At 48.6% G+C, this 72,089-nt stretch overlaps 1 protein-coding gene across 1 annotated transcript; it reads right to left on the bottom strand.

The window, feature by feature from the left end:
* Positions 1-40,333: 40,333 nt before the first annotated feature.
* Positions 40,334-46,471, bottom strand: LOC147866145 (linoleate 9S-lipoxygenase-like). Its single transcript, XM_087316510.1, has 9 exons — positions 46,255-46,471; positions 45,355-45,644; positions 44,488-44,728; positions 43,690-43,977; positions 43,506-43,591; positions 42,921-43,028; positions 42,536-42,840; positions 42,103-42,366; positions 40,334-41,437 (listed from the first exon to the last, which is right to left on the bottom strand). The coding sequence occupies exons 1-9, from the start codon at positions 46,403-46,405 to the stop codon at positions 40,678-40,680; spliced, it is 2,493 nt and encodes an 830-aa protein (XP_087172636.1). The 5' UTR covers positions 46,406-46,471; the 3' UTR covers positions 40,334-40,677.
* Between the last annotated feature and the right edge of the window lie 25,618 nt (positions 46,472-72,089).

The raw sequence follows: 72,089 nt of genomic DNA, 5'->3' as shown, positions 1-72,089 counted from the left end.
TGTGTATAGACCTGAAGGACATTAGGAATCTGACCTTTATGGTCTGCAGCTTTAGCTTTGTTGTCGTGCTCTTTCCGTTGGAGCTTTCGACATTGATCTTTTGTATGACCCTTCTTTTTGCAGAATACACAAAAAGGATGTTGTCGCTTACAATCGCGATCCAGGAATTCGTTGGGTGTCTTGCGTTTCCCAACAAATTGCGACTGCTTAGTCCCGGGCGCTTCGTTGGGTTTGTTATGGTCCTTCTTCGAAGTGCGTTGATAGCGAAGAACTATTTCAACGGCCTCTTCGAAGGATTTTGGATCCTTATCGTGCACTATCCAGTGATAGTCCGAATTGGGGATGCCATTGACAAAACAAGCTATCAACCAATTGTCCCCTTCTAGACCCGATTTTTGGATTTGGGTTCTAGCATGGTGAACATAGTCTTCTAGCGAGGAAAATTTCCTGCTAGAGAGGTTCATTAAAGCTTGTGCTGCCTCGGTTCGAGAGGGAGGTTGCAGAAATTGGCCCTTAAAAACCGTGACAAAATCTGTCCAGGTATCGGGCAATTTCCCCATAGTACGGAGGCCACGCCACCAGGCGGCGGCCTTACCCCCGAGTTCTCGGCCGACATATGCAATCTTCGTACTATCTGGCGTGGGATAGAGCTCAAAATGAGACTCCCATCGTCCCAGCCATGTGCAGATTGCTTCTTTGGTTCTTTCCTTTTTGTCTCCGGTAAATGGCTTAACGACAAATGATGGTTCACCTTGTTGCTCATCAGGTCTATTAGTCTCACGTTGTAGACTAATGACTCGTGCCTCAAGAGCACTCTGAGATTGCCGAAGTTCGGTCATCTGTTGAGTGGTGAAACTAAGGTATTGGGTTATTTGTGCCAAATACATCTCAGTGGACATTTGTCCAGGAGGATTCCCTTGAGTTCCTTCCGCTTGAGCGGATGACATCGGGTCGTTAATTTGAGCCATTAAAGATTATTTCTGGAAAAGAAATAGGATAAGGTCAGAGATATAGTCATAACATCATGTCGTGATGTAAACATATCATGGGCGAGCATTAATCGATATCATTATCTCACGTCAATACCCCTCTAGACGTATGAGATGAGGTTCAAGATCAGGTTACTATGGTAACACAAAGGTGTTTTAAAAACCATGGGGGTGACACATAAATGTCTTTCCCTGATCTCTATATCGATTTTTTTATGGTGGCTCCCCGAGGCTCAACCATGTATGTTCGCGTCATGAATTGTTTATACACGAAAAAAATGTTAATAATAAACTATGTTTTGGTGCCCACATATGTGGTTTCGGCTCTTTAAGTCCTATTACGAGGACCCCGAGGTGCACTTAGACCTTAAGTCTAAACATGTGTTATAGTCATATGTATCAAGGATGTTGTATGGTCTTGGTCATATTTGAACTCGAGACCTCGAGAACAAATACATTAAACACTTGAGCCAACCAAGTAAGCTGCTCTTCTCGAATGCTTAATGTTTGATGCGTATAAGAGATATGCGAGGCAATTGATCATATATGTTTTTTTAAAAGAACATATATGTCAAGGGTCCTTATTTCGCCCTCATTTACCAAAACTATGTTGGTACGTTACCTAACCTCAAGTCTCGTAATTACGATGGCATACGCCGAAGTGCAACCTAATGGTCAAGCCAAATGAGCCCTCGTTTTGTAGTAGGCTCACGTGGGCCATCACATGGTCACGTCATTACGAATGCCTCTCGTAAGAATGAGCTCATGGTGGCATCATATCCATGTAACGAGGGAGGGATGTTGGATACGTGCGTCATTGGAGCGACCTCACTTGAAGTGGGTCAAGCCCTACGTACTCAACATCATTTTGGCTATTGGCGTTTTTTTACGTAACGAAATCGAGGTCGTCAACGGGGTTATCAACAATAAAAAAATGTTGAAAAAGGGATGGTGACATAGCCATTCTCACAAAAATGTGAGGACGGCCACCAACATCCTTTTCCCGACAAGGACAACTTTCGATATAATCACGTAATAACGAATATACACATATGTTTACTTATCACATATATACGATCAAATACGTATATATGTGACCACATATGCCTATATTAAACATATCATTATATTAAATAGCCACAAATGATGTGATCGAGATACGTAATCGAGGTATATACCTCTACGCACATGAAACATCCACAAATAAGAGATCATCGTAATACGCAATGGAGGTATTGACCTCTTACGCATACGAGACCAAACGCATATCGTTTACAACAAATCAAGGTATTAAACTCATACGCAAACGTAACATATGTTCGTGAACGTAATACGTAATTGAGGTATTAACCTCGTACGCATACGACACTCATCACATATTATTAATATGTCAAACGAGGTATTGACCTCGTGCACATATGTAAACGTTTTAGATAATCAATTAAAGACCACTACAACATCATTGACTTAATGAAAAAAATTACATATAAACTAAACACATGATTAGATGGGAGAAGAGAGAATAGAAAGAAAAATTATGGAAAGAGTTACCGAAGTTCTTTGTTGATCGTTGTCTGGATCAAGGCCAACCGCACAACGATTGATCAGCATCAATCAAAAGACAAATGAAAAACAAAGAAACATTAGTACAAAGCTCTGATACCAAATATTATAGATCTAGGTACTAAAGTAAGCTTAAGATAAGGATAAAGAAATGAAAGATAGAAAGGAGAAAGAGAAAGATGGGTGCCGATCCACCCGACCACCCCCGAGCGAAGGGATCGAGACGGACTCGAGCCTCGATCGGCGTCCCATACCACCGCCGTAGCGTCGAGTCGTACCTGGTGCTGGCGCGCTCGCTTCAAGAGTTGACCCACCACACGAGCAGAGTCTCGATGTAGTCAAAAGATGATCAAATGAGGGTAGCTAGGCCTCTTATTTATAGCGATACCCAAGGCCCCCAGGCAAGTTCACACTTGACCTAATGGGTTGTCTCAATCCCGAGGATTAAAAGTAATCCTCCCCTTCTTTACACTCTCGTTTAACCCTCACACTTATCCACGTGTATAGAATACTACGGTAAATTCTCACCACGGGATATTATATGGTCATGTCCGTAACACACCGTCAATATCTTGGTCTTACGTCGACCGCGTTGCCGACTGCCGAAGTCTCTAGAACCGGTGTGAAGGATCCTCCTTGGGTGTCCGATTTGTCTTCCTAACCCTGTCTCGGGTCGTCCTTTTCCGCATGCCGAGAAGGCGTTTTGTTCCGCACCCTCTCCCGTGGTACCGACGTACCGTCTCTTCGGCCTCTCCGTAGGCCTGCTCTCTTCCTCCCTCCCGGAATGGTCATCCGTGAGTCCGCTCCGCCCGGTTCTCGTCCGGGTCCGTTCGTCCTTCTTCATATTGCCGGGTCCCGTTCTCCTATCGCCACCGATCTCTCCTATAGGACTCACGCCGGCACTCGGGCCGACAGCCGGATTGGTGTAAGGGTCTCTATAGGGCCGGTCTTCGTTCTCCTCTTCATCCCTTGTACTTCTCCCTAACTCGTCGTTTGCTCTCCTTGTTGCCTTCCTGTCTCCATCTTCCATCTCTTTCGGTCTGACGTTGCCCCGTCGGCTGAACAGCCGAAATCTCCAGATAAGATGTGGCGTAACTGATTTCGCAACATCTTTCCACAACTCGTCCGGGCCACCGCCCCTTTTAGTGGTGTCGGTGGATAGTATCCGCTCTGTGATCAATCAAGCCTCGCCTGAGCTTGATTCTCCAATGTCCAGAGTTTCGGTTCCGATGCTGATCTTGCCAGACTCATTCCGAACCTTTGATCACCTTCCTTTCCAATTCCCGACCTTCGCCTGGTCGGTCTTTCTCCCCATGTAAAAGAGGGCGGCGCGTCCCGCACCCTCTCCCGTATCGGCACCTTCATGCCGATTCTGGCCCCGATTGAACAATCCACGATCGGATTACTCTCCATCCGAATCGGAATGCCGATCTTCTCGTACCGCTTCCATCCTCGGCCTCCTCGCAAGTCGTTCCCCATCCATCTTCGCTGGCATCGTGCCAGGACTCCCCGGTGCTGCCATCCATCTCCTCGGTCTTACATGGGCTTACGGGCCCGAATGCCGAGTTCTCCGGAATCGGGTCCGTGCGCTTTCGTCCACTCCTTCCCCGTATCGTCTCGCTGGTGACTCTTGGTCTTTCGCCACCGCCTTCCTCCGCTTGGGACTCACGTCGGCACTCGGGCCCGACTGTCATCGTCTCGGGAGCAAGTATGGGAAGACACAAAGAATCGCCCGTCCCTTCTACGCCCTTGTCCATAGCCACCGACTCTTCGTGGTCGACGGTCGTCTTCTTACCGATCGCGCAAGCCCCGCCTAGGCTTGCTTCTCCGATATCCGGGGTTTCGGGCTAACACGCCCGAAACCGCCGGTCCTAACTATCCAGTTCCGCGATCCGTATCTTGGCCTCGTCCTTGGCCGTTCTATCTCCGCAATTTGAAAGGGGGTTTTGTTCCGCACCCTCTCCCGTGGTACCGTCATACCGATCTTCCGCCGTCGTGTGGGGCAAGTCCGTCTCCTCAGTCCCGGCTTGCGGCCTCGATCTTTCCTCTTCCTCGAGCATCGCCTCGAGAGCTGCGTACGCCTCCGCAATCCGGGCCTCCACGCCGACCCTTGCCAACTCCCTTTGTCGTTCGGCCTCTTCCCGCTGTGATGGCACGCCGTTGCGTGCCTTCCTCTTAGCCTTCTAGGCTCGCTCATCGTCTAGCCGTTGGCACACCCTTCCGACCTTCGACCAGTCCTCCGTAAGCCCATTCGCTCCGTCATCGTCTTCGAGCTCAATCCCAATGGCCTCCCGTTCCGCTCGGTCGATCAACTTGACGAACAATAGGACCTTGTCCGCCCCCACCAAACCTTGTTCCCGCACTGGGAGCCGAGCAAGCCATCACTCGAACTCTCGGAACGCCTTCGTCGCGCCCCGGTGGGTCTTTGCCGATGCTACCTACTGGTCAAAGTCGTGTCGTCCCCGGCTCTTTTGCCATCCTCCGTATGCCTTCAGGAGCGCCTCTCCGAAGGCCTCCCACGAACTATGAGCCCCACGGAGCTCCTTTATGTTGAGAGACAAGCTCAACATCGGCCGGATCGGCTGAAGAAGCCGAGGACCGGATCGGTTGGGACCGATCGGTTAGGCCGAGTACATAAACTGGGAGGTCGTTAGGAAAGATATTCCGTGAGGAATATATTTGGGAGTTAGTGTAGGGGCTCTTGATGAGCATTGAAGTACTGTCAGTACTTCGGTCAGTCCTTCTAGGACTTGTATAAAAGTGCTCACTGAGCACGTCTTATATACAGACTGAGCACTATTATTGAATATAGTATTTTGTGTTTCTCTCTTTGTCTCTCCTGTGTACACCGTGTAAGCCCAAGCTCTCCATTAAACCTGAGTTTCCTCCCTTCTGTTTGGTCTTCATACTTACTTCCGCACGTTTCTTTTTACATGGTATCAGAGCGCGAGGGTTGAGAACCTCTCTGCAGCCGACACAGCTTGACGAAGAAGAACAAGAAGAACGATGGATAGAGGCATGGCGAGCTCGCTTCCAACAGAGAAGCTCGATAGAACCAACTACGCGTCTTGGTCCTACAAGATGTACCAGTACCTACTCGGGCACGGCTACTGGAGTTATGTCGAAGGAGCTAATGACGCGGCACCCGAATCGACACACAGAGACTTCCCGTTGTGGGAGCAATCGGCGAGTAGGGTACTATACTGTTTCGCTTCGTGTGTGGGCGAACAACTATTTAGCTATGTTCGGGATGCAAAGACGCCGAAGGGTGCGTGGGAAAATCTGAAGAAGATTTTCGCCGCGAGCACCACAGCAAGGAAGCTTCAGCTCTGACAGGAGTTGAGCAACCTACGACAACGCGACTTGTCGATGGCGGACTATACCTCGAAGATCAAGGATATCTGCGACTCCCTCGCCTCCATAGAGGTGATCATCGAGGAGAGCGAGATGGTCCAGATTTGTCTCGGAGGTTTGGCGTCGAAGTTCGGAGTGTTCCGAACGACTGTGTGTACCCGGGAGAATACGTTGTCCTTTTTCGACTTACAGTCGATGCTCCTGGTAGAGGAGAACCACGCAGGTGCGTCTACAAGCGCGCACACCGACAACAGAATGTTGTACACGGAGGGAGATAGGCCCCGTGGACGTGGAGGACGAGGCGAGTTGGCACGCAATGGAGGCGGCAAGGGAAGTCCATCGCGGAGTGCTGGTACTGTGGCAAGAAAGGCCACAGGGAAAGTGAGTGCTGGAAGAAGCGTGCCGATTCAGAGAGAACTGGTTCCGGGAACGGCTCCAGACATACCAACAAGGGAAATCGGCAGTGATCGCACTACGCCAAAGACTCCGGGAGAGCCGGAGAAGGGTCTGTCTTCGTGACGAGACACGAAGCAAACTCAATGAAACAAAGCACCCCGAGATCGGACGAGGTGTGGTACGTAGACTCCGGCGCGTCAAACCACATGACGAGCCATAAGGAGTGGTTCTCGTACCTTGAAAAACCAATACAACCGGGAGTAGTCGCAACAGGAGACGACACTCCGCATCCGATCGCGAATGTCGAAGAAGTTCCCCTTAGCCATGTCGGGCAGAAAGGGAAACTCAAGAACGTGCTGCACGTTCCGACAATCACGAAGAACTTGGTCTCGGTCGGACAGATCGTCGAGCAAGGGATGGAGGTTCAGTTTACACACCTCGGGTGCTTCATTGAGGAAGAAGGCCGTGTGATTGCGCAAGGGCGCAGAGACGGGAGGATGTTCATCCTCGACTCCACTGACGGCGGCACCGCAATGTTCGCGAAGGGACAAAAGACTGAGTCGAACATCAACTTATGGCACAAGCGGATAGGCCACGTCAACTACCAGCGGCTTCAAGATCTGCAAACGAAACAGGTAGTGTTCGGATTGCCCAAATTTAGTGGCCGAAAGGCACAAATTTGTGAAGCCTGCCAGCTCGGGAAGCAACACCGACTTCCCTTCCACAACGAGCGAAACCGGATCCGGAACAAGCTCGACCTTATACACTCCGATGTATGGGGGCCGGCACAAAACGTTAGTCTTGGCGGGAGCCGATACTTCGTCTCCTTCATCGACGACCACACGCGGCACACGTGGATCTACCTCATTGAGAGGAAGAGCGAAGTCTTCGACTGTTTCCGGGACCTCAAAGGGTTCCTGGAAGCCGAAACGGGACGAAAGATCAAGTGCCTGTGGTCGGATGGCAGGAAAGAGTACTTTTACGGTCAATTCAACGTTTACCTACAACAAATGGGAATTTGCCGCGAATTCAGTCGTAGATACACGCCGGAGCAGAACGGCGTGGCCGAGAGAAAGAATCGGTCGATTGTGGAAGTGGCACGGGCAATGCTGGAGGAGAAGAGCTTGCCCAAGTTCTACTGGGCCGAGGCAGTAAGGACCGCAGTATACATCCAGAACCGGATCGGAGACAAAGTATCGGTGCACGAGCTATATTTCGGAACGAAGCCGAACTTGCGACACTTGAGGGTGTTCGGTAGCATTGCGTATGTGCATGTACCGAAGGAGAAAAGGAGGAAGTTGGACGCAAAGGCCGAGAAATGCATCTTGGTCGGTTACTCGGACGAGCAGAAGGGTTATAAGTGCTATAACCCTCGCACCAAACAAGCGCGTGTCAGCCGCGACGTTGTGTTTGACGAGTCCGCGTCCTGGTACCTGCCCCCGACTACGAACCTCAACTCCAATCCGAGCTCTGACGATGAGGTCAGCGAGGCCGAGATGCCTCCGGATGAGCCCGAAATCGAGACCCGCGAAGAGAGTCCGATTTCACTCCGGTTAAGTGGACCGATTGGACGACTGAGTCGGTACGACCAGTCCAATGAAGAGCCGGCGAGTAGTGGAGACTCGTCCGTGCATTTCCCGCGCAGGAAGCCGAGGAGACGGCTTACGCGCAAAGAGAAAGGGAAGAAGAAGGTGTCGGATTCCGGCACGGAAAGGAACGAGTCAGACCGACGCAAGTCCGACTCTGAGGAAACCGGTGACGGGTCTTTAAAGGTGAAGACCGCGTCGACCGAGAAGGCCTCGACATCGGCTAATGTGAGATTACGCCGATCTACCCGCCAAAAGAACCCAGTTGTGCGGTTTGGATACAACGAGTACATGGCGCATCATTATGCGTACATGACCCGTGTAGCGGAAGTGTGTGAGCCGGAGAGCTACGCAGAAGCGGCGAAGGACACGAATTGGCGTGCCGCGATGGAGGAAGAGATGCACGCATTTGCGGAGAACGAGACCTGGGACCTGGTTGAAGCACCGAAGGGTGTGAAGCCGATCGGGTGTAGGTGGGTGTACAAGGTCAAGTACAACACCGATGGCTCAGTCAACCGGTACAAGGCTCGGTTAATGGCAAAGGGCTACGCGCAGAAACACGGCATCGACTACGATGAGACGTTTGCGCCAGTCGCAAAAATGACGACCGTCTGTGTTTTGCTCGCAGTAGCTGCGGCCAAGGGGTGGCACTTACATCAGATGGATATAAAGAATGTGTTCCTGCAAGGTGACCTTGAGGAACAAGTGTACATGGTACAGCCCCCCGGATTTCACTCCAGAACGAACTCCTCGGCAATATGCCGACTGAAGAAGTCCCTTTACGGACTGAAGCAAGCCCCGCGTGCCTGGAACGCAAAGATCATGCAACAACTGTGTCGGATGGGCTTCGTCACGTCAAAATCAGACTCTTCCCTGTTCATCCGGAAAGGTCGACTCAGACCGGTTAGTATTTTACTATATGTTGATGACTTGGTCATCACCGGCGCCGACCTAGGTGAAATCGACCGCGTGAAGCTCCAGCTTACGGCATCGTTCGACATGAAGGATCTGGGGGACCTTCATTACTTCCTCGGGATCGAAGTGATCCGTACCCTCGAAGGCATATTGATCAGCCAACGTCACTACGTGCTGAGTATGCTCTTCAAATTCGGGATTGCCGATTGTAAGACCGTCTCGACTCCTCTGGACAGAACCGTCAAGCTTCGTCCCGATACGGGAAAGGTATGCGACCCGACGAGGTTTCGCCAAATTTTCGGAAGCCTCATATACTTGACCATCACCCGACCCGACCTCAGTTATCCGGTCGGGGTGATCAGTCAGTTCATGGCGCAACCTACCGAGGAGCACCTTCAGTGTGTGCAACGCGTACTTCGGTACGTAAGCGGCACTAAGGACCGAGGACTGCTATATCGGACCGGTGCAACCGTGTAGTTAGCTAGCTACACCGATGCTGATTGGGCTGGCAACGCCGCCGATCACCGATCCACGACTGGATACACGTTCTCCCTCTGGAGTGCCGCGATCGCGTGGAGCAGTAAGAAGCAGCCGACAGTTGCACTGTCGAGCACCAAAGCGGAGTACCAAGGAGCGGCTATCGCGACATGCGAAGCCATATGGTTGAAGCGGCTACTTAAGGACCTGCAAGAGGAGGTGTCAGATCCGACGACGATCTACTACGACAACCTCAGCAGCATCCAACTCGTGAAGAACCCCGTTTTCCACGCATGGACCAAGCACATTGAGGTGCACTACCATTTCGTCCGTGAGTGTGTCCTTTTCGGTGAAGTCGCACTTCAGTACGTGCCGACGGATCGACAGACTGCCGACATCTTCACAAAGCCTCTTGGTCTGGACAAGTTGCGGCAATTCTCAGGTGCGCTCGGATTGCGTCACCTCGATGTGCCGAACTTGAGGGGGAGAACAGTCTCGAACGACCAAGCAAGGCAGTAGGAAACGAGCGGAGATCGCGACACCGAGTCGGTTGACAAGTTCGACATCGGATCGGCTGAAGAAGCCGTTGGCGGACCCGCGGAAAAGTTCGGAAGCAGACAAAAGGGGTGCAACCGAAGGAGAGAGCCAAAGCCAACCACGCATGGGGGAGATAACGCAATCGAGGACGAGAAGACCGAAGACGAGTTAGAGACAGCCAACTCGGACGAGAGCAAAAACCGATCGGAGGTAGTCGAGTCGGTTCGGATGTTTGATTCGGACACGCTGAATCAACCGAGGCCCAAGTGGAAGAAAAGGCAGCAGGAGAAGCGTCAACACCGCAACATCAGAAAAGCTGATAAGGGCCGCATGAGCAAACAAGCCTACCGGAAGGGTCGAAGCGCGCGGAGTCGAACAGGTCGAGGAGCGCGAGCGAGGCGAGAAGCCAGGAGGAACCGGTGTTGTGAAGACCCCGAAGAGCCTCAAGTTGAGCTTGAGGGGGAGTGTTGAGAGACAAGCTCAACATCGGCCGGATCGGCTGAAGAAGCTGAGGACCGGATCGGTTGAGACCGATAGGTTAGGCCGAGTACATAAACCGGGAGGTCGTTAGGAAAGATATTCCGTGAGGAATATATTTGGCAATTAGTGTAGGGGCTCTTGATGAGCATTGAAGTACTGTCAGTACTTCGATCAGTCCTTCTAGGACTTGTATAAAAGTGCTCACTGAGCACGTCTTATGTACAGACTGAGCACTATTATTGAATATAGTATTTTGTGTTTCTCTCTCTGTCTCTCCTGTGTACACCGTGTAAGCCCAAGCTCTCCATTAAACCTGAGTTTCCTCTCTTCTGTTCGGTCTTCATACTTACTTCCGCACGTTTCTTTTTACACTTTACTTCCGCATGCATCCGGACAGCTACGACCCGACAGAAGAACTCCAGCCTCAACGACTCGTCTACGCCACGCTCCTCCATTTCCGCATTGTAGGCTTCCAAGTAAGATGGGACTTTGTCCCTGTTGAAACGACCGACTCTTTCGACCACTCGCTCAACCGCTTGTTGCGCCGCTTCTCGCCTCATCACCACTCGTGCCGACTCCAACACCACTTCGGCCACCATCACCGCGAGGTCTTCGTCTTCCGACTCCATCCTCCCTTGCCGCCTTTCACATCGGGTTCGCCAAATATGTCGCGTTGTTACGTGCGTGCATGGAGAAAGGCGGGACCACGGGGGTCTTGGACTAGGGAGTGACGGAGCGTAAGAAGTCGTACTTCACCATTTTCGGGGCACCCAAAAAGCACACCGGAAGCAACCAAAGGGAGAGAGAGAAAGAGAGGGAGTGTGCGCTTGACACCGACTCATGCACACGCACGCGCACACACACACACACACACACACACACAGGCCGACCCGACTCACGCCCTTATGTACAGGAAACGCAGGAAAGGGGAAGCACCCGACGCCAACAGAGATGCGAATATACACAGACCGACGCAACTGTATATATATATATATATAAAGAAGAATACATTCCCGGCTTCGAGCCGTTCCAAGGTAGGTTACAGTAGTCGTCAGCTGTCAAGCCGCCGGTCGGGGAGCTCACGGGCTTGTCGCGCCGAGCGGGGTCTTACGCAGGAGACGAGCTGAAGCAAACCCTAAGCGAACACGAAGGGGGAGAAGAAGAAGAAGAAATGTAACTAACCCTAAATCTAACGGTATACCCTCTAATGCAAAAATGGGCAACCCCTTTCACAAAGGCCGCTCCCTCCCTTTTATAGAACAAGGAGAGGGATGTGTTACAATGTGGGATAAATCCCGACTTACATGCGATCGTCTGTCCCGACTTGACTACTCTTTGACGCCATAAAGGCGCCCTTGTTATTCATACTGAATGTACAAGGGTGAGCACACAGGCTACACCCCGCCGATGTAGCCAATGTTTCCCGGTTTCCGCCTCTGGCCCAAATTCTTCACGACATCCGCGCTTCGGTTATCGAAGCCAGACTTCATGGAGTGGGTGGAACCCCCGGGAAGGGGAGGAATGCGTCGGCGCTCCTCTGGGAGTTCGAAGAACGCTTTGCATGGCTCTCAACGTTGGACAGGATCGTGCTAGACACGAGTCATGTCCTGTTGTTTGTCAAATCGGTGGACGTGCGGGATAGGGGCTAGGTGGGTCTCTTGCTGGAGGCAGATGATGGGCTGACGACTGACTGGGCCGTGGTCAAAGGGGTTTGTATCCGCTTCGATAAACGGGGAGAGTGGGGCGACGAGAAGTCATCGGCAACCGGACCCATGCTAGCAAGGAAGTTCGACGGGCCTTCGCCGGCACGAAGGGAGGAAACCCGGGATTGGATTGAAACTGATCCAGCGTCGACCAGAACGGTCAAGGGCCCATTCGGGGAGCGGCTCTTGAGGAGCTAACACAAATGGTGCGTGACCTGTAGATCGTGCAGGCCTGGAGAGACAGTGGAGGGCAACCACGCGACCGAAGGCTACCGGCTGGACAACGGTGTATGTGGTCGGGCACAGGCGGCGAGACCCTCAAGGGTAATTTGGTGTACCTATGGAACAGACGGGTGCACATTGGTGATACTCGAAGAGCCGTGGAGACAAATTTGGGGCGTGGCGGGATGAAGCGGCTAATGGAAGAAGCGGAGGCGCGCCATGCAGAGGCGGTCCATTATTCGGCATCGGCCGGAATCCGGGTGGGGGGTGACGAAGACCGGAAAACGAAGGACTCTGGCTTCTGGCCCTCAGTGCTAGAAGGCCTCTCCGGCGCACGACTGAAGGAGGAAGCGAGTCGCGCAGAGTAGCGGGTCCGGGAGGTCACTAGATGGAATGATCCGGTTGAGGAGAAGACCGGTCTCGTGGAAGCCACGTGCCAGAAGTACGAGGTTCTAGTAGAAGACAAGCGTGCGGGAAAGGCCGGAGGTGCCGGGCCCTCACAATGGTATGAGACCTGGTTCGGGCAGAAGCAAAACGATGCCGGTAACCTCGGCACACCGGACAAACGAAGCGTTCCAGTTACTGGCTGAGCACGGAGATCGAGAGGTCAACGAACCTGTGGAAGGTCCTCGAAGAACAGATCCTCGACAGCAAGGTGGAGTTGTTGCTGAGGGAGGTTCTTGGGATCGCCAAGAAGGAGTTCCACGATTCCATCGTGGACTTGGTGAAGTAGAAACGGCTCTCGACGGAGCCGGAACCAGAGAAGCTGGTGGAGGTGCGAACCACGCACCTGGAGGACATTGCCCTAGAAGACGAGTTGGCCGAAAGCCACTATTCAAGGTCGCACTAGGCTAGGGCGATTACGGAGAACCCTGTTCGTATCAGGGACGTCCAAGAGCCTGTGGTGGCATTGATAGACCATGGCTCGGAGATCAACCTGATGTCCATGTACTTCTATAGAAAGGGGAAGTGGCCGATCAACACCAAGCACGGCTGGAAAATACGCACAGCGACCCGCGCTACGGAGGAGCTGCACGGGGCATGCCCGAATGTACGCATCAAGATCGGCGACGTCGAGATCAATCAACACTTTTTCGTGCAGGAGACGTCCTCGCACCCAGTGATACTTGACGATCCATACATTACGACAGTGTGTATGAAGAGAAGGGTGCTGGATAACGGTTCAGCATACGCGCGCGTAAAGAGCCAAGATGGATGACACTCCGTCCAATTCCTGATCGTACGACCGAACCATGAGAGGAACCGCGAAACCCTCGACAGCGGCGAACAAGGGGATTTTTAGAGAGGACTATCAAGGCATGGGGCTACGATAATCCGGACACCCCAGAGGATCCCCACACCTATACCATAGGTAGGAAATTTTGGTTCTCCGATAACGGAGGTTGTATTATAGCCGGCATCAACGGCCGGGAGAAGAAGCGGGTAGAGGAACGACTCAGGACATGCGGAGTCCTCGACCCCAATGAGGAAATTAGTGGCGCTGTGGAGGTGGTCTCTTTCGACGACACCCTCGGGGAAATCGGGAAGGTGATCGAGGAAGGCCTCAGTGAAGAGCGGATGATTCCGGTTAACTCGGTGGGAATGTACTAAGTCATTGCCAACTTCGGGGAAAAGGTCAGGTCGGATCGAACGGCCTGCATGGATACAAGGTACAAGGCTGTGGACCGGAAGGTGAGGCCAGTCGCGACACCCTTGCCGGAGGTCAGCGAGGAACAAATAAAGGGGGTCGCGTGGGACCCAAGTTTCCGGAATCCGGCCGGCATAGGACACCGGTTCACCAACATAACGCTACGAGAGCTCAAGGTCGGTGGGGGTGGCTTCCTACTACCAACGGAGGAGGAGAGGTTTCAGGGAATGTTCGGAAGGCACGGGAAGGCCTTCGCGTTCGCGAAGGGGGAGATTGGGTGCGTGGACCCGACAATCGTGGAACCAATGGTGATCTTCACGGTACCGCATGTGCCGTGGAATCTCAAGCCAATTCCGGTACCTAGAGCTCACATCCCGGAGTTGGTGAAGCTGCTGAAACAGAAGGTGGAAATGGGCATCCTCGATCAGGGATCTATACTCGGGGTACAACTAGTTCCAACTAGCCGTGGAGAGCAGGGATATTACGACGATGCGGACTCCTCTCGGCCTAGTGCGGATGTGTACCTTGCCGCAAGGAGGGACCAACTCGGTGGCGCACATGGTGAGCATTATGAACAAAGTGGAAAGGGACTGCATCCTATACATCACCATGCCGTTTTTGGACAACATACCGATAAAGGGATGTCCGGTGGAAGAGAAGGATGAGTTGGTTGCACCAGACGGTTGCTGGAGGTTTGTTGCGAACCACATCAAAGACTGCGAGAAGCTGCTACAAAGGCTTGAGAACACGAGGCTCACCTTCTCCGGAGAAAAGTCAACTTTTGGGCAGTCGGAGATCCTGGTAGTCGGGCACTTGTGCGGGCCTTACGGCCGGAAACCGTCTCCGACGAAGGTCTGAAGGTTCTTGGGGGCGAGCGCGTTCTATCACATCTGGGTTCCGCACTATGCACACTTCGTAGAACCACTCTACGGGCTGCTAAAAAAGGGGCGTAACTTCGAATGGGGCGAGGAGCATACTGAGTCGATCCGGAGACTGAAGGAGGCGCTTATTGTGGCATCGGCTCTCCGGAAAGCGGTTTACGGCAAGGAGGTCCCAATCTACGTAACCGTAGATATGAGCCCGACTAGGATAGGATAGGTAGTCAATCAGGAGGACGCGAGTGGCACACGATTCCCGATCCGGTTGGGGCGAAGGATCTCAGTGAGCGACAACGAGGATACGCCCAAGTTAAGCGCGAACTGTGGGGTATCGTTTCGGCAGTCAAGGCCGACAAGGACTATCTAATCGGGACGGAAGTAATAATCGAGACAGACTGCCAACCAATTCTCGGTAAGGTTTCCGGATGCGTGACTCCGGACCTGGCAATGCTCAAGTGGATTTCGTACATCAAGTCTCTAAATCCGGAGATACGACACATCTCCTGTAAAGACAACACCATGGCCGATATGCTTTCAAGAGCACGGTTCGACGACGAAGACAACATGGTTTCAGAGAATGAAGAGATTGGCAAGGACTTCTTCGAGTCGGCTCGCATAGCGGCGAGGGCTGGGAGCACTCCGGTGCTTAACGAGTTCGACAAGAGCAAGTACGAAGGGGAGTGGCTCCAGATCAGTGGGTTCCTAAAGACGATGATGACAGGAGCGGCGTGGACAAGGGAAGAGGCTAACCGAATCAGGAAGAAAGCGTACCGATTCTTCCTGCGAGACGGAAGCATATGGAAGCACCCGAAGTAGCGAAACGGAGTCCCACTCCGGGTGGTGGCAAGGAAGGAGGAGCAGGAAGCATTGCTAATGGCGTACCACGAGAGTCCTTGGGCCGGGCACTGAGGGACATGGGCCACGTTCGAGAAGCTGAAGGAGAAGTACTGGTGGCCGAGACTATACCGGGGCGTGCATCGGTGGAGTAGGTTGGAGGTGCTGCCGGAAGCACTCGGGCATTCCTCAGAGCAGCGTGAGCCTCCCGAAACCTGCACAGCAGGAAGCTATGGCGTTTGCAAACCAGAGAGAGAGAGAGAGAGAGAGAGAGAGAGAGAGAAGCCTTCGCATGCAAACCGACAGCACTTCGTCCTCGACTCTCCGCAATCCCCCTACCCTCCTCGTCTCCCTCCTTTTTATAGGCAAGGAAGGAGCCGTTTTCCCTTTACTCCCTACCTACCGAATCCACCTAGGATCTCCTATGTACAACTTAAGGCGCACGTGCATGAAGAGTCGGCTTCTATGCTCCGGTGCACGGATTCCGCTCGTGGACGGTTTTCTTCACGACATCTGCCCCCACCTAACCGCGCATCCACCGGCATGCGCCAAATTGTTTTGGGACGGAGAAAACCGATCCAGCCTTCATTCCCCGCCCGTCGGTTCTTCCTCGGGTTCGGATCGTTCGTCGTCCCGATCCAGGTTAACCGGATCCGGCTCGTTGTTGTGACGCTTCTTGAACGCTTTGATCCGCTTCCCAGCTACCGGTATCGCTATTCTTGTGTCGTCGAGTTCCGCCAGATGGTACGTCCCGTTGTCGTTGGCGCTTTGTACCACGTAAGGCCCGAACCACCTTCTTGCGAACTTCCGTGTCACTCGGTGCTGGTTGTCGAGGCTGCTGTCGTAGACTAGCACCCAATCGCCTTCCTCGATCCTCTTCGGTCGGAGCCGGTGCGTTCGATCGAACCGGGCTTTGTTCCTCGTCCTTGCCACTCGAAGCTTTCCCGCGGCCTGCTCCACGTCCTCCGGTCTTCGCTCGAGCAGTCGTATGCGCGCCGCCAACAGTTCCTCCCAGCTCATCTCGTCTCTCCAGTCCACGCTTGCCCATGAGGAGATCGTACATTCCATCGGCATGATCGGCTTCTGCCCAAACATCAGCTCTGCCGGCATGAATCCGGTTACCGAACTGTGCGTAGTTCGGTCCGCCCACAACGCGTAAGGCAACAGTCGCGGCCAGTTCCCGACTTGACCTCCGCATGCCCTAACCAACGCCTTGACGATCAGTCCGTGTCCATGCTCCACCTTCCCATTCGCCTCCGGATTGTATGCAGTGGTAAGCGAGAGCTTGACTCCTAGCCGGTCGAACAGCTCCTCGGCCTCTTCGGCGTCCAACTCCCCGCGATCAGCCACGATCTTCCCGACGCACCTGTACCGGCATATCACGTCCTCTATCAGGAACCGACACACGGCCGCGGTCGATTTGTTCTGAAGGGCTCAGCCTTCTACCTGGTTCGTCAGATCTTCCCGAGCCAGGGCCAGATACCGCATCTGTCCTACTCCCATCGGCATCGTCACCAGATCTATCATCCATTTGAAGTGGATGGTCGGAGGGTACGTAGGGTGAAGCTCGTCCCGATGTCGGACTATGGAGTGCATCTGACAGCTCTCGCAAGTTGTCACGAACCGATGCACGTCCCGGTACAGTCCCGGCCACCAGTACTTCCACTTTATCTTCTCGAACGTGGCCCACGTTCCGCGGTGTCCAGCCCAAGGGCGCTCGTGGTAGGCCGTCAGCAGCTCTTCCTGTTCTTCCTTCATCGCCACCACCCGGAGCGGGACGCCGTTCCTCTTCTTCGGGTGCTTCCATAAGTATTCATCCTGGAGAAAGAATCGATATGCTTTCTTCCGGATCCGGTTGGCCTCGTCCTTCGTCCATGACGCATTCGGCGTCATTGTCCTCAAAAATCCACCGATCTGGAGCCACTCGACGTCGTACTTGCTCTCGTCGAAGTCGTTAAGTGCTGGAGTGCTCGTCCCATCGGCCGTTACGTATGCTGCCTCGAAGAAGTCCACGCCGACTTCTTCGTCCTCCGAAACCATGCCGCCCTCGTCATCAAACCTTGCCCTCGAAAGCATGTCGGCCATGGCGTTGTCCTTTCCGGAAATGTGCCGTATTTCCGGGTCCAGGGACTTGATGTACGCTATCCACCTGAGCATCGCCAGGTCCGGTGTCGCGCATCCGGAAACCATGCCGAGAATCGGCAAGCAATCCGTCTCGATAACCACTTCTGTCCCGATCAAGTAGTCTTTGTCGGCCTTTACTGCCGAAACGATACCCCAGAGTTTGCGTTTAACCTGGGCGTACCCTCGCTGTCGTTCACTGAGAACCTTCGCGCCAAATCGGATCGGGAACCGAATGTCGTCCTCGTCTTCTTGGTTGACGACCCACCCGATCCCGGTCGGACTCGTATTCACTGTTATGTATACTGGGGTACCTTTCTTGTAGACAGCCTTCCGGAGCGCCGGTGCTGCCGCAAGAGTTTCCTTCAGCTTTCGGACCGACTCCGTGTGCTCGTCTCGCCACTCGAATTTTCGCCCTTTCTTCAGCAACCCGTATAGCGGCTCCGCCACGTGGGCGTAATGCGGGATCCATATGTGGTAGAACGCGCATGCCCCCAGGAACCTCCGAACTTCCGTCACCGAGCTACAATCGGTCTTCATCGCGGAGATGGCTTCTACCTTTGCCGAAGACGGCTTCCGGCCATAGGGTCCACATAGGTGTCCAACCACCAGGATTTCCGATTGCCCGAAGGCCGATTTCTCCCCGGAGAAGGTGAGCCTCGCATCCTCTAGCCTTTGTAGCACCTTCTCGCAGTCGTCGATGTGTGTCGCCACGAATCGCCGGCATCCGTCCGGCCCGACTGTCTCGTCCTTCTCTTCCACCGGGCACCCTTTGATAGGGATGTCGTCTAGAAACGGCATGGTGATGTCCGGGATGCAATCCCTCAGTACCTTGTTCATTGCATTCACCATGTGGGCCACCGAGTTGGTCCCTCCTTGTGGTAGGGTACACATTCGCACTAGGCCGAGGGGAGTTCGCATCGTCGTAATGTCTCTGCTCTCCACGGCTAGCTGGAACTGGTCGTACCCCGAGTACAGATCACCGACCCAGTAAATCGACCTTCCGGCAAAGGCCTCCGCGAACTCGTCTATGGTCGGTCCGATTCCTGCGTTCCGAACAGTCACTCTGTTGACCGGCTGCAGGTCTTGAATGAAGCACATCGTTCCGTTTTTCTTTGGTACGGTAAACCATCGGTTCGAGTATGGGGCACTCGACGGTTCGAGAATGCCCATATCTACTTTCTGCCCGAATCGGGTCTCGTACCGTTGTGAAGGCCCGGCCGCTCCAACTTTCCCCACTCGTTTGTCTTCTACCAGAGCCTCGTAGTTCTGGCAGGCGGCTTCTACGAAGCCCATCTTCTCCTCGACCGGATCGCTCCACCCAGTTATTTCCCGAACCCGTCTCTCAGCGCGGTCCATTTGATCCTTCTTCAACCGTGCGCCGGCAAGACCTTCCAGCATTGCCGACCAGAATCCGTCTTTGCCCTCCTTTCGGGCCTCGCTGCCCCCGACCCGAATGCCGGCCGACGCCGAGTAGTGGATGGCCTCCACGTGTCGGGCCGTTGCCTCTTCCATCAATCTCTTCATACCTCCTCGTCCGTCGTTTCGGTTTAGGGCCCTCCTGGTGTCGCCGGCGTGCACCCGGCCTTCCCACAGGTACACCACCCGGTTCCTCAACGCTTCTGCGAAATCGCCGCAGTCCTTCCGGATGTGGCCGACCTCGTCGCACCACATGCACCTGTTCCCTACTGCCGGCCGTCGGTCACGAGCCGGTTCGCCGCCTTCCCTTCGAGTCTGGGCGATCTGGAGATCCTTTATCGCCCGCGTCAACTCCTCCAGCGCTACTCCTCCGGACGAGCCATTGACCATGCCGGTCGAAGCCGGACCGGCTTCGAGCCATTCCCGGGTCTCTTCCCTTCGCACTTGCGGTGCCGGTTCAAGCCTCCTTGCTGTGACAGAGCCCGCACCGGCCGCGCCGTTGTCAGCCCATTCTCACCGTTTATCGAAACGGCCACAGACTCTCTTAACCGCAGCCCAGTCGGTTGTCAGCCCATCCTCGGTTTCCAGCAAGGAGCCGACTTGGTCCCGGTCCCGCTCGTCCACCGACTTGACGAACAGTAGGACCCGGCTCGTATCCAGAACGGTTCGGTCAAGCGCCGAAAGGCGCGCAAAGCGTTTTTCGAACTCCCGGAGGAGTGCCGTCGCGTTGTCGTGAAGATTTTCGTCCGTAGGCGGAAACCCGAGCGAAGCAAGCAAACCCGCGATGTGCAACGTTGCACATCAACATGTTGTATTTCTATTTATCGATAGTGATAAGTATGGTGCTAGAAATGCACCTTAGGATTTGTAAAGTGTAAAGGTGATGTGCTTTTGCGCGCACATCCACGTGAGAGAGAGAGATAGGTACATAGTAGTTCGTGTAGAGGTGGGAGTTAAGACCCATCCTTCCCACCTCCCCTAAAATCAAGGGAAATATCCCCATTGATTGAAAGGGGATATTTTGTAGCACCCTTTTTGAAAACGGTCTTCTCTCCTTGTGCTATAAAAGGAGAGGAAGAGCACCATTGTGGGGGTTGCCTTATTTTGAGTGTGAGTGAGGTATACCATTTCGTGTTAGGTTTAGGGTTTCTTTTCTTCTTCGTCGGATTAGGGTTTCGGGTTTATCATAGTCGTTTGGTGCGGCCTTCGCGGCCGCCATTTTGTAATCGGTTTTCGGTTCTAATATATCTTGTTGAGCATTTGGCCTCCATCTTCCTCTTGTTCATTCTTTCTCTTCTTGTGCTAAGCTCCATTCCGAAGTCCTATTCCTTCTCCCCTTCTCCTTAGTCCAAGACCCCCGTGGTTCCGCCCTTCTCCACGCACGCGCGTAACAACGCGACATCTTTGGTGAACCCGACGTGAAGGGCGGCAAGGGAGAAAGAGATGGAAGAAGGCTTCGACTTCGAGGAGATGATGACGAAGATCTTGATGGACGCCGGACGGAAGAGGGCGAGGCGAGAGGCGGCTCAACAAGCGGTCGAAAGGGTGGTCCGTCTAGTTGGCCGGTTCGATGGGAAGGAGGTCCCAAAAATTTTGAGAGCCTACGATGCGGAAATGACGGGGATGGGCGTGGACGAAGCGACGAGGCTAGAGTTCTTTCGTCGAGCGGCGGCTGCATCAAAGTACGAGGAGGTCAAGGAGCTCCAAGAAGCTCACGAATCGTGGGAGTCCTTTGAAGGGGCTCTAATGGAGGCATACGGGTGCGCGGAATCGGAGGTAAGAGGTCGGCGAGAGTTCGATCGGTGGGTGGCGTCGGCGAGGCGCCATCGGAGCGCAATGGAGGCATTCCGAGAGTTCGAGCGTCGTTTCTCTCAACTCTCGGAGTGGGAACGAAGATCGGTGGGGCGGACAAAGTCCTCCTATTTTTGAAGACGGTTCATCATGAGGAGAGGATGGGCATCATGTTCGAGCTTCAAGACGATTATGGGGCGCATGGTCTCACCGAGGAGTGGCCCGAAGTGGAATGGGTGTGTCGGCAACATGAGGCCAGGCGGTCGGCCACAACACGGCCCGCGAGCGGGGGAGAAGAGAGAGCGACGACCGACTACGCCATGCCGCCGGACGAGAGCTCATCGCGAACCGGTTTGGAGGGGCCCGACCTACAAGCGCTAATACGGGAGGCGTGCGGGCTCGTAATGGCGAAAATCGAAGCCGAAGAATGGCTTATTGCGGGGTCGGGCCCGAGCGGATCGGAGGACGCGGAGGAAGGAGCTTCCTCACACATGGAGGACGGGGCCTATGCGGAGGCCGAAAGAGAATGGTACATCGGTACCACGGGAGAGGGTGCGGAGCGAACCGCCCTCTCGACATGGGGGAAAAGAACGACCGAGGACGAGGTCGGGGACGGTGAGGCGGCAATCGCCGATTCGAGCGGACATGGCGGATTCGGGACATGGTGGCCCGAATCATCGAGTACGGAGGAGACAAGCGGCGGTACCGCAACCTTCCACGCACCGGTTCAAGAGACCCCGGCGGCCGGCCCGAGCGCCCGCGTGAGACCGAGGGAAAAGAACGGTGGCGGTGGCAAGGCGGGCAACCGAGACAACGGTAAGAAGACCGCGGAAGAGGCGGCGGCAAGCATAACCGATGCTTGCATATACGGAGGCGGGGCAGCCACGGACAACGGCGTCCGAGCGGAGGTGGCTACGGACATTACATCGACGAGCGGCGGTCCCGCGACCTTACACGCGTCATTCCTAGAGATCACGGCGGCCGGCCCGAGTGCCCGCGTAAGACCTATGGTGAAAGGCGGTGGCGGTGGCAAGGCGGGCGACCACGGCGTCGACACGAGAGAAGGTGCGGAGCAAGCGACCGTCTCATCTCGGGGAAAAAGAACGGCCATGGACGAGGCCGATATCTACGGAGCGATGGACGCCACTTCGAGAGTGGGCGGAAGTTTCGGGACGCGGTTGCCCGAAACGTTCTACGAGGATTTCGCGAGCATACTCGAGGCTTGCGAAATGGAGGAGGAAGACGAAACGAGCGATGGTGTCGCGACCTTCCACACACCGGCCCTAGAGGCTTCAGCGGTCGGCCCGAGTGCCGGCACGAGACCTAGAGCTACGGACGGTGGCGGCGGCAAGGCGGACAACCGAGATGAGGACGAGACCGGCGAAGAAGAGGCGGCGGCAAGCATACTCGATGCTTGCGAAACCGAAGACGGGGTAGCCACGGACGACGATGTCCGAATGGAGGTGGCTACGGACGAGAGGAGTGGTGGTGTCGCGACCTTCCACACACCGGTCCTAGAGACTCCGGCACCCGGCCCGAGAGCCGGCGAGAGGCCTAGAGTGACGGACGGTGGCGGCGGCAAGGCGGGCAACCGAAACGATGACGACATGGGAGAGGGTGCGGAGCGAGCAACCCTCTCGTCTTGCGGCGAATGGACGACCAAGGATGAGGCCGGTGACTACAAAGCGGAGAGCGCCACTTCGAAAGTGGGCGGAAGATTCGGGGCACGGCGGCCCAAAACATCGAGCGGAGAGGAGGCGAGCGGTGGTGCCGCGACCTTCCACACACCGGCCCTAGAGGCTTCGGCGGTCGGCCCGAGTGCCGGCACGAGACCTAGAACGACGGGCGGTGGCGGCGGCAAGGCAGGGAAACAAAATGACGCGGAGAACGGCGAAGAAGAGGTGGTGGCAAGCATACTAGAGGCTTACGGAATCGGAGATGGGGGAGCCGCGGACAACGACGTCCGAATGAAAGCGGCTACGGAGACAACAAGCGGTGGTGCCGGGTCCTTACCCATACCAATCCTAGAGGCTCCAATGGCCGGCCCGAGTGCCGGCATGAGGCTTAGTGCGACGGGAGGTGACGGCGGCAAGGCGGGCAACGGAAACGAGAAGGAAGATTGGAGCGGACGGAGGCAAGACCCCTTGACACCGGGGCCGGAGACTTCGGCGGTTGTGCTCGAATGCCAACGTGAGACCAGAGAGATGGGCGGTGACCGTGAGGAGGTGAGGCCCGGAGAGAGCGCATATGAAGACGAGTATGCGGGGCCCGGAATGGGCGTATACGGTGGGTCCGACGGAGAGGACCGGAGCGGAAACGAGGAGAGAGTCGGGAACCGACCCGACCGGAATACGGCACGGAAGAGAGTAAGGGCCGGCGAACCGGGCCCAAACCGAAGGAAGCCAGCAAGACCGATTGGCCGGTTACGGTTACGGTTACGGTTACGATGGGAGCCGGTAAGCGCGAGATGGAGGCTAACCGGGCACGACGACCATGGTTCGGGGGGAAAACGGAAACAAACGAGACCCTCCATACCCACTCTAGAGACTACGGCGGTTGCGGATCAACATAAGACCGGAGAGACGGCGGGTAGCGGCGAGGAGTCGGAGGCCGGAGCGTACGAGGTTACCGGAACGGATATCCGGTACGAGATGGTGGACGGGTGGGTCCAAGACGGCGAGCCCGTGTCGGAACGGGCTACGGCGACAAAGGAGGAGAAGACCGACACGGAGGTCGGGTCTACGGCGGAAGAGCGAGACGAGATGCATGCAATACGGCCGATGGAGGGCCAAGACACAAGCATGCCTACGAAGGAGCCACATCGAGCGACCGAAGATGACGGTCGGATCACGCCTTCGAGAGGCGAATACGAGGAAGAAGGCGGCGACAACGAGACCTGGCACGATGCTAGGGAAGATTGGTGGGAAGAGGTGGCCTACGAAGAGGCTAAGACCGGCGGCCACGAAGATAAGGCCCGAGAGGGATCCTCCACACCGGCTATAGAGACTCCGGCGGTCGGCGCGAGTGCCGACGTGAGACCAAGAGTGGCGGACGGTGGCGGCGAGGGGACGAAGGCCACAACGGATGAAGGCACCGAGAGAGGCATACGGGAGGTCGCGGAGAACGAAGATGTATGCGCCCAAAAGAACGAACACGACATCACGAAGGATGTGTGCGGTCAAGCGGGCCAAGAGGGCCAAGAGGGTGTTCCTCCGAGCGAAACGAAGGTCGGGGAAGAAAGGTACCTTTCCGAAAGGGTACGCGTAGAGGAGCGGAATGCGAAACGTGCAATGCGGTCGCATGAGGGCCAAGCAACGAGCACGGGAACGATGGTATGCTCTACGACAAGAGAGCACGGCAAGCAAAGGGAAGGCGAAAAATGCGTGATGGGGTCATCGAAGGACCGAAGCACGAGCACGCATTCGGAGGACAACACCGACGTACGGGGAAAGCCTACGGAAGGCAAGCGCGGAGCGAGAAGAGTCGGCACGACGAGGTGCGCGGCACGAAAAAGGCGGATCCGGAGGATATGCGAGGCGGACAAAGGGTCGGCAACGGCGTTCGGGAGGACCGAACGGGGAGGAAAGCGCGGGCATCGGAAACGGCGGTCCGGATGTAGACGGTGGTTCGAGGAATCACGGTGGACGTGGCGGATCGGGTGGAGGCAACGACTCGGCGAACGTCGTCAAGTGTGGCGGATCGGATGGAGCCGACGGTTCGAGACCATTCGGCGGAGATGGTGGGCCGGAAGGCGACGGTGGTTCGTGTGGACGGGGTGGACTTGCTCGAAGTGGAAGACGAAACCGGGCAAGCCCACGAGGTTGCCAAGGGCTCGGTTGGCCGCCTCGGCCGAAAATCTCGCGTTTTGTCCCCTTTTGGCACATACCGGTGGATGTGCGGTTAGGTGGGGGCGGATGTCGTGAAGATTTTCGTCCGTAGGCGGAAACCCGAGCGAAGCAAGCAAACCCGCGATGTGCAACGTTACACATCAACATGTTGTATTTCTATTTATCGATAGTGATAAGTATGGTGCTAGAAATGCACCTTAGGATTTGTAAAGTGTAAAGGTGATGTGCTTTTGCGCGCACATCCACGTGAGAGAGAGAGATAGGTACATAGTAGTTCGTGTAGAGGTGGGAGTTAAGACCCATCCTTCCCACCTCCCCTAAAATCAAGGGAAATATCCCCATTGATTGAAAGGGGATATTTTGTAGCACCCTTTTTGAAAACGGTCTTCTCTCCTTGTGCTATAAAAGGAGAGGAAGAGCACCATTGTGGGGGTTGCCTTATTTTGAGTGTGAGTGAGGTATACCATTTCGTGTTAGGTTTAGGGTTTCTTTTCTTCTTCGTCGGATTAGGGTTTCGGGTTTATCATAGTCGTTTGGTGCGGCCTTCGCGGCCGCCATTTTGTAATCGGTTTTCGGTTCTAATATATCTTGTTGAGCATTTGGCCTCCATCTTCCTCTTGTTCATTCTTTCTCTTCTTGTGCTAAGCTCCATTCCGAAGTCCTATTCCTTCTCCCCTTCTCCTTAGTCCAAGACCCCCGTGGTTCCGCCCTTCTCCACGCACGCGCGTAACAACGCGACAGCGTTTCTTCCCTTGCCGGGGAACTCCACCCATTCCATGAAGTCCCTTTTTGAAAGCCGGAGCGCGTCGTCCAGCCCGTATTTTTCTAGGAGTCGGCCTTCGAACTCCTCCCAGGTACGGCTCTCCGCCCGCACCTCGAGCACCTCCGCATGGATGCTCGGCATTGCCACTCGAGGAAACCCGGCAAGACGCCTCTCTTCCGGAATGTCCCGCATCAGCATTTCTGCCCTGTAGGACGCCAAATACTTCGTGGCATCCTTTCCGCTGAACCGGTCGATCGTACCGACGACCGCCTCAATGGCTCTGTCGAGGGCGCCGGAGCCCTCGCGTGCGCTCAGTATCCGATCCACGGCCGAAGCCATGGCCTCTGCAAGATCCGACCCTTTCATCTTCTGCTCTTCTGCCGCCTCTTTCACGTCGGGTTCACCAAGATGTCGAGGTATTCCTCGCGGATGCGTGGAATGAGGTGGAACCTCGGGGGTCCTGTACCAAAGAGCAAGAGAGGAGGGGAAGGATCCCTCTGCATGCGAGCGTAGATCCACAGGGACACGGCCCTTCGACGCAAAGACGCAAGTGGGGCAGCGACACAGAAAGACACGAATGTATGTATGTATTGACAAAGACAAACAACAAGAACACGAAGACAACAAAACACGACGTCGGTTACAACCGAACAGGCCGGCGAACAGATGCCGATACCTGCTCGTAAACGCACAGAGAGGAAGGAGTAGGTTGGAGGTGCTGCCGGAAGCACTCGGGCATTCCTCAAAGCAGCGCGAGCCTCCCGAAACCTGCACAGCAGGAAGCTATGGCGTTTGCAAACCAGAGAGAGAGAGAGAGAGAGAGAGAGAGAGAAGCCTTCGCACGCAAACCGACAGCACTTCGTCCTCGACTCTCCGCGATCCCCCTACCCTCCTCGTCTCCCTCCTTTTTATAGGCAAGGAAGGAACCGTTTCCCCTTTACTCCCTACCTACCGAATCCACCTAGGATCTCCTATGTACAACTTAAGGCGCACGTGCATGAAGAGTCGGCTTCTATGCTCCGGTGCACGGATTCCGCTCGTGGACGGTTTTCTTCACGACAACGGGAAGGTGGAATGCGGACATGATCCGATCGTAAAGGCGTTAGTACGGGCCTGCGAAGGCTAGGTTGGGAATTGGCCGCACCTCTTACCCTACACACTATGGGCGGACCGGATGGGGCATAGTTCAGTGACCGGGTACATGCTGGCGGAGCTGATGTACGGGCAAAAACCGGTCATGCCGGTGGAAGGAACGATTTCCTCGTGGGCGGTGATAGATTGGAGGAACGAGATGAGCCGGGAAGAGCTGTTGGCGGCGCGGATTTGACAGCTCGAGCGAAGACTAGAGGACGTGGAGAGGGCAAAGACAACTACAAACAACGAGGGAGAGGAACAAAGGCCAGTTCAACCGGACACACCGGCTGTGGTCAAAGAGGATCGAGGAAGGCGACTGGGTGTTGGTGTACGACAGCAGCCTCGAGAACCAGCACAAGGCAATGCGCAAATTCACGAGGAGGTGGTTCAGGCCCTACGCCGTAACGAGCGCGAATGACAACGAGACATATCATCTTGCGGAGCTCGATGGGACACGATTAACAGTGCCGATAGCTGGGAAATGGGTCAAGGCGTTCAAGAAGCGGCATGAGGACGAGCCGGATCCGGGAAGCGTGACCGACAACGATGACCAGTTCAAAGCAAACGAGGATTCCAGAAGTGACGGATGATTACGGGCCAATCTTCTCCGGCGATTGTTAGTGTCTGGCGCATACCGGTGGATGCACGATTTGGTGGGGGTGGATGTCGTGAAGAAAACCGGCCCGAAGAGGAATCAAGGAATTAAAGGCGTGAACCCGCCCTTGCACGAGTGTGCGCGAATTGATACATTGTACATAACTAGGAATAGGACGGCTGATGTAAATATACTAAGTGTGACATATTTATTAATTAGGAAATCGATGTGTATCTCTGTCCGAAGGGACAGTGAATAATGTTGACGTGTTTTGATGTAACGGCCTCCTCGGTGACCTATAAAAGGGAAGAGGGATAGGAGAAGGGTATTACGTTTTTGGGGGAGGGAAGGAGGAGGTGTTGTCGGACTGGGAACCGAGCTTTGTCTTCCTCTGTCATCATTCTCTGCGGGGTTGCAACCGTTGTAATTGCCACTGTTATTGTAATAGAATCTCTTGTTTCCGTTGATCCGTGTAATCTGTGTTCAGGGAGTCTCTTCTTTCATCTCTCTCTCGAGTGTGCTCTTTGATTGAGTTTGTATATGCGTTGGTGGTCCAATTAGCCGGTAAGTGTCGTCGGTTGCTGATAGGTCTAGTAGCCCTCGCACTGTTGCACTCCTCACTTCCTCTTGTCTCTCTTGCTCCTTTGTTCAGGCCCCCCGCGGTCCCGCCTTATTTCACACACGCACGCGTAATAACGCGACACCGTGCCGATTCCAATTATTTCGCAATGTAGCAAATTTCCTACGCGAACTAAGTCGGAATGTCGGGCTGTTTATTGCCGAAATTGGGATCGATGAGTCACATGAAAGGACGCACCCGAATCTAAGAGCCACGTGCTCGATTCTTTATTCGTAAGCAGAACTTCTGATTCGACTGGGTTCTCAATTGATAGTATATTTGGGTCGTTTGTCAATACTTCGGCCAAAGAGTCGATGTAGTTGATCTCCTCGTATTGGCCACTCTTCTACTCGGCTTGCTGAGCCTTATCGTTTTTGGCCTTGAGTGCACGACAATCAGCTTCGATGTGTCCGGGTTTCTTGTAGTAGTTGTTGACTCGATTATCCCGGGACTTGCTCCGACTTCGCTGATTCTTCAACTGCCGTGAAGAACTTCTTCCACAACTGTTCGATCGTTTGGTCAAACATTGTACTACGTAAGAATTGTTGGCTGAACGTTAGCAAATGATTTTCTCCGAGCTGCTTCAGTCAGAATTGCACTCATGACTGAGGAGTACTTAACGACAACTGTGTAAAGTTGTATAGCCTCATTTCCTACTTCAATTGGCCTAGTCATTTCAAAGATTAAGTACCCCTATAAAAAAAGAACAATCTTATTCCCTTATTGATCTAACATGACACCATCATGAAGCATATAACCAAGCATCTCACCAAAGTGATATACTTATCTTCTATCTTCCCATGTAAGAAAGAGCACACTTCCCCGCATCGTTTCCTTATGTATTCAATGTTAGGTAGGAAATTCTCATTTAGGAAAGACCACAATTCCCTCACGTTTCCCTACCGCACTCAATGGCATGAGTTTCTCAATATGAAGCTCAACATTCCTAGCTAAGGGATCCCCATGTGAGAAAGATCCCACTTTCCCTCATCGAGCTCTCATGATTCCCTTCTCAAGAAGCACATAACAACATGCCCTAACCCACCCACAACTAGGTCCTAACCCTCATTATTAGAGATTAGGTACTAAAGTAAGCATAAAATAAGGATATATCAATGATAGATCTAGAAAGAATAGAGAGAAAAGAGAGAAAGAAGGGTGCCGATCCACCCGACCACCCCCGAGCGAAGGGATCGAGACGGACTCGAGCCTCGATCGGCGTCCCATACCACCGCCTTGGCGTCGAGTCGTACCTGGACGATAGCGCGCTTGCTACAAGAGTCGTTCCACTCACGGACAGAGTCTCGACGTAGTCAATGCATGATCAAATGAGGGTAGCTAGGCCTCTTATTTATAGTAATTCTCAAGGCCCCCAGCCATGTTCACACTTGGACTCATGGGTTGTCTCAATCCCGAGGATTAAAAGTAATCCTCCCCTTCTTTAGACTCTTTGTTTAACCCTCACACTTATCCACGTGTATAGAATACTACGACAATTCTCACCACGGGATATTATATGGTCATGCCCGTAACATACTCCCCCTCTTTAAAACATTGCACTCTTGCAATGGAAAGTTAGGGAAGTTAGTTGTTAGAGTTGTTTCGCGTTCCCATGTGGCATCTTTGATTGATTTATCCATCCATTTTATTTTAAATTCTCGGATTTCCTTAGTACGTAATTTTTTTGTTTTAACATCGAGAATTCTTTCTGGTACATGTGGTTTAGAAGATAAATCTTCAGAAGTAACCAGAGTTTCAGTTGTAACTGTATTGTCGCCAGAACCTAGAAGTTCTTTTAGACGACTTACATGAAAGACTGGATGGATTCCAACACCATCGGGAAGAGCGAGACGATAGGCTGATGATCCAATGCGTTTGAGGACTGTAAAAGGTCCACAAAACCGTGGGGCTAACTTAGCGCACTTACCCGTAGACAATGTCTTAGAATTGTGAGGTACACGTAAAAATACCTTCTGTCCAGGGCTGAATACACGAGGTTGCCTATGATGATCGGCATAAAAACGCGCTCTATCTTGAGCTGTTTTTATATTATCCCGTGCAATATGCAACATATCTTGCATATCCCGAAGAAAGTTTTGCGTACTTCGCAACTCATCATGATGTATATTAACATCAATCGGGGCTCGTGGCTGAAATCCATACATCAACATAAAAGGACTATATCCCGTCGACGTATGCTTGGAGCTGTTATAAGCAAACTCCAAAATTGGGAGATAACGTTCCCATTTTGTTGGTTTTGCACCAACGTATGCTCGAAGCATGTCCTCAATAATTTGATTTACTCGTTCTGTCTATCCATCGGATTGAGGATGATCCGTGGAGCTCATGCTCAACGTAGTTTCTAACTTCTTAAAGACTTGCGTCCAGAAGTCACTAGTAAACTTTGGATCTCGGTCACTCACGATATCCATCGGTAACCCGTAAAAACGAAATAACTCATCAACGAATTGGTAAGCCAATTCAGGAGCTGTTACCGTGGTTTTAGTAGCAATAAATCTGGCCATTTTAGTTAGTCTGTTAACCACAACCCATATGGCATCATGACCTTTTTGGGTGCGAGGAAGGCTAACAATAAAATCCATGGATATACTTTCCCACTTATTATTGGGAATGTCCAAGGGATGTAAAAGTCCTGCGGCTTTAAGTCGCTCGGCTTTGTTAACCTGACATTGGTGACATTTAGTCACATAGCTATGTATGTCAGGACGCATCTTAGGCCAATAAAATTGAGTGGAGATGAGAACGAGTGTACGATGTATTCCAGGGTGCCCTGCTGAGGGTGCATCATGGCATTCAAAAAGAATTCTCTTTTTGACCTCAGGTAAATCTGGAACACAAACCTTCCCATTACGGTAGAGCAGACCGTTAGCAATGTGGAAGTATTCCTTCGAGGGTGTGGTGGTGTCTGTTCCAGACTCGACTCTTGCCCAGTATTTTGCAAAATAATTGTCATCAGGATACTTTCCTCGAAGGTGATCATAAAGATCTGATGTTATTTCAGTGTAGCTAAGCATGTTAACTTCACGGATGCGACTTAGTGCATCAGCGACAGTATTCATGGAACCTTTACGGTATCGTATGGAAAAATCAAAGTCCTGGATGAGATCAGCCCATCGTGCCTTACGACCTTTCAGGTCTTGTTCGTCACAAAAATATTTCAAGGACTCGTGGTCCGTAGTTACCACAAAGCGATTTCCATAAAGATAATGGCGCCATGTTTTGAGCGCATGTATAACCGCAAATAATTCCTTTTCTTGAACGGTATACCGACATTGAGCAGAATCAAGTTTCTTACTCTCGAATGCTATTGGTTTACCATCTTGATACAAGACAGCACCTATAGCATAATCGCTTGCGTCGGTTTCAACCTCAAAAGGTTTTGAAGGATCGGGTAAAAGAAGTGAAGGAGCCTTGCATACCAAGTCCTTGAGTTCCTTAAAGGCGAGGTCTAGTGTAGCATTCCACACAATAGGTTTTGTAGACTTACGCGTTTGACCTTTTAGAAGATCAGTAAACGGCGTCGTCAATTGTGAGTAATTACGAAGAGATTTTCGCAAAAATCCGACAAAACCAAGGAATGATCGAACTTCTCGAATATTCCGAAGAGTGGGCCAAAGCTTGATTTTCTCGATGCGAGAAGGATCAATTTCAACTCCTCGTTCGGTTATGAGATGTCCAAGATAAGTAATTGATTTCTTGAAGAACTCACATTTTGAGATCTTCGCGTAAAATTGTTTGTCACGCAATATTTGTAAAACAAAGCGGACATGTCTAGCATGTTCTTGTAATGTACGGCTATAAACTAAAATATCATCTAAGAAGATAACGACAAATTTTCCAAGTTGTTCTCGGAAAATGTCATTCATTTCTTGTTGAAATGTAGCCGGAGCATTGGTCAAACCAAAAGGCATAACCAAAAACTCATAATGGCCGTAGCGCGTACGAAATGTTGTTTTAGGAACATCGTCCTCACTTATTCGTATTTGATGGTAGCCAGTACGGAGATCAAGTTTCGTAAAATACCGAGCTCCCTGGAGACGGTCAATTAGATCGTCAGCCCGGGACAATGGGTACGAATTCTTGATCGTCACTTTATTCAAGCGTCGGTAATTAATACACATATGCCATGTGCCCTCTTTCTTTTTAACCAAGAGAACTGGTGCACCCCATGGAGATTTACTATAACGTATATAACCCATTCGTAAATAGTCCTTAAGTTGCTTAGCTACCTCATCCTCTTCAGATCGACTTAGGCGATACGGAGGTATACTAATGGGTGCAATGCCAGGTACAATATCTATACGATGGTCTATATTACGTTTAGGAGGTAAACCATCGGGTAGTTCACTCGGAAAAACATCACGAAAATCGTTTACGATTTCATCAAGTTGTTTTTGTTCAAAATATGTTAATTGACCCGAGACATTATCGATATTGTAAACGTGAATGTCCGGATCAAGTACACAATAAAATAACGTAGAACAAGACAACTCGGATATTGATGGACACGAGGAAATAATCGAGAGGGATTGTTTTGTTACACATTGAATAAAATGCGTACAATCGTTGAGTACAAAAGAAATGGAATGGCGAACCCAATCAATAAATAAAGAAGAGCTTTTATTATAAAACCAGGGATAACCCAGTATTACATCGGTGGTACTAAGATTCATTACATGGAAGTCTACTTCCTCTATATAGGTATCAATAGAAATTCCTAAAGAATGAATCACCCCGTTGATGTGTTGTACTCTTCCATCAGCCAAGTGCACCGTGTAGGTGTGATCACTTACGGTGGGTTGGATTCCCCATATCTGTACCAAACGATCATTCACAAAATTGTGTGAGCTTCCCGAATCAAATAAAAATTGTACGGGAGATCCATTGATATACCCGTTTGCACGTAGTAAATCATTGGGACCCAATACATAATGAGGGAAAGAACATTGACAATTACTCAAATGATGTGTATAGACCTGAAGGACATTAGGAATCTGACCTTTATGGTCTGTAGCTTTAGGTTTGGCGTCGTGCTCTTTTCGTTGGAGCTTACGACATTGCTCTTTTGTATGACCCTTCTTTTTGCAGAATACGCAAAAAGGATGTTGTCGCTTATAATCGCGATCCATGAATTCGTTGGGTGTCTTGCGTTTCCCAACGAATTGCGACTGCTTAGTCCCGGGCGCTTCGTTGGGTTTGTTATGGTCCTTCTTCGAAGTGCGTTGATAGCGAAGAACTATCTCAACGGCCTCTTCGAAGGATTTTGGATCCTTATCGTGCACTATCCAGTGATAGTCCGAATTGGGGATGCCATTGACAAAACAAGCTATTAACCAATTGTCCCCTTCTAGACCCGATTTTTGGATTTGGGTTCTAGCATGGTGGACATAGTCTTCTAGCGAGGAAAACTTCCTGCTAGAGAGGTTCATTAAAGCTTGTGCTGCCTCGGTTCGAGAGGGAGGTTGTAGAAATTGACCCTTGAAAACTGTGACAAAGTCTGTCCAGGTCTCGGGCAATCTCCCCAAAGTTCGGAGCCCACGCCACCAAGCGGCGGCCTTACCCCCTAGTTCTCGGCCGACATATGCAATCTTCGTACTATCTGGCGTGGGATAGAGCTCAAAATGAGACTCCCATCGGCCCAGCCACGTGCAGATTGCTTCTTCGGTTCTTTCCTTTTTATCTCCCGTAAATGGCTTTACGACAAATGATGGTTCACCCTGACGCTCATCAGGTCTATTAATCTCATTTTGGAGACTAATGACTCGTGCCTCTAGAGCACTTTGAGATTGCCGAAATTCGGTCAACTGCTGCGCGGTTGAACTAAGGAAATGTTGTACTTGTAAAATATACGCCTCAATGGACATTGTCCCAGGAGGATTTCCTTGAGGTCTTTCCGCTTGAGCGGAGGGCATCGGGTCGTTATTCTGAGCCATTGAATGATTATTTCTGGCAAAGAAATAAGATAAGGTCAGACAAATAGTCATAACATCTTGTCGTGGTGTAAACATATCATGGGCAAACATTAATCGATATCATGATCTCACGTCAATACCCCTCTAGACGTATGAGATGAGGTTCAAGATCAGGTTACTATGGTAACACAGAGGTGTTTTAAAAACCATGGGGGTGACAAATGAATGCCTTTCCCTGATCTCTATATCGATTTTTTTCATGGCGGCTCCCCGAGGCTCAACCATGTATGTTCGCGTCATGAATAGTTTATACACGAAAAAAATGTTAACAATAACTATGTTTCTATGCCCACATATGTGGTTTCGGCTCTTTAAGTCCTATTACGAGGACCCCGAAGTGCACTTAGACCTAAAGTCTAAACATGTATTATAGTCATATGTATCAACGATGTTGTATGGTGTTGGTCATATTTGAACTCGAGACCTCGAGGACAAATACATTAAACACTTGAGCCAACCAAGTAGATTGCGCGTCTTGAATGTTTAATGTTTGAGGCGTATTCGAGATATGCGAGGCATTTGCCCCTATATGTTTTTTTTAAAAGAAACATATAGGTCAAGTGGCCTTATTTCTCCCTCATTTATTACCCACTATGGTTGTACGCTACCTAACCTCAAGCCTCGTAATTACGATGGCATATGCCAAAGTGTAACCTAATGGTCAAGCCGAATGAGCCCTTGTGTCTTCGTAGGCTCATGTGGCCCATCACATGGTCACGTCATTGCGAATGCCACTCGTAAGAACGAGCTCATGGTGGCATCGTATCCATGTAACGAGGGGAGATGTTGGATACGTGTGTCATTAGAGCGACCCTACTTGATGTGGATCAAGCCCGACGTATTCAACATCATTTTGGCTATACGAGGTTCGTTACGTAACGAAAGATCAAAGTGACCAACGGGAATTTCAACAATAAAAATTGTTGATAAAAGGGATGGTGACAACGCCATTCTCACAAAAATGTGAGGACGGCCACCAAAATCCTCTCCCCAATTAGGAAAACATTTGATATGAATCACGTAATCTAAAATATACACATATGTCAATATATCACATATATACGATCAGAGACGTATATAAGTGACCACATATGCGTATACTAAATGAATCCTTTTTTTTATATAGCCAACAATGATGTATTCGGGATACGTAATCGAGGCATATACCTCTACGCACACGAAACATCCGAAAATAAGGTTAAGCGTAATTCGCAATTGAGGTATTGACCTCTTACGCATAGTAAATCCAACGCATATCATTTCGAACGAATCGAGGTATTGACCTCGTACGCGAACGTAACATATGTTCGTGAACGTAATACGCAATTGAGGTAGTAACCTCGTACGCATACGACACTCATCACATATGATTTATATGTCAAACGAGGTATTGACCTCGTGGACATATGTAAACATTTAAGATAACCAATTAAATACCACGTCAACATCATTGAATATATGAAAAAAAAACTACATATTAAGTATACACATGTATAGAAGGGAGAAGAAAAATTAGATAAAAAATTAAGGAAAATTTACCGAAGTTCTTTCGCTAATCCTTGTCTGCATGAAGGCGACCGCACAACGATCAATCGCCATCCCACGCGAAGACAAAAAGAAAACCAAAAGAAACGTTAGTACATAGGCTCTGATACCAAATATTAGAGATTAGGTACTAAAGTAAGCATAAAATAAGGATATATCAATGATAGATCTAGAAAGAATAGAGAGAAAAGAGAGAAAGAAGGGTGCCGATCCACCCGACCACCCCCGAGCGAAGGGATCGAGACGGACTCGAGCCTCGATCGGCGTCCCATACCACCGCCTTGGCGTCGAGTCGTACCTGGACGATAGCGCGCTTGCTACAAGAGTCGTTCCACTCACGGACAGAGTCTCGACGTAGTCAATGCATGATCAAATGAGGGTGGCTAGGCCTCTTATTTATAGTAATTCTCAAGGCCCCCAGCCATGTTCACACTTGGCCTCATGGGTTGTCTCAATCCCGAGGATTAAAAGTAATCCTCCCCTTCTTTAGACTCTTTGTTTAACCCTCACACTTATCCACGTGTATAGAATACTACGACAATTCTCACCACGGGATATTATATGGTCATGCCCGTAACACTCATAATGTTAAGTCCTAATCCTCGTTCATTATGGACATCAAAGAAAATGTGGGCACCTCTATTGAATACGGGTTTCTAATGGACGTATTCACACTGTCTCCTTTTGAACACACTAGACTTAGTCTATTTATGTAAATAGTGAGAAGGGCAGTTGCCCTAAGTTAGTTAGTATATAAACTAACTTTGTAACCTAGTTATGGGTTGGTTGTTCATTTAATAAAGTTGTAATAAACTTCGTTGACAATGTGCCTACCTGTCTCTGACTCTCTCTCTCTTGCGTACTAGTTGTTTTATTTTCTGTCTTTGCTGCAATCAAAGTTATGATCTTGCATCCATTTACGATCTTACCCTAGAAGAGTGTTGATCTTGTTCCGCATTAGAAGACGGTATTCCTAACATTTGGTATCAGAGCAAAGGTTAGTTTGATTACACTATTGCCTTCTACCTAGTCTCCATCGACAACTCTCGTTTGTGTATCCTGCAGATCTTAGCTGATCTCAACAAGCAACCTACAACAAGACTATTCTTCGCGAAGAGAAACGTGACAAAGTCGGCACTCAATTGTTCTAGATCATTGTTGGTTCTGTGATCGTAGCCGCACATGGTTGTAACAAAAGTTTCCCATGAGGGAGAGAGACTACTCATGAGCAACATTGCTTTTAGTTCATCCTTGATAATTGTCCCCTGGGCCGAAATTTTGGAGCTTAAGCTTTCGTACTCGTTCAAGTGTGCCTAGACCGAGTCGGACTCTTTCATCCGAAGGTTATAAAGGCGCCGAATCAGGTATATCTTGGTAGCGGCAACATTCTTTTCATAAGTGTCTGAAAGTGTCTTCCATAGTTGGAAGGTAGTTGAACACGATTGCACCATGAAGTACACAGACTCTGATAGGTGCATCCGAATGGTGGCTCAAACGATTCTGTCGAGCTTTTCCCGTTCAAGAAACTTGTATCCTTCTGGAGGGTCTTCATTCTCAATGGGGTAAATTTGCCCCTTTGACTATTAGATAGTCCTGCATCTGCTCCTTCCAAAAGTTGAAGTTCGATCTGTCGAACTTCCGTAGACTCATCTCTGACGAGCCGGATGTTGAAGCCATCTGTGTTGGTATAATAGACTTTGTCCGGAGTTAGCTACGAATTGTGGTGGAGTGCAGCAGCCTGGCTCACTCGATGTCGTTCTAGCCGAAGTTGAACACAAGTCGTGTCAATTATGAATATGATTTTCCGAGATTTTCCAACATGGATTATGTGTAGTACTCTAGGCCGATCCTATTTCGGTTGACTGCAACGATGAGAGGGACGAATCCGACTAGTCCTCCTGAATGTCGTTCAGACGAATGAAACACAGCTTGGGGTTGCCCCTTGGAGTCGTGTTTGCTTCAGGTGACTACGGCAAGTAGGAGAATAGCGTCAGATAACGTATTTGATTTCCGCCTAGTCAAGCGAAGCAGCGAATTGGCCTAGTCCATATTATTACGACTTTATTAAATGAACAACCAACCCGTTTAAATGAACAACCAACCTGTAACTAGGTTACAAAGTTAGTTTATTTACTAACTAACAACTGCCCTTCTCACTATTTACATAAATAGACTAAGTCTAGCGTGCTCAAAAGGAGACAATGTGAATACGTCCATTAGAAACCCGTATTCAATAGAGGTGCCCACATTTTCTTTGATGTCCTTAATGAATGAGGATTAGGACCTAACATTATGAGGGTTAGGACCTAACTGTGGGCGGGCTAGGGAATGTTGTTATGTGCTTCTTGAGAAAAGAAGCATGAGAGCTCGATGCGGTAAAATGGGATCTTTCTCACATGGGGATCGCTTAGCTAGGAATGTTGAGCTTCATATTGAGAAACTCATGCCATTGAGTGCAATAGGGAAACGTGATGGAATTGTGGTCTTTCCCGCATGAGAATTTCCTAGCTAACATTGAATACATAAGGAAACGGTGCGGGGAAGTGTGCTCTTTCTTACATGGGAAGATAGAAGATAAGTATATCACTTTGGTGAGATGCTTGGTTATATGCTTCATGATGGTGTCATATTAGATCAATAAGGGAATAAGATTGTTCTTTTTTTATAGGGGTACTTAATCTTTGAAATGACTATGCCAATTGAAGTAGGAAATGAGGCTATCAAACTTTACAGAACTCATTGTATGCCACCAAGAGTGGACTCTCTGAAAGTTGAAAGTTATAGTAGCAATCAAAGTGTGGGTATGGTTTGATATAAGAATGCTCAATTGTTATGCGGCTCCAAAAAAATGAAGCTTGCATGGAGTTCATGTTCGTATCCAAATCAGAATGGAAGGAGTCCTACTAACTTGGTAATTCCTGATTTTGGTAATGGGTCATGGGCAACAAAAAACCGATCCCCAAATAGACCAAATAACAGTCCTACGAAGCCATAGGAACCAAGGTTCAGCGGGTCGCCCATGAAAAAGCTAAAAGTTGAACAGAGCACGGACGTTGCAAAAGATAGTTCTTGATGAAGGGCCCACATTTAGGATTTGGTTTAGGACCTAGCATTTGGGAGAGGTAAGCTCTGTTTACGGTTAGAGTTGCCAAGTAGCAATGGGCCCGGTTCGGTTCAGTTTCTTGGCCTTGAAACCAAATCAAACCGTTTACGAAAAATTTAGAACCAAACCAAACCATTTTTTATAGATATTGATTATCATACATATTATGAATTTATTTGAGAAAATCATCATAAATTTGGTTATCACACTTATTATAAATTTGGTCATCATACTTATCATAAATTTGGTCATCATACATACCATAAATTTGGTCATCATACTTATCATAAATTTGATAATCATACATCAAAAGGAGACTTTACTTATATTGCATATAAAATTTAATAAGTTAGAGCCTAGAGGTTTAAAATTAAAAGTTGAAAGTTAAAGCCTAGAGGTGAAAATTTAAGAATATTTTTTAACCTATAAACCTTTAAACCGAAACCGAAAAACCATGAATTTCAAAACCAAACCAAACCGAAACCAAACCGGATCATAATATTTGAAACCAAACCAAACGGTTTATTTATCTTTCAACCGATAAACCGTTAAGCCATGATTTAACAATTCGGTTCGGTTTGAGTCGAAACCGGGCCCATTGCTATTGCTAAGGGAGAGTGCTATAATCGCCATAGTCATTGGGATAGCCCCCCAAGAGAGATTGGATCATCTCTTCCTCCATATGTTGGGATCGCATAACCCTAAACCCCAAGAAAAAAACTAAAGACGTTGCATACTTTTGAATTGTCTTGCAATTGTATTTGTCAAACAAACTCTTGCACGAGTTGGGGAGAAATGGAAACCCTAATTTTTTACATATACAGAGAAGTTCACCCCACGGAGGGAGGCAAGACAAAGTTTTCAAATTTCCCTCCAAAAAGAAGCATCTTCTCTCTCTTCTTCTTCTTCATACTTTTCTTTTCTTTTTTAAAATTCTCTACTTTTACATTTCGGTTTTTTATTATATGTAGATATAATAAAATGGACAACCCTAATCATCTAGGATTCCCGAAATGAGTTCAAGGTTGTCCAAGCCCTAGATTTAAGAGTTGAAAGCATTTATGAATCTTATAACCAATAGAAATAAGCTGAGAGGAGGGATTAAATGTACTTCACATAAAATCCCAAACTAGTTTGTAATAATGAGAGAATGGGATATAAGATTGTTTTTACAGTTATGAATATGTCTTTTGAACTTTATCAAATGTTCTCCTCCGATGAGGTATGTGGTTGAGCTTGATATCTTCACACGCCTAATTTTGTCATACCGTCATCGAATGATGAGCTTGAATTTAGATAAATTTATATAAAGTTTAGGAAAAAGAGAGAATAATAGACGCGGGCATTTACATCAACGTATGGAATTTGAACAAACCTAGAGAGAGAAATTTTGTTGTGTGCAACTGGTAGCACTATAACAAGGTACTGATCAAATCAATGGCTTCACAATCCACTATCCATATCGCAAGGGTTAGAAACAATCTCTATATCCTTGTTTTCATAGTTTTTTTTAACTAGGCACATTGACCACATGCACATTATGAAGTGTTCATCCACATATTTTGTCAAGTAGCTATGTTACACACATGCATATTATAAGTTATAACACTTCATTGGTGCTTCGATATAACATCAACTAAGTGATAACACTAGTATGATTAATCATGAATGACCACCAAACAATTTAATTTGGACTACTAATCAATTATGAATAATCTACAAAACAATTACCAGGACACGTGAACTATGGTTTTATAGAGAGAACCGTCACAATGTTATGATTTTAGCTTATATAAACAAATGAATCGAATGTAAAGCGAGAGAGAAAGACAATTTTATTAGTCATTTTGAGATTTTCTTCATTGAGTGACATAAGTTACATTACTTTTTTTCATTGGGTATTGTTGAGATTGTTACCTCAATGCAGCGTAGCTTTGATACTACTATTAATACGAGGATTGTTTTGTATCTTTGTCCAACTTTAAACATTATGATGTGGACGATAAATACATTGATCAACACATTAATTTAAAAAATAATTGGTAAAATTTGATACGTGGAAAATGTAGCACCAGCTAACATTGTCCCACACCCTAGGAAAAAACAATAGTTATAAAAAACATCGGTACAAGTTTATTGGGAGAGAGACACTTGGGTTATTAGTTTACATGGAGATGCTATTGGGTACACCTCGAAATGTAATGCCAACTCCACCAGAGGAGGGAGCGAGGAGGGTATATGGCAATTTCACTGGACCGGCACGATTGCTAAGTCTTGTTGAAGTGGCATTGCGTGCATTGATGGAAGCCTCTGCATCAACGATGGCACGTCTAAATGAGTCTAGGGCCATAAGGGCACGTTTTTCTGAGGTCCATTTAGTCTCAGGACGATCTCCCAAATACTCTTCTTCCTCCACGTGGTGTCCAAGAGCCTCGAAAGTGGCCATTGTAATGGTAGCCACACCTTGGGATGGGATCATGTCCATGTAAAACTTATGTGGGTCATTCATCATCTTCTCCCATTCTAAGGTTCCTTCATTGGGAATGAATTGCCTTGTCATTCCTAGACTGTTGGGCACATATCCACTATATGGGTAGTTGCTAAAGTTCACAGATGCATGAAAACCTGAAGTGACCCACATGAGTGTAGCTACTACTTCCTCCACCTCCTTTACACTCTCCATCTTTGGCCACCATTCTTTATCTTTATGATCTCCATGACCCACTTCTTTCACCTCTTTCCACCAAGATTGTACTTCTTCATCTTCTTGCACTTCTTCATCGGTCTTGTAATATATATGTACATACTCGTGAGCCCATTGCTTGATTGCTCCCCATAGATCTAACCCATCAGCTGCGTATGGGTAATCTTCAATAGTTAGCCTTACCCCATGCTTTGCACTTGGATCCTCCACAGCCACACCCCTACAATAACACAAACAACAAGTCAATGGTGTGCCCCAAGACATGTGTGAAATGCTCTTACTAAGAGATTGAGACTTTGCCATGTGAATACGACTTACTTGAAGGTCATTACATAACATAAGACAAACCCAAACCTTTGTTCGAACACTAAGGTGCGAAAGGGCCATACTAAGACATTGAACCCCAACTCCATGCCATTTATGACCCAAAAGTATGTCTACCTAATGCTAAAAGCTAGTAAATCAAGTTTAAATTCCCAAGTTCATGTGAGTGCCCTTTAGATTGAGGAAGATTTGAGATCATTCGAACAATGCCCGACCTACTATGAATGCCCCTTAGAGGGAGTCACATATATAGGACCCCAAACTATGGCTATCTAATGTGAAAGGACAAATATAACTAGAAATTGTATCATTAGTCTATGAATCAAACTCTTCCTTTACAAGGAAACTAAACTTAGTGTCCTATACTCACATAAACGCATAGAATATAGTGATCCCAAAATCTAGGTGGCCTAGTGTGAAAAGCTTATACCAAGGGATTGGACCTCTTGTGTGAATGGAATGCTTAGTTAGACGGATCTTATGTAGTCCTATCAACAATGGACACCATATTGTATCCACTTGTAAGATGGATGCAATTCTTAGGCTTTAAGCTCCCCATACCTACTCAACAGATCTTTGGGTAATGCTTGTTCGTCGAACCTCCAATTCTTGTACTCCTTGCACACCATCTCCATTGCATACCTCCCCGCCGCGAAATTCTTCTCTATTCTTCCATCAGCATTTATTAGTGCAATCCTTCCCTCTGAGTTGAGGTTGATTGTATCTTTGAAGTGAGGATCAAGAAGAGCATGTAAAGGATGTAACGTGCTCAAATGTCTCCGTGCCGCCATTATAATCGGCTCAAGTGAGGCATGTGTTCTCAACCTACACAAATATATACATAAGAAATGATCCATCTGCCCAATTAATGTTCAAACCTAATTCATGGACAATTAAGGAAATGTGAGCAATGGGTAGGCTACAAACTATAAGACTCTCCAAAATCAAACCAATCGACAATTAGTATTGACTATTCAAGTAAATCGTGTTGTACCAATGGCTCACACTTAGTTGATAAGTTGTGTCAACCGCCAAGAAATGCGCTTTGGCAAAATGCCAAGGCCAATCAAACTCTATAGAACGGTTAGGTGTGAAAACACGCTTGTCGATTTCACCATCACGGATCAGAGAGGGAAGTGCGAGCTCAATCGCAATGGGTAGAAGTGTGCCAGAGGTGGACAAGTAGAGAATGACCCTAGGGGCATATGTTGCTCTCTTTCCCGGCTCGTTGATCAATCGCAAATATGGGACGTACATGTCGTAATAATCAACAACGTAAAGAAGATGCTTCTCCAATGCCTGAAATATGTTGTTACAATTTTAGTAGAAAGTCCATACATTCTAAAAAGGCACAACCTTTAAAGATCATAGTAAGATACCTCCTCCACTGTGTGATTCTCTAGATATGGTTCGAGATGCGTAGTGGTTATGGATGATGTTGGCGGTCCATAGATCTTTGGGTCAAGTGAGCTTACAAGTGGAAAAACCTTATTGAAACACAACATGGAAGTGTGACCAAGTTTAGAGGGTCTCAAATGTATAAGAATGTTATCAAGTTAGATGACATTATAACTATTTGGATGACATTCATCCATTTATTCAAGCCTTTCTCTAAAAAGGAACATGACAAAGAAAACCTAGATAGCAAAGATTGAGATGTTATATGAAAATTAACAAATTAGTTTCTAGTAGTCAACTTCTTGTGCAAATAGCTACATAACACATATGATATTGATACCAATTTTGAACTTCCAAATCATTGCACAACCATTCACAATTCAATCCCTTCCTTTAGCAACTCCATAAGATTTTGGATTGTGACAAAGAGACCGGTGAAGAACCATTCTCATATACATATACATATACATATACATACATATTATATACATACATACATACATACATATACATAGTATGTATGTATGTATATATGAGAAATAGTTGACAAGGAACAAATAAATTACCTTGATTCGTTTGATGACATGTGGATTTGGTCCAGCAAGTCTTTGACGCCCAAATTCTTCATCGGTTTTCCAACCTTCGGTATTAGCTACAACAACGAAAACAAAAGTTAGCATGTTGATACACCATTCCATCTGTTAGTGTTTTTGCATCGGAAATAATGTGAATTGGTTCGATACCATTTACCTTGGACGACACCAGGTGCTGGGAAGATTAGGTATGGGATCTCCGCAAGAGTAATTGGAGGACGTTTATTTGTGGGTTTAAGTTTACCATCATACAATGAGTTAATCTCATCTAGATCTTTGAAAGACTTGTCATTTTGCCATAGTCTTCCCATATCTGAAACAATGCTATGAAAAAAGCTTCTTGCTCCCACCGTCATAAAGAGTTTCTTCTTCAAAGGGCTAAACCTTTCATCGCGAGGAACATATGTTTTGTTGTACTCGGTCATGTGTTTCTCGTAATCCGGATCTACACCAACACACGTTATGAGGGCCAGCGCATCCAATTCAAAATAGTTTTAACCTTAATTCCCAAACATTGGTAATTTTAAACATACGTTGCCATTTATATTTAAGAAAAATTAAGGGAAAGCACCGCAATTTTTCCATCCTCCCACGAAAAAAACAACTTTAGTACAACTTTTAATTGATGTTGGGAGATTATGTAAAAAGAAAGGGCGAGGAGACCAACAACAATCGATCCTCCAATTATCTAGTCCAAAGTTGTCTAGTAAATTCTAGGTGATCTATTGCCAAACCATAGTTGTCCATGTTATATAACCCCATTGTAACACTAGCTCTATCTCCACACTAAAGCCCAAGGATTTATTATAGTCTAAATGCTCGTCCACCCTTATTGGTGTAAGATATTACATGTGTGGTCCTAACGAAATGTGTTGTTTTTATAACAATTAATTAGCTCTACTACTATCACTCCAATTTCCATCATGTTATGTTTGCAATAAACCAAAACAATTACCAGCTTTAGCAAGACTTCTTCCCGTTCTCACTCTTCTAGGACATGGATAATCGACCGACCCACCCAAAATGGGCCTCTTTTGGGTTGTGTCATTATCGATATCGCCAAGATCGTTATATACGTCGTACTCATAAATGCGCTCGGCATACTTTCTTTCTCCTTTTCCATCTCCTCTTAAGCACAATAGTTCGTCTCTTCGAATCTTCGTGAGTGCTAATGGGGTATCACGTGGGAGGCAAAGCTGCATGGGATGCGTAGAGATTATTAGTTATTTTCATGTCATGTAGTCGCTACACCCACACCTAGTCAAAACATAATGACATGCTCAAATTAGTTGGTCTGCGCCACATAAAAAAAAAAGTATGCATCCTTGACAATTTTTCGGAACGATCTATAACATTGAAAAGTTCATGGATTCGATCGATGAACCTGTGACTCATAAAACTACCTAAACCAAAAAACACAATGAATCGGTGATGCATACGATTAACTCAACCAAAACACATGATGAATTGGTGACACATAAACACATAAAACAAACACATGAATAGATAGTGATCGATGAATCCGTGACTCATACAACTACCTAAACCAAAAAACACAATGAATCGGTGATGCATACGATTAACTCAACCAAAAAACACGCGATGAATTGGTGACACATAAAACAAACACATGAATCGACAGTGACACATACAACCAATGAAACCCGAAAAAAAGCACGATGAATTGACGGTGACACATACAACCAACTAAACCCAAAAACACGAGGAATCGACGGTCACGACACATATGACCAATGGAACCAAAAGACCACGAGACGAATTTGTGTAGAGACAAGGGTCGAGGTAGTCAACGAGGGGGGACCTGGTTGGTGAAGAAGAACCGGGGCCGTCCAGAGTTGAACTTGACATGATTTATCCATGAGTGGCACGGGAAGAAGAGGGTGGTGCTTTCGGGGTCGGGGAGTGTGAGGGTGATGGACTTGAGGAAGAACTCATTGGGGTCATAGCTCTCGATCGAGATGGCGCCCGGTGTCCCGAATCCCGCGTCCACCGGAACCGAGACCGAAATGTACGTGTCCGAGTCATCATCGCCTTTTGTCCGGTGGCCCAAGTTTAGAAACACCTCCTTGCCTTGCTTGGCATTCTTTGTCTCTGCATTTTGTTTTTTTGAACACCCACACAAGTTTCAAAACTATTGCCCCAGATGAAGATGAAGATGAAGTTGGAAGTTGGAAGATGAAGATGAAGATGAAGATGAAGATGAAGATGGAGATGGAAGGCGAAAGATTGAAGGTGAAAGTTGGAAGATGAAGATGAAGATGGATATGATGAAGATGATGATCCAGATGAAGATGGATATGGAAGATGAAAGGTGAAAGTTGGAAGATGGAGATGATGGAGATGAAGATCCAGATGAAGACGGAGATGGAAGATGAAGATGAAGATGAAAGATGAAGATGAAAGATGAAGATGAAGATGCAGATGAAAGATGAAGATGAAGATGCAGATGCAGATGCAGATGCAGATGCAGATGCAGATGGAGATGGAGATGGAGATGGAAGATGGAGTATCTGAGCATATTAATAAGCTTAGCAGTACTAACTCAACCAGAAGATGGAAGATGGAGAATCTAAGCATATTAATAAGCTTAGCAGTACTAACTCAACCAGAAGATGGAGATGGAAGATGGAAGATGGAGAATCTGAGCATATTAATAAGCTTAGCAGTACAAACTCAACCAGGTTTTTATTATTATTATTACCTGAATCCACTTCTAAGCTAAGAAGCCGTAGCTTGATGCTGTACCCAAGCAGCCTGCTGATGGCATGGTAGCTTCTCTGCATGAAATCCTCACTCAGGATCCTCACAGTAGCCCTAACAACAGATGGGCTGCTCTTCTGATCCTTGGCCATGGTGGAATGAGAAGCAATGGAGCACAGAGAGAGAGAGAGAGAGAGAGAGAGAGAGAGAGAGATTGAAGGAAAAAAATCAGAGTGGAAAGGGAAAGGAAGCAGGAGCAGGCTTAATGAGGAGAAAAGAAGGAGATAACAATGAAGATAAGCCATGCCCCTCCCATTGTCAAGGTAAAAAGAAGCTCCAGGTCAAAAAAGAACAAATAAAATAAACATAAAAAGACAGAACAACCCTGCTGTACAATGGCACTCTTCTCAAAATCTGATTCAAAAAGAAAGAGCAGAGATCCATTTATGCAGCAGGCTGTTTAGGGTTTAGAGTTAAGGAGCTTCCGAATATCTCTTTCCTTATGCAATAACTAATTTTGGTCTTGTTTTTATTTGCAGCAATCAGTAGATTTGCTGTGATTCATGCCAATCTCTCTTTTCCTTGTCCTATTAACTAATTTGATTTTGGTCTTTATCTTACGCGGAAATCAGCAGATGTGGTGTGTGATTCATGTTTGCCACAATGCGGTTGGATTAGGGTCGTTTTGTCATGTGATCCATGGTGTGATTCATACAGCCATATAATTCCAGAAATTATGAGATAATCCTTATCTTATACACCTAATTTGGTCTTGTTTTTTTTGTATGGAAATCAGCAGATTTTTAAGTTATGATTCATCTTCCCATAATGCAGTCAGATTAAGGTTGTTTTGTCATGCCAATTCATGGTTGTGATTCATGTTTGCCACAATTGCGGTCATATTAGGGTTGTTTTTTGCTATGCTGATTCATGGTGTGTGATTCATAACTGCCCACAATTCCGGAAAATTTTCTTTTGGTTCTAATGTGCGGATTAATTCAAAAATTGGGCTGATCTGCGATTAAAATTAAAATTATAACTGCAGAGCTAAAATGAATTGGATCCCTCGGATGGTACACTGTTCATATATAAAACAGAAAAGGATGAATGATTCAATCGGTCCACATACATTACATTACATTATTGCATCCATAAACTTATAATATCCCTGTCAACGACACCTGGACATGAATTATCGATTGCCATTAATTAACTCAATTCAAACAAACACAGAAATAAAGCCAGAAATAAATGAAAAAAAGCCAGAAATAAATGAAAAAAAGCCAACCCTGAATTCCGTGAGGGATTGGAACTCTTTCAAATGATTGACTTCCCAAGAGTTTGCTTTTAATTAGATGATTACATATTTTTCGATGTGATGGGGTTCCTTTGTTTGGGCTTTATCCAATAACCTCTCATGGTTTCATATGTGTTCCCACACTTTGACCCGAGAGAAGATGTCCGAGAGCCACCCTAGAAGAGACACATTTTAGAGTGTTTTTCCCACACTTGACCCGGGAACGTGTTCGAGAGCCGCCCTTGGAAGAGACACATACTCTGGTGCTTCCCACACTTTTGACACGAGAGCCTAGATATTTTGCAATGTTTCCCAGACTGGCTTGAGAATGCTTCTGAGAGCCTAGAAGAGACAGATATTTTGCACATTGACCTAAGAATGCTTCCGAGAGCCTAGAAGACACACACATCTTTGGAGTGTTTCCCACAATTGACCCAAGAACACATCCGAGAGCCCCCCCATCCCCCAAGAAGAGACACATACATATTCCAATGTTTCCTACATTGACCCCAAAACACGTCTGAGAGCCCCCGAGAGACAAACACGTCTCTCGTTGTGCATGCGACATGTTGCCTTGCGATCAACAATATATTGCCATAGAGACGGGAGCAATGTGGGTGTGGACCAAGGCATGTGTCTCATATAAGTGTGACCACCTTCTCTCGCTAGATTGGCCCCTTTGGCCCATTGTGCCTTGAGGGTAGGCAATTACAAATCAATCCCAAGCTGTTGATAAGTTCCTCATGTATCACTCCACACCCCATGGATGCCTTGCCTTCAATCATTCATGCAAGTACAATGATGAAAGCTCTGTCAAGCTAGAAGGTTTGCAGCATACGAAGCAAAATGCACAAGAAACAAAGTCACAAGAAGTAAAAATCTTGTTTGTAGTGAGATACTAAAAGCATTATTGCATTGATAACAATTGCATGACATAAACGATAAATAACTAGAACTATTGCCTCAAGACATAGAAGCAAAAATCCAATAATGACCATAATATTGCCGTAGTCTGGTGGGTAGTGACATTCAATGTACATGTGTTTAGCTCAAACTAACTAGCTAGATATCTTGTTTTGGTGCAAATGCTACTACATGCATCTATTTTAAAACTACTTAAAAGTCGAAGTGCATTATTAGTAATGTATGGACCACTTTCATTATGTTTTCTTTTGCTCTCTTTCCCGACAAGTAATAATACAAAAATGATGAGGTTCTTGTATGTCCAATTGAAACCAAAACATGATGATGTTGAAAGAGAAGTTTGAGTTATGTATTGGTGTATGAAAACAACTTGACTTTAACAAAATATAACAAAAGAAAATATTATGGCACATGTAACAAACTCGAGCACACACTGTACACATATTTACTTTGTCTTTGACATCGAACGTTATGACCTCTACAATCTCAACTCTTTTGTTGGTGAACAAAAGTCTTCAATTTTTAGAGAAATATGTTTTTATATCAACACAAGCATTTCTTCCAGTGTAGTTGAGCTAGGTAGAATAAAGTACGAAGAAAAATACAATTCTATTGATGAGAATGCCATTAACCTCAAGACCTAATTGAAAAGACACAAATTTAATTCTTATTATCTCCTCCCTTCCAAAGAATTCATACCACGTTAGAGAGAGAAAACAAGAGAGATTTTATTTTCATCTGCTAAGGTTAAATATGACATGAAGAACCAAAATGGAACAGGTCATGTGGTTGGTTTTACCTGTGGCATATGGCATGAACTGTCTTAAATCCTTGCATATTTATGAATTATAAAAGGTGTCCATGAAAAGGCAACTTAGGTGAAAATGGTACAAGAGAGTGCATGTAGGAAAATGGTCAATAGGGTTAAGAGCTTGTAAGAAAGTGCAAGTGTAACAAAGGTAATTTACGCTTTACAGAGGGCAACCTTGGACAATGGAGAAAAAGCTTAAGCATTCACCTAAAAAGTGTCATACATTACTTGTGTCTGTCTATATGTGTTGTTTTGGGGAAGAGGGTAGCGATGGGCCCGGTTCGGTTCGGTTTTTTGGCCTTGAAACCAAACCAAACCATTTATTAATAATAAAAACCGAACCAAACTGTTTTAAAATTTATGAAGCCATTTAAACCAAACCGTTTTAAGAATAGGAGAAACCAAACCGTTTACGAAAAATTTAAAACCAAACCATTTTTAATTGATATTAATCATCATACTTATTATAAATTTGTGTGAGAAAATCATCATAAAATTTGTCATCATACTTATCATAAATTTGATTATCATACTTATTAAAATTGATCATCATAAATGAAAAGGAGGCTCTACATATAATACATATAAAATTTAATAAGTTAAAACAAGAGTTTAAAATTAAAAGTTGAAAGTTAGAGCCTATAGAAAATATTTATGAGTATTTTTTAACCTATAAACCTTTAAACCGAACCACATAAACAGAAACTGATAAGCAGATAAACCGGTCAATTCAAAACCGAACCAAAACTGATTAGTAACATTTGAAACCAAACCAAACCATTTATTTATCTTTGAACCTATAAACCGTTAAGCCACAGTTTTTTGGTTCAGTTCGGTTTGAACCGAAATCGGGCCCATTGCTGGAAGAGGGATCCAAACACACATGACATCTAATGATATATAGATGTGAATAGATTAGTTATTTATTATTACTACTAATGAGCTCAACAATGGTTTACTAACTAACTTGATCTTGTTGAGGAGAGTAATTTTGTTGGTAATGGGTTTTATATACATATATAAATAACGATGGTAGATTGATATGATTTATGTAAAATCCAACGTGTTTTCTTATGTGGATTCCATCAACTCAAAGATTGAAGTGTCCTCCTTGCTTAGCTTGGATCCACTTAGCTTTTGCACTTCATCACTTCTCCAGATTTGCACACTCTAAGGACAAGGAAAATATGTTCTCTTTGACTTGCATGTCGATGGTTAACTCCAAACAAGGGAAATGTGTAATGTTGGTGTACCTCTCATTTCAACAGATGAGCAAGTTGTGCCAAGTATGATCATTTTATTTGATTTCTAGGTTTTGTTGCATTGCTAGTTAGTTAGTTCATATGTATAAAATCTTCCGTTGGGAAAAAGTATCAACGTTTCATGTTGGCCTATTGAAATATCTTTCTAATATTTAATTAGATACATTGAAATATCTACTTGGACAACGGTGTAAACCCAACTCACATTCCCTATCTGTGGGTGAACAATCCAACAATTGGTGAATTCTGCTTCGCGATGATAGGAAGAGTCGACATCGAAGGATAAAAAAGCAACGCCGCTATGAACTGTTCCAAGCAAACTTCAAGTTGGATTAAAACAATGTCATAGTACTTCCAAGAAAACTTCAAGTCACATCAAAACAATATCGTTTTGTGACCTTCTACACATTTGTTCTCTTAAATTTTGGAAAAATGTGGTTATGGAAGAGGAAATGCACGTAAAGGATTTGGAGGGGTATGAGTCATGACTAGACATAGCCTATTTCTAAAATTATATAACTTGTATGCATTAAAAATATTCATACCATGTGCGAGAAGATGGTCATGGAACCATGTGGCATCTAGCCATAAACGAGTTATCCTTTCTTCTCATTGCTTGATTTGTGCACTTTCTTGCTTAGCTTAAACCACGTGTCACTCCCTAGAATTACAATGAATGAAATACATGTATTTCCCTTAAACAATTCCAATTCTCATCAAACCATATGATGCATAAATAGCCCTTTCCATTTGTTTGTCTTTTACAAAGAGCTCCATGTGTCTACAAATTGCCATTATGTACAAACAAGAATCATTAATGGGGTGGCCTACTTTTGTTTTTTGTAATACATCACATTGTTTATCAATGGGTAGGGTTGTAGGTACGATGGTTTTCAATATCAAAAGCCTTCTTTCACATTTAAGTTTAAAATGTGCCCTTGATTTTCACATTCTTCTTACCTTAGATAACATAACAAAAATAAACTTAAGAAAATGAACCATAATCCAAAAACGGAACATGGTACAATCAAAACCCAATCATTGCACACAAATTTCTCACAATAGGGTACAATCTCAATTGCAACATTTTTTACAAGAGTTTTTGAACATCAAGATTCAAGGCCCACTTTCAAATGTATTGCATGAAATGTTAATTTTTTTGCCTCATAGGTCATATTTGACCTTCGAAACTACACTAAAAGTATATCTATCTTTTTCTCCCAAGTGGCGTTGGCCCTCAAAGTTACTATTAACATTATTGGTTCCCTCCATCAAATCCTAAGCATTTAACTTTTTGATGATATATGAATAAATAAAAACATTAACTAGCTTTATGTCTCAATTCTGTTCTTCTAGTACTACTAAGTACTTGTACTTTGAAGTAGTTACAACGAAAGGGTAATCCAATATTTTACTATTTCATGAATGAGAACTTTACCTCAAAAATACAAAGTTTTAAGTAGAAAACGACAAATGACTATTATTGTTCAATCATATTGGTCTTGTTTTGGTAGGAAGACATAAGCATTACAATGAACTGATTACTAGCGCATTTTATTGTCCCAAGAAAAAAAATATAGCATTAATGTAAAGGTTGCTTAACGGAAAACGTGTTATTGAATATGTTCAAGAAGTAGAACTTGTTGGCTAACACTCTCTCGAGTGATAATGAATGGAACTATGCATTGCTCTTAAAACTATTTACATCAAACCATATGATGCATAAACCCTAGGTTTCTACAAATTCACTTTATGTACAAGAATTTTTTTTAACGATCTTGCCTACTTTCTGTTTATGTAAAGCATTATATTATGAGTGGGAAGCCACAACGATGACAACAAACTAACTAGCATTGCACCATATTTGTCTCAAAGCTATACACATACACATACACATACATACTTAATGTTGATACTTATGTATATACATATTTAGATGTGAATATGCATAAACATTGACATTGATTTATACATACATACCCATTTTTCTAGACACACACACACACACACACACACACACACACACACACACACACACACACACATTCATTCATTCGTACACATATACATGTTGATAAAACCATTGATTGATTCACACATACATTAGACATCCATCCATCCATTCATTTAGACATACACTACACACATTCATTCCTTCACACATACATTGAACACACATTCATTCATTCACACTCACCCTACACACATTCATTCATACATACATACATAGATTCATACATAGGTACACATGCATTCATACATACATTGATTCATGCATACATATACATTTAGTCATACACATACATTCAGATAATTGAGAGTATCATTCATTCATACACTCACATTGTTTTTGTTGGTTAGGATGTATGAAAGGCCTATCAAATCAACAAGGTGTGGAATCGACGGGCACAACTCCCTCTTCTACACGATTGTGTGTTGGTTGTTTGGGCATTCAATGTAATCTTGATGAGAAAGAGGTTTGATGACCTTATGGGGCCATACCTCCCTCAAATGGAAACCTATTGGAAGTAAGTGTAGATGTTTGTGATAACTTATGAATGTTCTAATATGTTTTGTGCAATTGCATAAATGTCCTTGTTTTGTAATGTAGGCATAAAGATGAATGTTGGCATAAAAGGTTGACTCCACCCATTTGTTTCTCTAGAGTGAATACGACTTAGCCTCTATCGATTCAGCCATAAGCCGACCGACTTGTAATCACACGACTGTAATTTAAATTCAAATTGTAATCTGGGTTTACGGAGGAGATAACCCCGATAGATTGTATGTCCATGTAGAGAGTAGTCCTTTTACGGGGGAGTTTGTTGGCAAAAGGCCAACTCCACCCATTTGTATCTCTAGTGTGAATACGTTGTCGCGGATATCCGTGTGTACGTCTCGGATTTGGGGGGACCACGGGGGTCTTGGACTAGGGAGTTGGAGGAAGAGAGACTACTATGCTTCGGTGGTTATTTGGTTCGTCTAATAGAGTTCCTCACCGAGTGCACGGGCTCACAGGACTAGTATCCGATCCGGTTTAGACGACGAATTCCGGGAAAACGAGCAAACGAGCTCCAAATCGCAGTAAATAAATGCAAAACGTAGGAGGGGAGAAGCGACACCTACTAGGGCGTAGGAGACAGAGACTCTAACGTTGATTCGATGCAAAAGACCCAAAAACAGGAAACATAGAGAGAGATACCAAATATTCCACTAATAAACAAAGACAAAAAAAATACAACTGGACTCGGCCAGTGATAGAGCTGCAAGCTCAATAGACGCACGCATAGAACTGATGAGCCTCTGGTCGGGAACATACGGGCCTCCCATGCGAGCAGAGGCCTCACTCTAGCTATTTGAACCAATACAAAACAAAACAACAGACCGACAGAGTTCCGGATCACAAATTGACAATGTGCTCCCCTCCAAAATGATGGATCCCCCCCACTATTTTCTTTCCTTGATTCCCTCCCTGATTTTTTGTTTTCGCGCACTTTTATTTCCCCCCTTTCAAAGGATCATAAAATACCTATTCAAATAACATTGTCTCGTACTTATTATACTCTACTTATTTACATTTGTTTTATACAAAGACTCCTTTTGTGTGCATCTGTGCACACCCCCGTTCACACATGGTCTGCAAGCTTTTGTCCCCTTTGTCGGAATCCTCCACAACAACATTACCAAATTAGGGCTTGACTACATAAGCCTAACTATGTCATTGTAAAGTAAGAGAGTTTTGGAGGGAATAATCAGCGCTTGTCATTTGAGGTCTAACTTTGCCATTGTGTTTTGTGCTTCTTGTTTCTTGAATCTTGCTAATAGTGCATTGTTGTCCATAGGCCAAAAATAGAAATTAGTTAAATGTAACACGCCGGAAGTAAGGTGAGTAGGTAAGGGAGAGTTAGGTAAAACGCCGAGTTTCGAGCCTCACAGTCAGCCGACCGCTCGGCGCTGTATGAAGGAAAAGAAGTATATAAACTGAGGTCTGCGTACCTCGGCAGGGAGAGATATCCAGAGCCTAGGTAAAGTCGTTTCATAGATATAGGAGCTTTTAAGGCTAACGACTGTGGGCCGTGTTTTTTGTAAGCATCGCTAACTATTACAGTAATACATATCTATTAGCTCTTGTTGTTTTCATCTGTGTGTCGTCGTTTCTAAGGTCTCGACTACGTATACAACCCGGGCTCTATTCCGGGTATGCTCTTCGTGTTCTTCCCTTAACGACACCCCCGTGCACAACTCTTCATGATTACACTTCCCTTGATACCGATAGCTTGTAGGCATATCGAAGGTGTTTCCGGCAGAACGGTTAACACAATTTAGCACGCTGTGAGATCACAGCGAACTACGTTGAAGACAACCTTCAGCCACCATTACAGCGCCCAATCGCACCAAGCGGTCTCGGCCATCTGGCCGACACCCTGAGCCAATCGAAGGCACTTCCGACTCGGCGGTCACGGACTAGTCCTTCCCAGAAACATCGGAGGCTCACCGGTTGCAATCCTCGCCACCTGCTACTCGGTCGCGAGTCGAGTCCACACCAACCTCTCCACCAAGCCCTCCAGAGGTCAACCACCCTAACCCTAACCCTTTTCCGGCTTTACCGGAAGACTCTGAATTCGATACCATGCCGTATCCTTACCCACGATACACCGACAGCCCAGATGCGGAGTCGCACGTTCGTGTCCACCTGGTAGGCCAACCACTCAACCCAGTGACTCTCGACCGCCGAAATCGAGGCCTAAAAAATTGCCGAGTTTACGCTATCCCTTGATGGACTAGCTACGCGATGGTATTCTGGCCTCGACATAGGGGAGTTTGTCACCTTCCATGACGTTCGCACACAGTTCCTAGAACTGTTCCATTGCGAGGTGCCCAAACGAGAATTGCTCCGACAGTTCTTTCCCATGCGACAAGAACCACACGAGACTGTCGCACAGTTCACGATCCGGTTCCGGGATCTCTACAGACAAGTGGCCGACGATGTCTCTGCACAGCACATTCCGGACGCATTCTTGTCCAGCCTACGGGAGCCTCTACGGACGACTCTTGCACTTACTAATTTTGACAACCAAACGATTGAGCAAGTCATAGCGTGCGTCCTCACCCTCGATCGGACTTAGCAAAGCACGACTTTCTCTATGAGTTCACTGCAAAGCGCCCTTCCCCACGAGGAAAATCGCTTTTGCCACGCCCTCCAATGCACAGTTTGTTTGGGATCGGGCCATCTGGCCCTTGAATGTCCTCACCGACCATAGTGTCCGATCTACCAGTCCCAATCCCACACTGTCGAACACTGCGAATACAATATGCTCAACCGCACAACGACAGCTCCGGTTCGCCAGATTGAGCCTCGGGATACATACTCTCGTCAGGACGAGCGCTAATCCTGCCGTGAATAGTATTATGGCCGACGTACAAAATGTCACAACACACAACAAAGTCTAGGCTACCCCATGGCAAGTTCAGGATGAAGTCCGGCAAGCAGCCAAAGAATGGATGGATATGGCTAACAAAAACAATGTGGTGCGGATGCACATGAAAATGGGAGACACAACCATCGGAGCAACACAGTCCTCGGCACCATCCACGACGGTAGAAGATGACCAGGTGTGGGACGCCCTTACCAGTTCCAGGATATGCTTGCCTTTGCATAAACTCTTACCACTCATGCCGCGTTTTCGGGACACCTTGGCTTCACTCACGACCCAGAACCATTCCACCGCACCACCTGTTGTTAGGAAACGGGTCCCTCCAGATGAGGAGTACCCGGAAACGGAAGACCCGGTGAGAACCGGATGAGGAGTACCTGGCAATGGAAGACCCGATGAGAACCGGATGAGGAGTACCCGACAACGGAAGACCTGGTGAGAACCGGATGAGGAGTACCCGGCAACGGAAGACCCAGTAAGAACTGGATGAGGAGTGCCCGGAAACGGAAGACCCGGTGAGAACCGGATGATGAGTGCCCGGCAAGTGCCGGATGATGCAGGCCCGGTGAGGAGTGCTCATCGGATGAAGGGACATATTCGTAAATATGTTTTCTGAGAGTCCATCGGGGCTATATTTGTAAATAGCCGAAAATTCATTTTAGTATAAATATGACTTAGGGCAAACTTTAGATGTCTGTAGTTGTCATTCTTGTTGGCGCAAGATTAGAGCGCAACAGTGTACAAAGAGAGAGAGAGAGAGAGAGAGAGAGAGAGAGAGAGAGAGAGAGAGAAACGAAGAGGTCGTGGCCTTTGTTGTAACCACCGCCTGTGGCAAAGATCATGAGCACGAGGTCGTTGCCTCCGCGAGCTCACTGTTGTAATCATTGTGATATAGTGATAGTTCGCAGTCTGTGGGCTGCCGTGGTTTTTCCCTAGTTTGGGTTTTCCACGTAAACATCCTGTGTACTCTTCTCTCCTTTGTGTCGTGCCTTTATTTCCCGTTTTGTGTATGATTCTAAGCTCGGTTGTGGCCGAGCGTTGCGCATAGGGAGCGTGTAGTTCCTGTCAAAGTGGTATCAGAGCGAAACGACACAGAAAATGGACGAATCGTTGGGAGGCATGTTCAAGCTCACCGGCTCCAACTATTCCATGTGGAAGTCGAAGATGAGGGACATGCTCGTGGTTAAAGATCTTTGGTTGCCGGTTCAGTTTGGGGACAAGAGACCGGACAAAATCGACGCCACGATATGGGAGGTGATGCACATGAAGACAACGGCCTACATACGGTGCTTCATCGACATGAGCCTATACAACTTCAATGAAGAGAGCAAGGCTCATGAGCTCTAGGAGAAGATCGGTATTATGTTTCAGAACAAAAATGATGTTAACCAGGTTTCGGTATTCCGGAAGCTACTAAGACTCCGGTACCAAGATGGCTCCAGCATGGTGGAGCACATGAATGCCTTCTAGGGGCTGATTCACCAGGCAACATCATTGGAAATACCTCTCGCCGATGAGGTACTAGCACTACTCTTGCTCGTTTCCCTCCCGGATAGCTGGGAGACGTTGGTTGTCACTTTGGGCAACGCCGGGCCGGAAGGGAAACGATTATCCCTAGCAAGAGTGAAGTCGAGCTTGCTAGATGAGGAGGCGCGTCGGAAAGATAAGGATACGAGCTCCGACACCAAAGCGCTCCTAATTGAATTGGAACGCGGAAGACAAAGGAACCGTAGTCCCCAGAACCGGGAAAAGTCGGGGACACGGTCAAAGTCAAGGGGGAGGCCTACCTGCTTCTATTGCGGCAAGCCAGGATACTTCCAGAAGAACTGTCGGCATTTCAGAAAAGAAAAGGAAACGGATGGTACCGATTCGAAGCGGACACCGAACCGGAATGGTAAAGACCGGAGGGGGCCGGACTGAAAGGGAACGACGGCAATCGCGGCAAGTGAAGAAGAGTTGATGCTCATCACCGAGGAGAGTGAGATAAACCTTGCCGGCGACGAGATGACCTGGGTGGTCGACTCTGGAGCATCGTTCCACCTTACCCCGGACCGGAAATGCTTCTCATCCTACTTAGCCGGTGATCACGGCTGTGTCCGGATGGGGAATGAAGGTACATGCCGAATAGTCGGCATAGGAGATGTGTGGTTGACAACACCAACCGGATGCAAGCTGCTGCTGAAGGATGTTCGACACGTTCCGGAAGTTTGTCTAAACCTGATATCAGCCGATCGGCTAGATGATGAAGGCTACACGGGTAGCATTCGGAACGGTGTTATGAAGTTCAGCAAAGGAAGCTTGATTGTGGCTCGGGCCCGGAAGGTAAACACACTGTACCTGATGAATGCCCGGTTATGTCCGGAGGAAGTGAATGTGGCATCCGACACTGCCGGTGAGCTTTGGCACAAGAGGCTGTGTCACATGACCGGGAAGGGGATGAAGAGGCTTGCAGACGACAACCTCATTCCAGTGAAGAACGTGCACTTGGAGAAGTGCACTGATTGTCTGGCTGGTAAGCAAAACCAGACCTCCTTCCGACCAAGGCCACCGATGAGACGTAATGCACCACTGGAGTTGGTACATACTGATGTGTGTCAAGTGGACACGAAGTCACATGCAGGATCGCAATACTTCGTGACGTTCATAGATGACCATAGTCGGAAGCTATGGGCCACACCGTTGAAGACGAAGGATAGGTGCTATCCGTCTTCAAAGAGCTCCACGTGAGAGTGGAAAGAGAAACCGGCCTGAAGTTGAAGGCGGTTCGAGCAGATAACAGAGGTGAATACCGGGGGTAGTTCGAGGAGTACTATCGCTTGAAGGGAATCCAGCTCGAATTTACCGTGCCGAAGATGCCGGAACTAAATGGGATGGCCGAGAGGATGAACCAGACCATAATGGAGAGGGTCCGGAGTATGCTGGCGCATGCAAAACTACCCGAGAAGTTTTGGGCTGAGGCACTGTGGACGGCGACATATGTGATAAACAGATCACCCTTAGTACCCTTGGACAGAGACACGCCACAGAGAGTCTGGACCGGTAAGGAAGTGTCCTACCGGCATCTGAAGGTATTCGAGTGTCTTGCGTATGTGCATGTAGCTAAGGACCAGAGAGGAAAACTAGATCCGAAGACCCGACCATGCATATTCCTCGGTTACGGCGACGATGAGTTTGGCTACCGAGTGTGGGACCTGGTCGACAAGAAGGTATTCCGGAGTCGAGATATTATCTTCATGGAGGACAAGACGCTCGCCGACTGGGAGTCGGAGAAGAAGATAATGAACTCCGAGTTGACCGGTAAAGATCGACTCTACGATGAGCAGATCCAACCGGCAAGAGACTGGTTAGCACTCGAGGAACCAGCCGGTTACGGTGAGTATACCGAACCGGCAGAAGAAGAAGTAGAGGAAGTTGAAACCGGACCGGCCAAGACCCCGAATCGGATTCAGATGAAGAGCAAATGGAGGAGCCAGTTACCGAAGCCCAAAGTCGGAGATATCCTCTCAGAGAGAGAAGGCCCCCCTGGAGATTTCCGGATGCAGAGCATGTGCTACTAACCGATGAGGGGGAGCCAGAAAGCTTCGAAGAACCGAAGGATGACACCGACAACCGCAAATGGTTAAGTGCCTTGCAGGATGAGATGGATTCCCTGCATGAGAACTTGTAGAAAGTAGCGTGCGGAAGCAAGTATAAAGAACGAACAGAAGGAAGGAAACTCAGGTTTAATGGAGAGCTTGAGCTTACACGGTATACGCGGGAGAGAGAGAGAGAGAGAGAGAGAGAGAGAGAGAGAGAGAGAGAGAGAGAGAGAGAGATAAAAGACAAAAACTATATTAAAATCTCTATTCACCACACTCTCTTCATATGTGTGTTCCATGAACACTTTTATACAAGTCCTCGAAGGACTGACCGAAGTACTGACTGTACTTCAATGCTCATTAAGAGCTCCTACACTAACTCCCAAATATATTCCTCACGGAATATCTTTCCTAACGGCCTCCCGGTTTACGCACTCGGCCTAACCGATCGGTCCCAACCGATCCGGTCCTCGGCTTCTTCAGCCGATCCGGCCGATGTTGAGCTTGTCTCTCAACACTCCCCCTCAAGCTCAACTTGAGGCTCTTTGGGATCCTCGGGCTCACAGCTCCGGTTCCTCCTGGCTTCACGCCTCGCTCGCGCTCCTCGGCCTGTTCGACTCCGCGTGCTTCGATCCTTCCGGTCGGCTTGTCTGCTCATGCGGCTCTTATCAGCTCTTCTATTGTTGCGGTGTTGACGCTTCTCCTGTTGCCTTTTCTTCCGCTTGGGCCTCGGTTGATTCAGCGTATCTGAATCAAGCATCCAAACCGACTCAGCTACCTCCGATCGGTTTTCGCTCTCGTCCGAGTTGGCTATCTCCAACTCGTCTTCGGTCTTCTCGCCCTCGATGGGGTCATCTCCCCCATGCGTGGTTGGCTTCGGCTCTCTCCTTCGGCTGCTCCCCTTCTGTCCGCTTCCGGAGTTTTTCGTGGGTCCGCCCTCGGCTTCTTCAGCCGATCTGAAGTCGAACTCGACAACCGACTCGGTGTCGCGGTCTCCGCTCCTTTCCTGCTGCCTTGCTTGGTCGTTCGAGACTGTTCTCCCCCAAGTTCGGCACGTCGAGGTGACGCAATCCGAGCGCACCTGAGAATTGCCGCAACTTGTCAAGACCAAGAGGCTTTGTGAAGATGTCGGCAGTCTGCCGATCCGTCAACACGTATTGAAGTTCGACTTCACCGGAAAGGACACGCTCACAGACGAAATGGTAGTGCACCTCAATGTGCTTGGTCCGTGCGTGGAAAACGGGGTTTTTTGCGAGCTGGATGCTGTTGACGTTGTCGTAGTAGATCGTATTCGGATCTGATACCTCCGCTTGCAGGTCCTTAAGTAGCCGCTTCAACCATATGGCTTCGCATGTCGCGACAGCCGCTCCTCAGTACTCAGCTTCGGTGCTCGACAGTGCAACTGTCGGCTACTCCTTACTGCTCCACGCGATCGCGACACTCCCGAGGGAGAACGCGTATCCGGACGTGGATTGGCGATCGGCGGCGTTGCTAGCCCAATCAACATCGGTGTAGCCGACTAACTGCGCGGCTGCACTCCCGAGGGAGAACGCGTATCCGGACGTGGATCGGCGATCGGCGGCGTTGCCAGCCCAATCAACATCGGTGTAGCCGACTAACTGCGTGGCTGCACCGGTCCGATATAGCAGTCCGCGGTCCTTACTGCCACTTACGTACCGCAGTACGCGTTGCGCACACTGAAGGTGCTCCTCGGTAGGTCGCGCCATGAACTGACTGATCACCCCGACCGGATAACTCAGGTCAGGTCGGGTGATGGTCAAGTATATGAGGCTTCCGACAATTTGTCGGAACCTCGTCGGGTCGCATACCTTTCATGTATCGGGACGAAGCTTGATGGTTTTGTCCAGAGGAATCGAGACGGACTTACAATCGACCATCCCGAATTTGAAGAGCATACTCAGCACGTAATGACGTTGGCTGATCAATATGCCTTCGGGGGTACGGATCACGTCGATCCCGAGCAAGTAATGAAGGTCCCCCAGATCCTTCATGTCGAACGATGCCGCAAGCTGGAGCTTCACGCGGTCGATTTCACCGAGGTCGGCGCCGCTGATGACAAGTCATCAACATATAGTAAAATACTAACCGGTCCTAGTCGACCTTTCCGGATGAACAGGGAAGAGTCTGATTTTGACGTGACGAAGCCCATCCGACACAGTTGTTGCATGATCTTCGCGTTCCCGGCATGCGGGGCTTGCTTCAGTCCGTAAAGGGACTTCTTTAGTCGGCATACTGCCGAGGAGTTCGTTCCGGAGTGAAATCCGGGGGGTTCGGGGGGTTGTACCATGTACACCTGTTCCTTAAGGTCACCTTGCAGGAACGCATTCTTTACATCCATCTGATGTAAGTGCCACCCCTTCGTCGCAGCTACTGCGAACAAAACACGGACGGTCGTCATTTTCGTGACCGGCGCAAATGTCTCATCGTAGTCGATGCCGTGTTTCTGCGCGTAGCCCTTTGCCACTAGCCGAGCCTTGTACCGGTTGCCCGAGCCAACAGTGTTGTACTTGACTTTGTACACCCACCTACACCCGATCGGTTTTACCCCTCTTGGTGCGTCAACCAGGTCCCAGGTCTCGTTCTCCGCCAATGCATGTATCTCTTCCTCCATCGCGGCACGCCAATTCGCGTCTTTAGCCGCTTCTGCGTAACTCTCCGACTCACGCACTTCCGCTACACGGGTCATGTACGCATAATGATGCGCCATGTACTCGTTGTATCCGAACCGCAAAACAGGATTCTTCTAGCGGGTAGTTCGGCGTAATCTCGCATTAGCCGATGTCGAGGCCTTCTCGGTCGACGAGGTCTTCACTTTTAAAGACCCGTCACCAGTTCCCTCGGAGTTGGACTCGCGTCGGTCTAACTCGTTCCTTTCCGTGCCCGAATCCGACACCTTCTTCTTCCCTTTCTCTTTGCGTGTAAGCTGTCTCCTCGGCTTCCGGCACGGGGAATGCACGACCGAGTCTCCACTACTCGCCGGCTCTTCATCGGACTGGTCGTACCGACTCAGTCGTCCAATCGGTCCACTTAACCGGAGTGAAATCGGACTCTCTTCGCGGGTCTCGATTTCGGGCTCACCCGGAGGCATCTCGGCCTCGCTGACCTCATCGTTAGAACTCGGATTGGAGTCGAGGTTCGGAGTCGGGGGTTGGTACCAGGACGTAGACTCGTCAACCACAACGTCGCGGCTAACACGCGCTTGTTTGGTGCGAGGGTTATAACACTTATAACCCTTCTGCTCGTCCGAGTAACCGACCAAGATGCATTTCTCGGCCTTTGCGTCCAGCTTCCTCCTTTTCTCCTTCGGTACAAGCACATACGCAATGCTACTGAACACCCTCAAGTGTCACAAGTTCGGCTTCGTTCCGAAATACAGCTCGTGCGCCGACACTTTGTCTCTGATTCGGTTCTGGATATATACCGCGGTCCTTACCGCCTCGGCCCAGTAGAACTTGGGCAAGCTCTTCTCCTCCAGCATTGCCTGTGCCGCTTCCACAACTGATTGATTCTTCCTCTCGGCCATGCCGTTCTGCTTCGGCGTGTATCTACAACTGAATTCGCGCCGAATTCCCATTTGTTGTAGATAACCGTTGAATTGACCGGATAAGTACTCTTTTCCGCCATCCGACCGCAGGCACTTGATCTTGTCCCGTTTCCGTTTCCACGAACCCTTTGAGGTCCCGGAAACAGTCGAAGACTTCGCTCTTCCTCTCAATGAGGTAGATCCACGTGTGCCGCGTGTGGTCGTCGATGAAGGAGATGAAATATCGGCTCCCGCCAAGACTAACGTTTTGTCCGGCCCCCCCATATCGGAGTGTATAAGGTCGAGCTTGTTCCCACTCCGGTTTCGCTCGTTGGGGAAAGGAAGTCGGTGTTGCTTCCCGAGCTGGCAGGCTTCACAAATTTGTGCCTTTCGGGCACTAAATTTGGGCAATCCGAACACTACCTGTTTCGATTGCAGATCTTGAAGCCGTTGGTAATTGACGTGGCCTATCCGCTTGTGCCACAAGTCGATGTCTGACTCGGTTTTTTGTCCCTTCGCGAACATTGTGGTGCCGCCGTCAGTGGAGTCGAGGATGAACATCCTCCCGTCTCTGATGTAAGGAATAGACGCTTCTATTCACCTTCACCACTCGGCCACAACCGAGTAAGCGCGAATCGATGGAGCAGAAAATAGGAACCACAAAGAGAAACAAAACGCGAGTACACAGGGATTAACGTGGAAAACCCTATACGGGAAAAACCACGGGAGTACAAGACTCCAAACCAACACTATACAGAGAAGTATACAATGGCGAGCTGCAAGGCGACGACCTTGAGCTCGCTGTCCTCGCCACAGGCGGCGGAAATACACAGAGGCGTCTACCTCTTCCTCTCTCGCGCTCTATCTCTCTCTCTCTCACGGCTGCTTACACTTCACTCCTCTTGAGTGGAAAAAACAGAAAAATGAGAAGCAACTACTAAACTATTTGCCCTAAGTCATATTTATACTTATATGACTTTGGGCTATTTACAACTGTAGCCTCAGGGGCCCATAGCGAACATATTCACGGATATGTCCCTGCATCCGGATCGCTCTCCGGGTACATTCGTCATCCGGTACCGAAACCGGGGTCTTCGTCATCCGGATCCGAAACCGAAACCGGGCTTGTCGGCATTCATCTCCGATATCCGACCATCCCATGCGAAGGGACCGTAATCCCAACAAACTCCCCCTTCACTTCGGCATGGGATGTCTCTCCAATCCGATCCTCTTCCGGCATGCTTCCAGCTTGTCGGGTGTGAGGACCTTGGTCAGCATATCCGACCCGTTCTCGTCCGTGTGGATCTTCGTCAGCACGAACTCCTTGTCTTCTATCCTTTCCCGGATCCAGTGATATCTTCGCTGGATGTGCTTAGTCCGGGAGTGATAGGCCGCGTTCTTCGCAAGGTGGATTGCACTCTGACTGTCGCAGTAGAGTCGGTACTCCTCCTGTCGGATACCGAGCTCTCTAATGAAGTCCTTCATCCATATTATTTCCTTGCCGGCTTCAACAGCCGCCATGTACTCCGCCTCCGTGGTTGACAGCGCAACCGTCTTCTGCAGCCTCGACTGCCATGAAACAGCTCCCCCTGCATACGTCATCACATACCCTGATGTGGACCGGCTGGTATCTGCATCAGCCGACATATCCGAATCGGTGAAGCCGTCGAGTTCGGGCTTACCGGAGCCGAATCGGAGGCACACGTTTGCCGTGCCCTTCAGGTATCGGAGTATCCACTTGGCCGCGTTCCAATGCTCTTTGCCGGGATTGCTCATGTACCGGCTCACCACTCCGACTGCATGTCCGATGTCCGGTCTCGTACACACCATGGCGTACATCAAGCTCCCGACGGCTGAGGCATACGGCACTTTCATCATATCCTCCTTTTCAGCCTTTGTCTTGGGGCTTTGCTTGCTGGACAGCTTGCAGTTTGTCGGGAGGGTCGATCCGACCGGTCTTGCTTCCGACATGTTGAACCGGTGAAGCACCTTCGTCACGTACTTCTCCTGTGAAAGCCACAACTGCTTCTTGCTCCGGTCCCGGATGATGTGCATCCCTAGTATTTATCTCGCCGGACCCAGGTCCTTCATTGAGAAGGTTCGGTGAAGAGCCTTCTTCAGCATCCGGATCTTGACCTGGTCCCGTCCGACGATCAACATGTCGTCCACGTACAGGAGGAGTATTAGAAAGTCTCCTCCTTCGAACTTCTTCACAAACACGCAGTGATCGGACTGTGTTTTGAGGTACCCTTCGTCGGTCATGAAGGAGTCGAACTTCCGGTACCATTGCCGGGGAGCCTGCTTCAGTCCGTAAAGGCTCTTCTTCAACCGGCATACCAGGTGCTCCTTCCCTTTCTTCTCGAATCCTTCCGGTTGCTGCATGTAGATCTCTTCATCGAGGTCGCCGTGAAGGAATGCCGTCTTCACGTCCATCTGTTCTACCTCGAGGTCCATGCTTGCCGCTATGCTCAGCACCGTCCGGATGGAGGTCATCTTCACTACCGGGGCAAATATCTCGTCGAAGTCGACGCCCTTCTTCTGCTGAAACCCCTTCACCACGATCCTGGCTTTGTATCTCGGGGGGTTTCCGGCATCTCCCGGTTTCAGCTTGAACACCCACTTGTTTCGAAGTGCCCGCTTTCCTTTCGGCAACTCCACAAGTTCATATGTGTGGTTCTCATGCAGGGAATCCATCTCGTCCTGCATGGCACTCAACCACCTGCGGCTCTGGGTGTCATGTTTTGCTTCCTCAAAGCTCTCCGGCTCCCCCTCGTCGGTTAGCAACACGTGCTCTGGTTCCGGAAATCTCCGGGGGGCCCTTCTCTCTCTTTGAGGGTATCTCCGTTTCGGAGCTTCGGTAACCGGTTCTTCCGATTCTTCTTCTTCATCCGAATCCATTTCGGGATCGGGGCCGGTTCCGGTATCATTTTCATCTTCTTCGGCCGGTTCTGTTTCTTCACCGTCTTCGGCCGGGTCCTCGAGTGCTAACCGGTCCCTTGCCGGTCGGGACTGCTCCTCGTGGAGTTTATCCTCACCGGTCGACTTGGAGCTCTTCATCTTCTTCTCCGACTCCCAGTCGGCGAGTGTCTTGTCCTCCATAAAGACGATATCTCGACTCCTGAATATCTTCTTGTCGACCGGGTCCCATACTCGGTAGCCGAACTCGTCGTCGCCGTAACCGAGGAATATGCATGGCCGGGTCTTCGGATCTAGCTTTCCTCTCCGGTCCTTCGCCACGTGCACGTATGCGAGACACCCGAACACCTTCAGATGCCGGTAGGATACTTCCCTACCGGTCCACACTCTCTGCGGCGTGTCTCCGTCCAAAGGTACTGAGGGTGATCGGTTTATCACATATGTCGCCGTCGACATTGCCTCAGCCCAAAACCCCTTGGGTAATTTCGCATGCGCCAGCATACTCCGAACCCTCTCCATTATGGTCCGGTTCATCCTCTCGGCCAGCCCGTTCAGTTCCGGCGTCTTCGGCACAGTAAACTCGAGCCGGATTCCCTTCGAGCGACAGTACTCCTGGAACTGCCCCCGGTATTCCCCTCCGTTATCCGCTCGTATCGCTTTCAGCTTCTTGCCGGATTCCCTTTCCACTCTCGCGTGGAGTTCTTTGAAGACGCACAGCACTTGGTCCTTTGTCTTCAACGGTGCCGTCCACAGTCTTCGGCTGTGATCATCTATGAAAGTTACGAAGTACTGGGCTCCGCCATGTGACTTCGTTTCTACCTGACACACGTCGGTGTGCACCAACTCCAATGGTGCGCTACGTCTCGTCGGTGGCCTTGAGTGGAAGGAGGTTCGGTTCTGCTTACCGGCCAGGCAGTCGGTGCACTTCTCCAGGTGCACATGCTTCACCGGAATAAGGTTGTCTTCTGCAAGCCTCTTCATCCCCTTCTCACTCATGTGGCACAGTCTTTTGTGCCACAGCTCACCGGCAGTGTCGGCTGCCACATTCAGCTCTTCCGGACATAACCGGGCATTCATCAGGTACAGTGTGTTGACCTTCCGGGCCCGAGCCACTATCAAGCTCCCCTTGCTGAACTTCATGACACCGTTCCGGATGCTACCCGTGTAGCCTTCATCATCTAGCCTCCCGGCCGAAATCAGGTTCAGTCGGACCTCCGGAACGTGTCGGACATTCTTCAGCAGCATTTTGCATCCGGTCGGGGTTGTCAACCACACGTCTCCTATGCCGGCAATCCGGCACGTACCTTCGTTTCCCATCCGAACACAGCCATGCTCGCCGGCTGTGTAGGATGAGAAGTATCTTCTCTCCGGGGTCAGGTGGAACGATGCTCCGGAATCGACCACCCAGGTCGTCTCATCGCCGGCAATGTTTAGTTCACCTTCTTCGGTGATGAGCATGATCTCCTCTTCACTTGCCGCGAGTGCCGTCGTTCCTTTCCGGTCCTGTCCTCGCCGATCCGAACCATTCCGGTCCGTGGCTCCCCGGTATGCACCGTTTCTCTCCGGTGACTTCTTCGAATCGGTGTTGTCGGTTCCATTGTCTTTTCGGTAATGCCGACAATTCTTTCGGAAGTGCCCCGGCTTCCCACAGTGGAAGCATGTGGGCCTTCCTCTTGACTGCGACCGGGTCCCCGACTTCTCCCGTCTTTGCGGACTCCGGTTCCATTGTCTTCCCCGATCCGATTCGGTAAACAACATCTTCGGGTCGGAGGCCGGTTCCTTATCTCTCCGACGCGCTTCTTCATTCAAAATACTTGTCTTTACCGTCTGTAAGGACAAGTTATCTTCGGTGCAGGAGGTGCTGAGAGTCACCACCAAGTTCTCCCAGCTTTCTGGCAATGTACACATCAGGATGATGGCTTGCATTGCATCCTCCAACGGGAACTTAATCGCCGCAAGCTGGTTCACGAATCCCATGAACGTGCTTACGTGTTCAACCATACTCTCGCCGTCCCGGTACTTGAGGTTCACTATCTTCCTCATCAGGGAGGTCCGGTTCAACGCATTCTTCCTCTCGTAGAGGCCCGACAGCTTCTTCCACATCTCATATGCGTTGGTGTCGTTCGCCACATGTTGTAGGACGCTTACATCGACATATTGTCGGATCGTCGCTACGGCTTTCCGGTTCAGGAGCTTCCACTCCGACTCAAGTACCCCCTTCGGTATTTCCGACCTGTCAATCGGTTCGTACAGGTCCCGAACAATCAGAAGATCCTCCATCTTGATCTTCCAGTCGGCGTAATTCTGTGCATTCAGCACCATCATCCCCGGCTGCCCGCTGCCGCCGCCTTCCATTTTCTGCAACAGTCGCTCTGATACCAGTTTGTAAGGAATAGACGCTTCTATTCACCTTCACCACTCGGCCACAACCGAGTAAGCGCGAATCGATGGAGCAGAAAATAGGAACCACAAAGAGAAACAAAACGCGAGTACACAGGGATTAACGTGGAAAACCCTATACGGGAAAAACCACGGGAGTACAAGACTCCAAACCAACACTATACAGAGAAGTATACAATGGCGAGCTGCAAGGCGACGACCTTGAGCTCGCTGTCCTCGCCACAGGCGGCGGAAATACACAGAGGCGTCTACCTCTTCCTCTCTCGCGCTCTATCTCTCTCTCTCTCACGGCTGCTTACACTTCACTCCTCTTGAGTGGAAAAAACAGAAAAATGAGAAGCAACTACTAAACTATTTGCCCTAAGTCATATTTATACTTATATGACTTTGGGCTATTTACAACTGTAGCCTCAGGGGCCCATAGCGAACATATTCACGGATATGTCCCTGCATCCGGATCGCTCTCCGGGTACATTCGTCATCCGGTACCGAAACCGGGGTCTTCGTCATCCGGATCCGAAACCGAAACCGGGCTTGTCGGCATTCATCTCCGATATCCGACCATCCCATGCGAAGGGACCGTAATCCCAACATCTGAGCCCTTGCACAATCACACGGCCTTCTTCCTCAATGAAGCACCCGAGGTGTGTAAACTGAACCTCCATCCCTTGGTCGACGATCTTTCCGACCGAGACCAAGTTTTTCGTGATTGTCGGAACGTGCAGCACGTTCATGAGTTTCCCTTTCTGCCCGACATGGCTAAGGGGAACTTCTTCGACATTCGCGATCGGATGCAGAGTGTCGTCTCCTGTTGCGACTACTCCAGGTTATATCGGTTTTTCAAGGTACGAGAACCACTCCTTATGGCTCGTCATGTGGTTTGACACGCCGGAGTGTACGTACCACACCTCGTCCGATCTCGGGGTGGTCCGTTTCATTGAGTTTGCTTCGTGTCTCGTCACGAAGGCAGACCCTTCTCCGGCTCTCCCGGAGTCTTCGACGTAGTGCGATCGCTGCCGATTTCCCTTGTCGGTATGTCTGGAGCCGTTTCCGGAACCGGTTCTCTCTGAATCGGCGCGCTTCTTCCAGCACTCACTTTCCCTGTGGCCTTTCTTGCCACAGTACTAGCACTCCGCGATGGCCTTCCCTTGACGGTTCTCATCGCTTTGACTCCCCCTGTTTCTGGAGGGTCCGGAGTTGCTGTCGGCATCACTTCGGTGCCTTCTTCCTTGATCTCGTCGGTCGCTTCCATTGCGTACCGACTCGTCTCGTTCGCCACGACCACGGGGCCTTTCTCCCTCCGTGTACAACATCTTGCTATCAGTGTGCGTGCTCGTCGACGCACCCGCGTGGTTCTCCTCTTCCAGGAGCATCGACTGTAAGTCGAAAAAGGACGGCGTATTCTCCCGGGTACACACAGCCGTTCGGAACGCTCCGAACTTCGACGCCAAACCTCTGAGACAGATCTGGACCATCTCGCTCTCCTCGATGTTCACCTCTATGGAGGCGAGGGAGTCGCAAATATCCTTGATCTTCGAGGTATAGTCTGCCACCGACAAGTTGCGTTGTCGTAGGTTGCTCAACTCCTGTCGGAGCTGAAGCTTCCTGGCTGTGGTGCTCGCGGCGAAAATCTTCTTCAGATTTTCCCACGCACCCTTCGGCATCTTTGCATCCCGAACATAGCTCAATAGCTGTTCGCCCACACACGACGCGAAGCAGTACAATACCCTGCTCGTCGATTGCTCCCACGACGGGAAGTCTCTGTGTGTCGATTCGGGTGCCGCGTCATTAGCTCCTTCGACATAACTCTAGTAGCCGTGCACGAGCAGGTACTGGTGCATCTTGTAGAACCAAGACGCGTAGTTGGTTCTGTCGAGCTTCTCTGTTGGAAGCGAGCTCACCATGCCTCTATCCATTGTTCTTCTTGTTCTTCTTCGTCAAGCTGTGTCGGCTGCAGAGAGGTTCTCAACCCTCACGCTCTGATACCATGTAGAAAGTAGCGTGCGGAAGCAAGTATGAAGAACGAACAGAAGGAAGGAAACTCAGGTTTAATGGAGAGCTTGAGCTTACACGGTATATGCGGGAGAGACAGAGAGAGAGAGAGAGAGAGAGAGAGAGATATAAAAGACAAAAACTATATTAAAATCTCTATTCACCACACTCTCTTCATATGTGAGTTCCATGAACACTTTTATACAAGTCCTCGAAGGACTGACCGAAGTACTGACCATACTTCAATGCTCATTAAGAGCTCCTACACTAACTCCCAAATATATTCCTCATGGAATATCTTTCCTAACGGCCTCCCGGTTTACGCACTCGGCCAAACCGATCGGTCCCAACCGATCCGGTCCTCGGCTTCTTCAGCCGATCCGGTCGATGTTGAGCTTGTCTCTCAACAGAACCATACGTACGAATTGGTGGAGTTGCCAAAAGGAAAGTGGGCACTCTGAAATAAGTGGGTGTACAAGTTGAAACCGGGAGATGCCGGCAACCCCCCCGAGATATAAAGCCAGGATCGTGGTGAAGGGGTTCCAGCAGAAGAAGGGCGTGGAATTCGACGAGATATTTGCCCCGGTAGTAAAGATGACCTCCATCCGGACGGTGCTGAGTATAACGGTAAGCATGGACCTCGAGGTAGAGCAGCTAGACGTGAAGACGAAATTCCTTCACGGTGACCTCGAAGAGGAGATCTACATGCAGCAACCGGAAGGATTCGTGGAGAAAGGGAGTGAGCAACTGGTTTGCTGGTTGAAGAAGAGCCTGTACGGACTGAAGGAGGCTCCTCGACAATGGTATCGGAAGTTCGACTCCTTCAGGACCGATCAAGGGTACCACAAGACGCAAGCCAATAGTTGCGTGTTTGTGAAGAAGTTCGAAGGAGACGACTTCTTGATACTCCTTCTGTACGTGGACGACATGTTGATCGTCGGATGAGACCAAGCCAAAATACGGATGCTAAAGAAGGCTCTCAACCAGACCTTCTCAATGAAAGACTTGGGTCCGGCAAGACAGATGTTGGGGATGCATATCATCCGGAACCGGCCAATGAAGCAACTATGGCTGTCACAAGAGAAATACGTGAAAAAGGTGCTTCAACGGTTAAACATGTTAGGAGCGAAACCGGTCGGATCGACACTCCTGGCAAACTGTAGATTGTCCGGTAAGCAAAGCCCGAAGACGAAAGCAGAGTAGGCTGATATCATGAAGGTTCAATATGCCTCTGCCGTCGGGAGCTTAATGTACGCAATGGTGTGTACCCGATCGAATATAGGATACGCAGTCGGAGTGGTGAGCCGGTTTATGAGCAATCCTGGCAAGGAGCATTGGAACGCGGTCAAATGGATACTCCGGTACTTGAAGGGCACTTCAAATATGTGTCTCCGATTCGGCTCCGGTAAACCTCAACTTGACGGTTTTATCGATTCAGACATATCGGCTGATGTGGATACCAGCCAGTCTACATCCGGGTATGTAATGACATATGCAGGGGGAGCTGTTTCGTGGCAGTCGAGGCTGTAGAAGATGGTTGCGTTGTCAACCACGGAAGCGGAGTACATGGCGGCTGTGGAAGCCGGCAAGGAAATATTAGGGATGAAGGACTTCATCGGAGAGCTCGGTATCCGGCAAGATGAATACCGGCTCTATTGCGATAGTCAAAATGCTATC

The sequence above is a fragment of the Azolla caroliniana genome, unplaced genomic scaffold, assembly GCF_043228905.1.
Source record: "Azolla caroliniana isolate FFs.n. ecotype wild unplaced genomic scaffold, voAzoCaro1.0.p SCAF_3, whole genome shotgun sequence".
Lineage (NCBI taxonomy): Eukaryota > Viridiplantae > Streptophyta > Polypodiopsida > Salviniales > Salviniaceae > Azolla > Azolla caroliniana.
Note: the sequence above shows the minus strand (reverse complement) of the source record. Positions and strands in the feature narration are given on the sequence as shown.

What these genes read in the sequence shown, in the direction of transcription:
- LOC147866145 (XM_087316510.1), bottom strand. Translation starts at nt 46,405, where the DNA reads ATGGCCAAGGATCAGAAGAGCAGCCCATCTGTTGTTAGGGCTACTGTG. An exon ending in AAGAAGTCTTGCTAAAGCTG is followed by an intron (nt 43,978 to 44,487) that starts GTAATTGTTTTG and finishes GTGTTGGTGTAG; the next exon opens with ATCCGGATTACGAGAAACAC. An exon ending in AGAATCACACAGTGGAGGAG is followed by an intron (nt 42,841 to 42,920) that starts GTATCTTACTAT and finishes AACATATTTCAG; the next exon opens with GCATTGGAGAAGCATCTTCT.